The sequence below is a fragment of the Gossypium hirsutum genome, chromosome D06 (assembly GCF_007990345.1).
Source record: "Gossypium hirsutum isolate 1008001.06 chromosome D06, Gossypium_hirsutum_v2.1, whole genome shotgun sequence".
In the NCBI taxonomy this organism is placed as follows: domain Eukaryota; kingdom Viridiplantae; phylum Streptophyta; class Magnoliopsida; order Malvales; family Malvaceae; genus Gossypium; species Gossypium hirsutum.
The window spans coordinates 56,228,945-56,301,033 of record NC_053442.1 but is presented as its reverse complement, the minus strand read 5'-3'; the positions used below and the strand labels follow the sequence as shown (position 1 = coordinate 56,301,033).

Here is a 72,089-nt window from a genome sequence, read left to right as displayed (position 1 = left end):
AGATTAATTAGAGTTTTAGTATATTGAGTTTAGTCCAATCCAATACATTTTTTTTATTTCCTAAAATAAATATTATTAATAAATTAATTTAACTAGATAAATTAATTTTTCAATTAAATAATTTTCTCAGCTCAAACCTAATACCATTGAAGTCATGATAACTTTATTGTAAAAGAATTTATGAGAAAATATATTTAATTTCCATATTCAACGGATTCATAATGACTAATTAATTTAATTCCATTTTCAAACTTTTAATTAAATGGTAATTCAAAAAACTTAAATTAATTTTCAAGTCACATTTATATTTAGTGAAAAAATATATTCATTTCCGAAAACTTTCTAACTTTATCATTTCTATCATTTTCAATTCATTTTATTCCTTAGGTCATTTGTATAATTCAACCTTTTTTTTAAAAAATTGAAATATATAAAAAAAGCAAATAATAAAAATTTTAAATAAAATGTCAATTGAACAGTAGGTGGCTGATTCTTAGGCAAATTACAAAAAAAGCCCTATTTTTTAAAATTTATCGAAATGGGCCCGGTAAATAGTTATTTACCAGAATGGGCCCATACCGAGAAAACGCGTCCACGTCAGCGCGATGTCAAGGTACGTGACAGGAAAACGTGTCCTCAAGGGCGCGCTTTGTCGACGTGGACATAAAGCGCCCTGACGTGGATGCTTTTTCTTGCCACGTCAGCGCGTCCCAGGGGACGCGTTTTCCCCGCGCGTGAACAGTGCAACGGCTATTTTTTGACCGTTGGTGAACCCCCCAACGGTAAAAAAAAAACTATAAAACCCCCCACCCCTAAACCCTAACTTAAAAACACCCTAAACCTTAACCTTAACCCTAACCCTAATCTGATTTTTAAATTTTTTTAATTAAATTACTCAAGTAACCCTAAACCCTAATTTAATCGATTTTTTCTTAAAAAATAATAAACATGAAAACTAATCCAATTTTGAAAAATTTATAAATAATTTAATTGATAAACCTTAAACTCTAAACCCTAATTTATTTAATTTTTCCTTAAAACCCCTTAACTTAAAAACACTCTAAACCCTAACCCTAATCTAATTTTTAAAATTTTTTAATTAAATTACTCAAGTAACCCTAAACACTAATTTAATTGATTTTTCTAATCCAATTATGAAAAATTTATAAATAATTTAATTGACAAACCCTAAACTAGAGGTGTTCATGGGCCGGACAAAAAATATAGGAGGGTTCGGGTAAAAATATAGGCCCGAAATATGGGTTTGGGCAAAAAAGCGAGGCCCGTTTAGAAAACGGGCCGAGCCTCGGGCACCACTTTTTTGGCTCGAGTTCGGCATGGCCTGGCCCGAATATATAATAAATAAATAATTTTTATTCTTTAATTTTAAAATATTTTTAAAATACTTTTTTTTATTCTTTTTATATTTAAAGTATTTTTTTGGTGTTTATTAAATAATGGGGCGGAGCGGGGCGGGCTCGGGCTTAGAAATTTTTTCTCGCGCCAGGCCTAGACAAAATTCCAGGCTCATATTTGGGCCGGGCCGACCCCAGGCCTAGGAAGCGGGCCAAAAATTTTTTGGGCCCGGCCCTAACTAGGCCCTGCTTGGCCATGAACACCTAAACCCTAAACTCTAATCACTTATTTATTTAATTTTTAATCCTAAACCCTAAACCCTAAACACTAAATCCTAAAACCCAAAAACGGGCAAAACGCTTCCTCAGGGACGCGTTTTCCTGTCACGTACCCTGACATCGCGCTGACGTGGGTGCGCTTTCGGAGAAATGGGCCCATTCCGGTAAATAATTATTTATCGGGCCCATTTAGGTAAATTTAAAAAAAATAGATTTTTATGTGTAATTTGCCCCTGATTCTTCAATTGACAATAATTCCGAATTTGATTCTTGGATAATCTTTACCCATGTTACTTATTAAAAAAACCTTAAACAATGTATGATTTTATATTATTGTATGAGTATAAGATTGATATGTTATTTGTGTACCTTTTCTATTAAGTTTTTAAGCGATAAGCTAATGATGTCTTGGCATTGTTGGTTAAGGCGGATGCTTTGAGTATTTGAGCATTTAAATTTTAATCACGTTATGTGTAATTATAATGTGTGGGTCTTTAATTTTATGTATATAAATGATGTATGAGTTTTGTTTAAATTCTTTTCAGTTTTGCCTAATTATTTTTAATTATTCGCCTGCTACATTTTATAATTACTAACTCGAGCTTATTATTGTATTCCATTTGTAACTGTAAAAAACTTTAAAAAGAAAAGTTTTCAAGCGATAATAACCGTGGGATTCTTTCAACAATTACTTGACCATTAGATTTAGTATTATTCTCTGTATCCCTGCTCACGGGAAATCAGAGCATCTAAGCTTCTTAAAAGCCTCCACGTCAATGGGAATCTTGTGGGCCCCATATTACCATAAAAAACTTCATTTTATTTCAACCGTGGATTAAACCAAATCTAGGAAGTCCTTTTTTTTTTTAATAATTATTATCTTCCCTCATCTCAGCGAAAAAAAATAAAGAAAAAAAGGGAAAACGAAAAGTACCAGACTCTCGTATTTGTAACACACTAAAACAGCATCTGTTTATTGTTCGATGCTGGCAACAAAAACCCTAATTTAATCAGCATCGATTCACGATGGGCCGCAAGCCCTAATACCTTTACCGTTTCGGCTACTTTTTCTCTGATACATGTATGGAATCAGAGAAAATCCTACTTTCCCGAGAAAACCCTAGAAAATTTTCATCTTTTTCCTAAACCAATAGCAACAGTAGCAATAGCAGCATGGCCATATCCAATGAACTAGCCCAAAAGCAACTACCGTCGATATCGGAACGGTTCAAGGCTCTATTGAAGCAACGGGAAGATGAGCTCAGGGTTTCCGGTGGTGTTGCTGATGATGATGGGGCAACGCCGACTACGGAGGAGATTGTTCAGCTTTACGAGGTTGTATTATCGGAACTAACTTTCAATTCGAAGCCCATAATTACTGATCTCACGATCATTGCCGGTGAACAGCGAGAGCACGGCGAAGGCATTGCCGATGCTATTTGCGCACGAATTATTGAGGTTAGTTAAAATTAGGTTTTCCGTTGCACCTGCCAAGTAATTTGAACATTTAAAAATTTAATTTCAAATTTATTGCTTTCAGGTTCCAGTAGAGCAAAAACTTCCTTCGTTATATCTATTAGATAGCATTGTAAAAAATATTGGCCGAGAATATGTTAGGTATTTCTCTTCCCGTTTGCCAGAGGTGAGTCATTGCCAACCTTTTTGATGAAGTTCTTTTCTTTGCTATTAGCTTGATATAAATTATCTTATTTTATTTTTCATTCTTAGGTATTTTGTGAGGCATACAGGCAAGTTAATCCTAACTTGCATCCTGCAATGCGACATCTATTTGGCACATGGTCAACAGTTTTTCCGCCTTCCGTACTACATAAAATCGAGATGCAACTGCAGTTTTCTCAAACGGGGAACCAACAATCTTCTGGAGTAACTTCCTTGCAGTCTTCTGAATCACCTCGTCCAACACATGGCATACATGTTAATCCTAAGTACTTGCGGCAGTTTGAACAACAGTCAGGTGCAGATAGTGTAAGCTTTCTAATGGAAAACTCTGTCCTTCACATCCTCTATTTTATCGGAATATATGCTCTGTTCTGTAGTCTTATGCACATTCACTATTTAGGATATCACTGCAAATCATGTTCTTTTGAGAATTTATTTGAATCAGATGTTGCTAGCAGTTATAGATCCTTCTGGACAGAATTGCTTTTGGTACTGAAGGACAGTTACAAGCTGAATTGGATTTTGATCACCAGGGATAGGCTGGATTGAGGGGTAGAGTTGCCAGAATGTTAATGACAATTGATATATTAGGATTTCTTTCGGTTAAGTTATTTGTTGAAATTACTTGGAGCATCATTATGAGATCAGAGCTAAACATGGGCTTGCATCAAGTGAAATTACTTTAAGAAACTTGCAAATAGAAAACCAAACTCTACTGGTACAACCAGATTATTAACTTATTATTCTGATTTTTTGGGAATACAGTGGGGAAGGTTTATGTCGTTTACGCTGTACTTGAATGTTTTTGGTGACTAAAAAACTTTCCTTTTCCGTTCCCCTTCCTTTTCCATTCCAACTTTGTGTTGAGCCTTGTGCTTCTTTTTCTTGTTAAATTTTCTTTAGAATGTTTGACATGAACTGCATGCTTTCTTGCTAGTGATTAGGATTTTAGCTTCCCTGACTGATAAACATGTTGAGAAATCTTTTTAAAACATCTATTTGTCATGTATGCATGCATGTATGTATTCATGCCTGCTTTGTTCAGAATGGCATCTGAATTGTGAAATGTTTTCTATCATTGCAGAATACGCAGCATGTAAGAGGCATGTCTGCTGGTCAAAAATTGTATGGTCAAAAACATACAATTGCATATGATGAATTTGATTCTGATCACACTGAGGTTCCATCCTCACACGTTGGTGTGCAAAGATTGAGCTCAACTGGAAATGTTGGCTGTACTTCTCTTGCAATTGGGGCTAATAAATCACAACTTTCTTCAGCTTCCAGAGTTTCAAGACCCTTCTCACCATCAAGGATTGGATCTGATAGACTTTTATCATCAGAAGTTGATGATCTTCCATCAGATGATTCTCCTAGAAGGTTTGCGGAGGTAGCCTCTCCATCTCGTCCTCCTGTCTTTGATTTTGGACGCGGAAGAGGAACCATCAGAGATGAGGAAACAAGGGAGTGGCCAAGGAAGCACTTTTATGGCGATTACCGTAATTGTTCTGAAGGTTCTTTAAATTCATACAAGCTTAGTAATGGAAATGAGCGTCAAACACTCAGGGCTTTAATAGATGCATATGGTAATGATAGAGGACAAGGAATGTCTAACAGCAAGCCTGTACAAGTTGAGCGGCTGGATGTAAATGGCATGGGCAATAAGGTGACTCCAAGATCATGGCAGAATACTGAAGAGGAAGAGTTTGATTGGGAAGATATGAGCCCGACATTAGCAGACCGAAGGAGCAATGAATTTTCAGTGTCATCTGTTGCCACTTTTGGAAGCATTGGAGCAAGGCCTGCTGGATTAGAATCTAATAGGAGCAGTCGCTCTAATCAAACTCAGCTGGCCCTTGATGAATCTTCAACAATTCCTGAAGATGCAGTCCCTTCACTGAGTGTATGCTAGTTCAACTTTTATCTGTTCCCTTTGTTGTTCAAGCATCCTCTTTAGTATTAGTTCAACTCAAGTTATATTTGTACTAGGAGAAGTTTGCTTCTTCCCCCCCTTTTTTCTACTTATGTAGACTGGTGGATGTTTCTAGTTTCCATCACTGTTGATATTTGCTAGACCCAACCCCTAACTTAAGTTTTTGTAGTTGATTCAACAATAAAATCTTATAAATCATGAGGTTTTGTGTACTGCTGCAGCCTGTTCAAATTTCTATGCTTTTTATTTCTCTGTTGTCCAGTCCATTCTGGATTTCAGGACACTGTTTTCTTTATTAAGTTCTAGAGTTGTGGCATCTATCTTATGTATTTAAAACTTGTATAGTTGGTTGACTTTTCCATTTCACTATGTTTTCTGCAGTCTGGTCATGGATTAAATCAGATTCAACGTCCGCGTTATCCTCAGGATGCTTGGAGTAACTCATATCCTTTTTCCCAGTCATCACACCAGCTTCATGCCAAAGGAAGAGGAAGGGATTTCTGGATGCCCTTTGCAGCTAGTGGTATATCCTCGTTAGGTGGTGACAAAAATGTCCCTCTTATTGAGAAATTGCCTGAGGGTGGTTCACAATTTGTTAGGCCTCCAGCCCTTGTTCCAAGATCTGGTTCTTCTAGCCTTGACACTGTTACTGTTGTAACTCAACCGGCCATGTTACCTTTGACTGCTGGGGCATGGCCTCCAGTAAATGTTCATAAATCTCAGCCGCCAAATGCGCACACTAACTATTCACTGCAGCAGCATGGTAGGAGTCACTTTGATTCTTTGAATCCTATCAATGCTGCCATGAATCAGGGTCAAAACAAACATCCATATATGCCTGAACAATTTGATAATTTTGAAAGCAAGGAGCAAAGTTTGAAAACAGTGCCACAATTGCCTGGACAACGCCCTGCATTGCAACAGCGAAATTCGTTGCATGGATCTTTGCAGCCACACTTTCCCCCTCATGAGGCTCGAGATAGTTTTCTTTCATCCGCAACAGGACCTTTACCACCACGCTTATTGGCACCATCCATGAATCATGGCTACTCTCCCCAAATGCATGGTGCCAGCATCAGTATGGTCCCATCTAATCTAGTACCTGTTGCACAACCTCCTTTATCAATCCCAAATATGCCTACTGGCTCATTGCATTTGCAGGGGGGAGCCATGCCACCTCTCCCCCCTGGTCCTCGTCCGGCATCTCAAATGATGCCTGCCGCCCAAAATGCTGGTCCATTGCTCCCTAACCAACCGCAGGGCGGTCCATTCACTGGTTTGATTAGTTCCCTCATGGCTCAAGGTTTGATTTCATTGACAAAACCAACTCCAATACAGGTACTTATCTCGATGATGTTCTTCTGTAGTTATATTTATTTGTATTTCCTGTCCAATAAGATTGTATCACAATGAAGCAATCTATTTTGTAGGATTCTGTGGGACTTGAGTTTGATGCAGACCTCCTCAAGGTGCGACATGAGTCTGCTATAAGTGCTTTATATGCTGATCTTCCAAGGCAGTGCACAACATGTGGCCTTCGGTTCAAGTTCCAAGAGGAGCATAGTACTCATATGGATTGGCATGTGACAAGAAACCGGATGTCTAAGAACCGTAAGCAGAAACCTTCTCGGAAGTGGTTTGTAAGTGCTAGTATGTGGCTTAGTGGTGCGGAAGCTCTGGGAACTGATGCAGTTCCTGGGTTTTTACCCACTGAGGACATTGTAGAAAAGAAAGATGATGAAGAATTGGCAGTTCCTGCTGATGAAGATCAGAACTTATGTGCATTATGTGGTGAACCCTTCGATGATTTTTATAGTGATGAAACAGAGGAGTGGATGTATAGGGGGGCTGTCTACATGAATGCACCCAATGGGTCAGTTGAAGGCATTGATAGATCGCAGTTAGGTCCCATAGTGCATGCTAAATGCAGGTCAGAGTCTAGTGTGGTTCCCCCTGAAGATTTTGTACGGTATGATGGGGTATGTATTTTTAATTTTGCCTCCAGATTGCATTGCCATTCCAATATTATCTTTAATAGACCATTCATGTTATTTCATCATCTTATTCAATTCCATTCAGTCTGAAAAGCAATTTGTGTGTTAATGTTTGGAGAGCAAAATTGTTCTGGAATTGAATTCTGATAATATTTAGATGTGAACATGGACGGAAAACTTCTGTTTTATATGTTTTAGCATTAAATTGTGAGAGTTCAGTCGGTTGTATGAAGGGGAGACAAGTTCATCTCTGGCTTGTTCGTATTCAGGAATACAGAATTTTGAGTTATACATCAAGATTATAAGTGCATGTAGTGGTTCTTGTTTCCTGCAATTATAGACATGTTTTTAACATTCTTATTCCCTTGCTTTTGGGAATGCTGAGAGGATGTCGTGGCAGGCTGAGTTCTATAAATATATATCTTGTTGTTTTTGTCTTATATGTTCTTCTTCTCGTGACTTGCAGGGAAATCCTGAGGACAGTAGTCAAAGAAAAAGATTGCGGAGTTAAACTTTATTAGATCGGCTTCTAAGCTTATGTATAACTTGGTTTGAGTTTCATGTTAGTCGTATGCTCTTTCTAAGTTTTATCTTAGTGCTGGTGGTTGCAGTAGCTTGGCGAGATGCCAAAACCATGTACATGTATAGTTGAACTTGTACCATGCACATTATCTTGCAGCAAAAAAGGTTACAGATTCCATCGGAGCCTTAATTTTGTTGCATTCTACTTGTTTCTTTCCTGCAAAAACACATCCAGAGGAACCCTTTTAAACATTCTTTTATCGTGTCGCAGCTAGAATCGTTAAAATGTTATATGGGGAGTATTGGTTTGATTCGTCCACCGTGACTGTTTTGAGTTTTGACCATGTATGTAGTTCCCAAACTTGCTTTGGAGGAGTTCCCAATATTTAACTTTTGTTTTCGTTTTTGTTTTTGGTTCTTGTGGTATTATGCAGGGTCTCTTGTCACCTTCAATTTGCAGATGCCGTTAGAAAGGCTCTCTTTCTGATTGAAGCAGCAACAGATTCAAATTCCTTCTCCCCTAGGTTTCGAAATTTTCATGTAACGTTTTGGCTGGGAGTTTAGATTTGGTTGATTTTGTTTCCGGAAACTGAATTGTTGAATTTTTCATAATTCCTTATAATTGAAGTTTATGTTTATTAAAATAATTGTCTCCTGCTAATACTTGTTCGTACTAGCGTTTAGAGCTTTTGCTAAAATTATACGGGAAAACAGTTATTCGATTAAAGATTAGTGATCAAGTGATTACAATAGTAAACCAATTAAAAATTTGATAAAGTTAAGTGTACCTATTAATTAATGGTATAGTTACGATGAACACAAATATTATTCTCACAAAGACTAAAAGTATTAGTAATTATCGTCTTTCTAATTAAATCGATAAATCGAAGTGATTGATTAAAAATTAAAATTAACTAATTAAAGTAACTAGAGAATACAACAAAGAACAAATCGAAAAATAATCGAGTAACAACCAAGAAGCGAAACAATACTCAGGAAAGAATCCACTTAGACTACATCTGTCATTATTAATCTAAATTATGTAATTTCTTCACTTAATATCTTGATCCGTAAAAATCTCTAAATTATGCTAATATCACTCTTCAAGACTAAAGCAACTGACTATGTATCCCTAAAACCTCTATTGCAATTTCTTTTTAATTAAAACCCCTATTATCGCATTAACTCGATCTATGGATCCCCTATTAGATTTAACTCTAATTCGGTAGATTTATATTGTCTTATTTCAAGGATTGCATGCAACTCTACTCAATTATGTTAGATCTACTCTTAAACAGGGTATATTCCTCCTCTGATTTAAGCACATCAAACAAGGGTCAATAGTCTAGAAATATTAAAATATGAATTAAGTACACATAATTCAGAATAAGATCCAATTATTTATTGCGTAAAAATAGAAATCAAATAACAAAATCCATCTTAGGGTTCATCTCCCTGGGTATTTAGAAAATTAGTTCATAATCGAAAATAAAACATCTCAAAGACAGTATAACCATAAGAAATAAGAAAACCCATAATAAACTTCAAAAGAAATCAAAAGGAGATCTTCAATCTTGATGGAAATCTGCTTCAAAATCGGCTTCAATGGTGTTTTTCGAGTTGTTTTCTTCAATATTCTCTGACGACTTACTCCCATCTTCTTATCTTTGTCATATATAAGTCCTAAAATACCCGAAAAACCTAAAAAAATTGCGCTTGTACGTGTTTCTGGAGTGCAGTTTGTGATTTCCACATAGTCTGGAATATGGCCGTGTGGCAGCCCGTGTGTATCACACAACCGTCTGTCCAGCCCTTATGGAGTGGATCAACTCGTGTGGCTCCTGAAACTTGCTTCGATTTCCACATGTTTTTCGCTCCTTTTTCTCCCAAATGCTCTCTTAATTATAGAAACACGAATTTAAAGGATTAGGAGTATAAAATTAACCATTTTAAATCGAATAATCATCCAAAAACACATTAAGAATGATGCTAAAACATGTTACTTTTGACATTTATCAAATATCCCCTCACTTAAGCGTCTATTTGTCCTCAAGCATAATCCTCAATCCACATTCAAATTAACTTTTCTCAATTTGTCATTTTCATCAATAATGTTTCAAGATAATTCGCAAATAATCATGCAGTGGAAATTCAATCAAAAGGAAACTAAAGATTCAAGCAATCCAAGCCTAATTTTTTAAAGCACAAAAACGTAGGTCTCCCTTCTCTAAATAATTACCTTAAATTCAAAATCAACAAGATTTGACATCCTCACTAAGATTCACTCAAGCACTCAAAGTGTTTAAGGTTCAAATATTGTGCATTCAACAGTCAAACGAGAAATGCCAACCAATCAAGAGGTCTTTAGAAGGTTGTAATGGGGCTTAGGTTAAGGGTATAGAAAAGGCCAGAAGAGTTGGTTACAATCGAGATCGAGTTGACAAATTACCAAACTAGAAAAAAATTCAATTGTTGAATTAAAAGAAACTATATTAGTAAGAATACTCACAAATGAATTTTCAACAGAATATGAAACTAATTATTCAAGCGCAATCAAAATTTTTTTTTTTGATATATATATTTTCTTCTTTTGATTGATTTTTTAAAAAATAAAATAAAATTCAACAATTCAAATAATGAAACATGGTTAGGCAACTAATCAAATCAAATCTTGATAAAAAGAGACTTAATACAAATGATAATTTTATAATATAGATATGAGTTATGGGTTAACACTAACGGGTTAGAAAAAAATGTGTTAGGATCAACGTGGTTTACTAAGGGTTAATTCAATAGGTAAACTTTTTACAGGTTAAGTGGGTTAAATCCTAAGCGCCTCTATCATCTCAGTATATCAAATCAATAATATCGTCTCGACATGCATAATCGAAGCAAGTTCTAGATCAACAAATCAAATCGACATACTAACAACGAAAAATAAAATGAGCACGAAAAATATATGCTTTATAGGCTAAAAGCTCACAAAAAATTATGGTTTTGATACCAAACTTGCAAATTCAAAAATTCAAAATAATACTTCAATTCAGGGAGACAACCTAAAATAAAAATTTCTGAAAAATAACTTATCGTGCTTGACTCTCTCGTGAGTATAAATCAATCAATGCCTAAACACCCACAAATTATTTCAAAAAAAAATCAATAAAAACTCCAAATTAAAAGGAATTCACTTTAATAGAGGGTATGAGAAAATTACTTAAACACAACAAAAAATTTAGAGATTTTATCACAAATATACAAACAATCTCCCCACACTTAAGATGTACATTATTCTCAATGTACAATCAAATATAACCATATAAGAAGCATAATATCATAAGAGAGGAAGGAAACTGAAACCGTTTGGATGAATTCATCGGAATATTGAAAATCAGAATAGTGAGTGATTCTGAATGAAGTGCATGTTTTCAAGCAACCTAATAAAAAATAGACAAAAATGAATAAGAAGATAAAGAGATAACAAAATAGAAAAACAACCGACAAAATGCATAATAAAATAAAAATAAAAACAAAAGCAAAAACAAAAACAAAGAAGAAAAACAGAAAAACATAAATAAAAATAAAAACAAAAACAAAAAAATAGAAATAGAAATATAAATAAATAAAATATAAAACTAAATAAAATCAATATGATTGGGGTATGAATGAAATAAAAGAATAAATTAAGAAAAGAAAAAAAAATAGATTTAAAAAGGAAAAAAAAAGACATGGCCATTTACCAGGCCATGTGAGCCACATGGCCGTGTGGAATCACTCAGACCGTGTGTGATTCAAAAATAGAGAAAATAAGCCTAGTGACCACATGGCCTAGGACATGTTCATGTGCCAGGCCGTATGCGATGCTTCTTTGCTTCTCCCATGCCCGTGTGCGAGCTCGTGTGAGCTACACAGTCTACCACATGGCAGTGTGTTCAGACCGTGTGTCCCATACGGCTGTGTGCCCATGTCGTGTAACTCTCTGTGCTAGTGTGGGTCAAATTAAAATTGAAAATTTTAGCTCCAGTATGCACACAGCTTAAGACACGCCCGTGTGAATCACCCAGACCATGTGAACCAGTTTTTTTTTTAATTTCAAATTTTTTTCTTTCTTCTTTTCTTTTTTTTTTCAATTTTTAATTTTTTTTCAAAATTTTTAAGGTAATAAAAATAAATGTACTAATTTTTTTAGGTTTTTTTTCAATTTTTTTTTCAAAAGTTATTTTTTCAAATTAAAAAAATGATAATCAATGAATTTTTTTTCTTTTTTCAATTTTTTCAGAAAGTAAAATAAGTAAATTACACAAAAACACTCGGGTTGCCTATTGAGAAGCGCTTATTTAGAGTCTAAGCTCGGCTTTCCTTTTTAAGCTCACAAGTAAGGCGAATCTTGGAGCCGAGGCTCCTCTCTCTCGATATTAGTTTTACCACCAAAATAAGGTTTGAGACAAGTATTGTTTACCTTCTTGATGTGTTACCTCACTTGTACTGTATGGAAATAAAGTTTTTACCACACATGGGTTGGACCTTCTTGACTTAAACTCTGAAGGAAAAATTTGTGGATCCGATTTGTCTAACAGCACTTTGTCCTAACTTTGAATTGGTTCATTCTCTTTACATGCACATCATGGTGTTGCTTTGTTACTTCCTTTTTCTTTCTCGGTTTCTCATAAACTTTCATTCGCCATTCACTAGTTCGTCGAGCTATACCATTCGCTATTCACTTGTCCCTCGAATTTTATCACTTTGAATAAAATATGGCTCCAACATGTTTTCATGATGGATTTCCTACAAAGAACATTGAGTTACACGATTACTAACATTAACAGAACAATTAGTATCATCTCACTGACTAGGGACTCTCACAAAATCACGTGCTTGAAGAGTAATATTTTTATCACCTACACGAAGCACAAGTTCACCAGTACCTATATCAATAACAATTCTAGCAGTGGCTAAAAGGGTCGACCTAATGTAACACCCCTAACCAGTTTCCGTTGCAAGTCTAGGGTTATGGAGCATTACCGTAAAAATTAGAACAATTAACATCTAAACAATTTAATAATGCTATTCAACATTAATTATTTAAACCTCATACAAATCCAACAAACATACATATTTGGGCCTTAAATTAAATTTTCGAGGCCCTTAAAATAGTTTGAGATCAAAACGGGACTAATTTGAAATAATTCAGAAAATCTAAGGATTCTCTAGGGACTCTCACAAAATCATGTGCTTGAAGAGTAATCTTTTCATCACCTACACAAGCACAAGTTCACCAGTACCCATATCAATAATAGTTCTAGCAGTGGCTAAAAAAGGTCGACCTAATATAACACCCCTAACCCGTTTCCGTCGCCGGTCTAGGGTTACAGAGCATTACCGTAAAAATTAGAACAATTAACATTTAAATAGTTTAATAATGCTATTCAATATTAATTATTTAAACCTCATACAAATCCAACAAACATAAACATTTAGGCCTTAAATTAAATTTTCGAGGCCCTAAAAATATTTCGGGATCAAAACGAGACTAGTTTGAAATAATTCAAAAAATCTAAGGAAAAATTGAAAATTTAGAAAGTAGGGTTCACACGGCCGTGTGGCCAGGTCATGTGACATAGCCCAGATCGTGTAGTGTTCGAACAATGAGACACATGACCATGTCCTAGCTTGTGTCTTAAACCGTGTAACTCACTGACTTAGATCACACGACCTTGTCGTAGGCCGTGTAACTCTCTGACTTGATACACACGGCCGTGTCGTAGACCATGTGCCATATCATGTAGTTTACTGACTTGATACACACAGTTGTGTCGTAGACTGTGTGCCAGACCATGTGACTCACTAACTTGATACACACGGTCGTGTCGCAGACCGTGTGATAAGTATACCTGAAATAAATAGTGACACACGACCGTGTAACCAGGCCATGTGTGTCACACAGCCGTGTGATAGCCTATGTCCTAGGTCGTGTGCTCCATAATTTGTCCCTAAAACAAACCATTTTAAGTCCAAAACTTGCCCAACAATCTACTCTATTTGTACATACATTCAATAGATTTAAACATATTTCAATCATATATAAACATACCAATTCAATTAACCTAATAGTTCTAACAAAATGCCATTCAAAGGCACCTCCAAAACATGCCAAGTTAAAATCATTCTATCACAAAACTATGATGCCAAGTTTTAACCACATAACATAGCTATAAGACACAAACCCTCTAAAAAAGATACAAAAAAGAAAACAAATAAATAATCCTTACAAGATCAATGCTTTGCAAATTAAGCTCAATTACAAAGAAGAACACTTGAGCTGATAGGATAACAATGAAGCTCACAAGTGTATGATAGAAAAGTATGGAAAATTTTAGAATAAAGGTTGTTTGATTGATTTTTAAGCTTGAATATTCTCTCTTATTGTTGTAGGATCTTTGGAAGCTTGTATTTATACCCCTTAATTCATTTCCAACTGTTGTGGTTGTTGGAGATATGAATAGGGCTATTAGGGATGTGAAAACTAGTGCATTTAATCCACTTGCAACAACGAGTATCTTTAACACCCTATACCCGGTCCAGTCATCGAACCTGATTTATAGGATGTTTTTAGAGCCCTCTTATTCTTGCCTCTCTCTCGGTCTCTATTCTAGTTCTCCACGCGCTTTCTATTTTAGTGCTCCACGCGCTTAACCTCCTCGGTGCTCTTCACCTTATACACAAGAACTGTAAACTCTCACTCCCTCTGTTGAGCAATTAGAACCCTCAAACTGTCTCTTAAACCGTCTTCAAAACGGACACATTTCCCGTACTCAGATGCCACCATGCCTCGAGCATAGTGGTTCAATCTCAGAAACTCGGCCTCATACTCGGCCATAGATTTATCACCTTGTGTGAGATTCATAAACTCATGCCTACGGGCATCAACATAGCTCGCGCCCACATGCTTCCCCTGGAAAGTAGTCTTAAAATAATCCCAGCTCAAACGATCCGGTTGGGTACCCTCTTAAACCGACAACTATCACTGATATGCCTTATCGCGAAGCAAAGAAACTGCACATTTCAATTTCTGCTCAGGAGTACAATCGATGCCGTTCATAATCCTTTCGGTGGCCTCCAACCAATACTTGGCCATAGTAGGGGCGACTCCACTAAATGTGATATCCTTAAACAACTTAGCTCTATTGGACCAAAGTTGTTCAGCTACCGACCCACGACCCCTAGATCCAAAATGGGGTTCATTGACCCTCTCCAACACTCTCAACATGGCCTGAGACAGAGCGTCGTCCCCATATGAACGGCTTTGAGATCCAGTCTTAGTAGTAGGTGAAACCAATGTCTCACTCGTATCTAAATTTGACATTATGCCTAGAGAGGAAGACTTAGCTCGAGCCCCCTACAACCTCTACCGCGCCTATGAATACCACGACCACGAGTTCCACGAGTGCTCATCGTATATTTCAAATTTGTCTACATTATAAAATTTTATGCATCAGCTCCAGTCTTTATTAGTAGGTATCTTATGCTTAAATTATCAGAAGCTCAGAAATATTTCAGAGGTTTCAGTCTCTAACTAACTCAGTACAGTTTCAGAAAGTACTAACTATAGAAAATTCTATCTGAGTTCAGAAATACTTACAGGATCGGCGCTGTAGACTCGGTGTACCACATACTTACTCAAAATTACCCAAATTATTTCAAAACCAGTCCCTTTTAAACTATAATTTTGGAACCCAAAATTCACAGCCCGAGTTTTGCAACCTGACTCTGATACCACTAAATGTGACACCCCAAACATGGCCTAAACGTTATGGTCGAATCAGGGAGTGGTACAAATGAGGGTTTTAAAATCAGTGTTACTTCGATAAAACTTCGTATAGTTGTTCAATAAATCATTCAAGTTTTGAATCCCATATTCGTTTATATAGCTATCACTGGAAGTTTTAATTACTTAATTCATTTTCCAAAACATAATTTACAGCGGAAGTCTTAAAAACTGTTATACTTTGTAAATCCAGTTCTTTTTTCAGAAAACCTTTGTTTTCGTAAAACCGTGATTCTAGTCAAACGCAACAACAAAAGAGTCAAAACACATCCAAAACGCAAAAAAAATCAAACAGTCTAAAGAGTCCAATATTTACAAAACTCCCAGAAAATAATCTTTAATTTAAATAAAAAGCATATTTAAAACAGTTCACGAGCTCGTGGTCACCGTGAGACTTCGTCGCACCGATCTGCCTAAGTCTGTGGATTACCTGTACAGAACAACAAAGAGATGTGAGTTTTCGTAAACTTAGTGTGTAACCCAATAGAAATAGATATGTAGTATATACAAAAATCTCATATACAGTTAGATACAGGTTTAGACCTAAGTTCATGACAGATGCAGATAACAGAATCAGATAAGCAGAATCTTACCTCCATCCTCTACACACCATCTCCGACCACCCCATCACACCATGTGGGGCTAAAAACACCCACCCATCCCTACACACCATATAATGTCGATGCAACACATGACAGATAAATATGCAGTCAAGCTGCAAGAGTATAGGCAAATAGTTTTCGTACAGATTACTTCCTCCACATATACAAACCCACCCCAATCATAATATAGAATACAAATACAGAACTGTCATGCTTAACATGCCCATATAGAGATAAATAATATATATTTAAACAGAATAGCCAGACATACATATCGATCCTACTCAAAGCAGACTATCACATCACATAATTTAGGGTTTGTTTAGCCCTTACCAACCCTACGATAGGCCCACAGTCGATCGGAATGACCCGTGCGACCCTTAGGAAAATTTTAAAATTATGGTCCCATATGTCCATGTGGCTTGCCCGTGTGGGCCCACACGCCTAGATTGGCCTTGCTCGTGTGGCCCACACTGCCTGGCCCAAAACCCACATGCCCATGTGGCATGCCCATGTGGGCCTACACCTAAACTGGCCTAGCCCGTGTGGCCCACATGACCACACTCACACCGTCAGACGACCGTGCCTTGCGCATGGCCACGCCTTCGTCAAACACACAGTTATGTCTCACACACAGCCAACCACATGGTCAGGCACACGCCCGTGTGGCATTGATAGACAGCAGTTTCGGCTTTCGACGAAACTCAGTTTTTCTCATTAAGAGTACACACCTCGTACGATTTTGATGCGAAATCACTCCCGAGCAAACTAGCACCTTAAATCGATACAACAAATCTTCCAAAATTAGTCTAAACTCACAGTTAAACCGAACTAGCAAAATTGACAACTGTGAAATTCGAGTGTTCAACGCTTACCTGATTTTTCGAACGACTTTGACTACGATTCCCCAAGAGAAGAACCCCACATCTCCCGATCTTTACTGCCAAAAACACAAATTCAATACCCATAGAAAAAACATCTTTCGAAACGAATTTAAAGGAAATTTTGCCCCTAACCCGAGCAAAAATATTCTATCACCACTTACCAAAATACACAAGAACACCGAAGAACTGAAATACTGAGATTGAATAATAAAATTGTGATAGAAAGCAGAGAGCAAGGGAAAAGAATTTTTCAATTGACAAAAAAAAGCAGAGAAAGGGAAAAACTCAAGTTTGATTTCTTGAGGAGAGAGAAAAGAGAAAAATTAAAGAAAACAAAATAAAAATAAAAACCAAATTAGATAAATCCCAACTCCCCAATAACATCTCAATCTCAACTACCCACTTACTCAGAGTGGACTTCCAATCCCATCCAAACTCTCTCAACCAACCGAGGTAAAAAATATCCCCCACACTCACACCGGGATTCAAACACAAGACCTTCAATACAACAACCCCTTACCACTCGAACCAACAGACTCATTCTGATATAAGTTACTAAAGATAAAATATAACCCAACCTACCAAGGATAAGGCTAGGATTAAAAAAAACTACAAAATTTGCAAAAGTGAGACTTGAACCCAAGACCTCATACACACACCCAAAACATTTATCCACTGAAGACATATTTGTGTCAAATTCTACAAAAATAAACTTAAATTAATCAGGGTGTTACATGCAAGAAGCTGCTGATTATTTTGATTATCACCCATCTCCACAATAATATCCTTTTCCTCTTGATTGTCTAGTATATTATGTTGATTTTACCGTACTTCTCTAATCTTTCTACGATTTCTACGAGCAGCCTTTTCAACTTCACTATAAAAAATTTATAGTTTCGATGGGTTTCCTCTAGTCATAAACCAAAAGAACCTGTCAGAATCAAACAAACGAAAAATTAGAATGTAAAAATTATATAAAAATATTAAAAAAATAAAAAAATAGCTATATTAATAGAAATAAAGTTTTCCTAATATTTTATCCCCGACAATGATGCCAAAAACTTGATTGTAGTCGTAAACCAACTAAAAACTCGACAAAGGCAAGTGCACCTATCAATTAATAGTATAACTATGGTGAGCACAGATATCGTTCCCATGAAGACTAAAAGTACTAGTAACTACCGTCTTTCTATTATTTAATCGATAAATTAGAGTGATTGATTAAAACTAAAATTAATTAATTAAAGTAACTAAAGAACACGACAAAGAACAAATCAAAAAATAATTGAGTAAAAAACCAATAAGCGAAAAAATACCTAGGAAAGAATCCACCTAGATTTCATCTGTCATTATCAATCTAAATTACGCAATTTCTTCACTTAGTATCTTGATCCGTAGAAATTCCTAAATTATGCTAACATCTCTCTTCAAGACTCAGAGCAACTAACTCTAGATTGATTAATTAAAATTTCTTTCTAATTAAAACTCTTATTATCTCATTAACTCGATCTATTAATCCCCTATTAGATTTGACTCTGATTCGATAGATTTATGTTTTCCTATTTTTAGGATTGCATGCAACTCCACTCAATTATGTTAGATCTACTCTTAAACAGGGTTTATTCCTCCTCTAATTTAAACACATCAAACACGAATCAATAGTCTAGAAATTTTAAACTAAGAATTAAGCACACATAATTGAGAACAAGATCCAAGTATTTATTGCGTAAAAATAGAAATCAAATAACAGAATCCATCCTAGGGTTCATCTCCCTAGGTATTTAGAAAATTAATTCATAATCGCAAATAAAAATATCTCAAAGACAGTATAACCACAAGAAATAAGAAAACCCATAATAAACTTGAAAGAAATCAAAAGGAGATCTTCAATCTTGATGGAAATATGCTTCAGAGTCGGCTTCAATGGTGTTTTCTAAGTTGTTTTCTTCAATATTCCCTGAAGCTTACTCCTATCTTCTTATCTTTGTCATATATAGGTCTTAGAATACCCGAAAAATTTAAAAATTGTGTTTTTCTACGTTTTCAAAGTGCAGTTTGCAATTTCCACATGGTTTGGCACATTGTCATGTGGCAACCTATATAGCTCACACGGCCATGTGTCCTTTCCATGTGGCTCCTGAAATCTGCTTCAATTTTCCAGTTTTCGCTCTTTTTTGCTCTTTTTGCTCTCAAAGGCTCTCCTAAGTATAGAAATATGAATTTAAAGGATTATGAACATAAAATTCACCATTTTAAATTGAATAATCATCTAAAAACACATTAAGAATGAGGCTAAAACATGTTACTTTTGGCATTTATCATAAAGAAAAAATAAGTCAAAAGAAGCCTTAAACAAAAAAATGAAAAAAAAAAGTCAATTAGGGGTCCTTTTGTTTGCATGTAAAATATTTTCCGTAAAACATTTTCATTATTTTACAGTGTTTGTTTTGTGGAAAATGAATTACCAAAGAAAATCATTCTCCAAAAAAGGGTAAAATCAAGACTTTTTTAAGGAAAATATCTTACCAATTTTTTTTTGTAAGAAATTTTCCAAACTGATAAGACTTTATTAACAGTTTTCACTGTCAAAGAAACAAAAATGGAAAGCTTTCAAAGAAAAAAAGGGGAAGCTCTCTTCACTATCGAAGAAAATAGTTCATTATATTCTAATTTTATATTTTTTTACGATTTAGTCCCTAAAATCCAAATTTTTACTATTCTATAATTTAATTCCTCAAAAATAGATTTTCTTATTCTACAGTTCAACCCTAATCCTCATTTTGTAAAATTTTGCTAAATAGTCCCTTTTTTAAAATTTCCCGATTTTATAATTTAGTCCTTACAATTAAAATTGTCAAAATTTCTAAAAATTAGTAATTGATTTTTGAATAGTTAAACTTTCATATTCTATTTTTTAGAATTTTAAATTCTCAAATAACATAAATTAGTCCTAAAATTCAAGTTTTGAAATCTTTACAATTTAACCACTATAGTTTCAAACTTTACTATTTTATGCTCAACTTTCCAAATTTTCATATTTCATAATCATATAACTTAGTTACTACATCTATGTTTCAGATTTCACTACTCAAAACCTTAGAATTCAAAAATTTACAAAATTTACAATTTTGTCTTTACTTCAATTTTTATCAAATTAAATCATTTTTCAACTTACTCATGAAAATAATATTCAAAACAAATATTTACCACTTTCAACTTAATTAAACATAAACTTATATCTATAAATTTATATTCCCTACTGTACGAAATTAACAATTAAGCTTAATTATGTAAATTGAGATTAGTTACAACTAAAATATGATTAATTAAAATATAAATAAGCTTTATGAAATAAACTCAATTAAACAATGAAAAGATAATAAAACCTCAAATGTATGTTTGTTTCATTGAAAATAACTTTTATAAAATATTTTTAGGAAATATGCCAAACAATAGAAAATATTTGACACAGATTCATCTAAACACTAGAAAATATTAGCTTCTCAAAAAAGTAAGTCATTCTCCAGAAATCATTTTCTGAAAACCATTTTTAGTGAAACAAACAGAGCCTAAGACACATCACATTAGCAAAAATAAAAAATTAATTTTTTAAAAAATAATTAATAAAATATATATCTGGAATGAATTTAGATAAATGATTTTCTTGGTTTATTTGAATATGAACAATCATTTGTCTAAGATTCTGTAAACTATGATTTTTTTTTGAAATTATAAAAATTTACTAAGAAGTTTTATTCACAATTTAGCCCTTGAATTATACTTGTTTCCCCACTTTTGGTACTTATATTTTTGTCTCATTTTGGTACCTAAACTTTGCACTATTTTTGTACCTAACAGTTAATGACATTAACAAAAGGCGATCAATCAGAAAAATTAGTAAAACTTATTTAGAAAATTTTAAAATTTATATAAAAATTGATAAAGACATGTGTGAAACAAGATCATAAATTTATCTAAATTGCGAATTTGGCCTAGGGCTCTAAACGAATGAGAAAATTTCGAGTTTGTCACAACCTGAAATGCAAAATAGCCAAGTTAAATCTAAGTAAAATAAGGGCGGCAAATAAAACAAAATAATAGAGATATTAAGAACAAGGAAACCAAATTGAAAATTAGGGTTTCTTGAGAACCAAGTCGGCTCAGAGAAGCAAACTTGTTTTTGATAAAATTGAGTCAAAACAAAATTGTCAAATAAGAAAATATAATCGGTTAAAAAAATTTAAGAAATCAAGTACTGAACCTAAATGGAAACAAGGGAAAAGCGAAGAATGGGGTTCGACCAACCCAGAAAAATGAAAAACCAATCAACTGATGATGTTTTGATCTGTTCTTAAAGGAAAAAAAAGTTGTTGAATTGAAATCTAAACAAAAGAAGCAAAAAAAAATAGTAATAGATTAAAACTGAATGAAAAAGAAACCTAAATTGAAAAGAAGAGAGGGTCAACCGGAAGAGAGTCCAAGAATGATGAAATTAGATTTCCTTGAGTCAAAAGAAACCGTTCTTGATCTTTAAGAAAGGCCCCAACTAGATCTAAAATTAAAATCACAAACCATAATGTTAGAATGATTAATTAAGCCAAAAGCAAATTATTTTATGTAAGATGAACTCAACACAAGAAAAAAAAAGAAGAGAAATAACTCCTATTTTTGAATGTTTCTTGATGAGAAAAAATAGGAGAATGCCAAACTTGAACCGAACCAAACCTGAAATTTAATAAAAATAAAGATTAGATTCAAAATAACAAGAACATAATAGAAAAATAGAAAAAAAATCAAGATAGAGATAATGTGTGGAAGTCCAAAAGAGCATTGAAAATAAGATAATCCACAACCTTCTTCAAATGTAGAAAGAATCTTTGGCAAGGAAAAATTTATAGATGATTTTCACAATTTAAAAAGATTGTTAAATTTAAAAAAAAAAACTCAAGAGAAATTTTTTAAAAGAAAACTCAAAGAATTTTATTAACTCAAAAGTGAAGCATGACTCACTTGAATGAATAATGAATAGACTTTTATATAGTTAGCTAATTATATCAAAATAAAGCTCGTAAGTATAATGAAATTCTAGTTAATCTAAACTAGAAGTAGTTCTAATAGAACTAAGCTTTCTTATTGACTAAAAAAATATAAAACTCTTGAACAACTTAAAATATTTAAAAATATTCTAAAATTTAGAATAAATAAATCATAAAAATATAAAACCTAATAGATACAAATCTACAGTATTGGGCTGATATATAATAAAATTAAGCCTAAAAATCAAACCCAATATGATTTGAACACGAATTAAAACTCAAAACTTGTAATTTTCCATAATAATCTCGTTTATAAATTCTACTTGCACAAACTTTATTAAAATAGTCATAACTTAAGTTCTCAAACTTGAAATAAACTAATTCAAAGTGTGTTTCGAAACTAATAAATAAATCAACGCTATGGAGACATCAATTTAGAAATGTTACATAGCATCCAAAAAGTTATCCCAAATCTCACTACTTTTTTAAACAATTTCAATGAATGAAATTTGATAAGTTTAACACGATCCAGCCTTAGCTAGCATTAGCAATGCCCCCATTACTACAACTTTCTTTGGCTGCTCAAAATCCAATCCCCATTTTTATCTTCTTCCTCAAACTCTGCCGCAGCAGATACTTGTTTTTTGGGGTTTCATGTCATTCTAACCCAAATGGTCTTATAACATTCTAACCCATCTTTTCCTTTTCTTCTTAAAGTTTCTCTTCACAATCTGTACGAGATTGGTGCGTTATTCCTTGGGATTTTCAGTTTGCATTTTTTTTATTCTATTCAAAATTCCCATTTAATGGCCGCCGTGGCCGCTTGTAAACGGGGGGGTCAAATCGGACCCAATTCCTGGACGATAAGGGGAGTTAGCAGATTCAAAGGAGTGGTTTCCCCTCTTGATGCCTCAATGTTTCCTCCCTCAGCCATTCGATTTTCACTTTCTCCTTCTCCCTTCTCACAATGGAGACAGGTTTCTCAGCAGCTGGTAAAATCAAATGGAAAGAGATTGTTTCTCATCGACACATTAGCTTTGGTAATTTCAAAGATTTCTTTTTCGTTTTTTTAAAGATGTTGAAAAGATGATACTGTGAAATTTCAATGTGAAAGGGTGGATTATCCTTAGGTTAGGAGATTAGAGGCTGAAGGTCTGCCTTCGAAGCAAACCGAGGCCATAACAGTTGCCATAACTGAAGTTTTGAATGGCAACTTGGAAAATCTGTCTCTTTCCGTTGTTTCCAAGTCTTGAGATGCAGAAAGTATGGACTTTTTCTCTTATTCACTCTGCAAAACTTCACCTTTTTGTTACAATGCAAGGCGGTTTATATGGATTAAATCTAATCTGTTTACTTGCTTTTCCAAAATTTTATTCCTATTTTCTTGTATTAACTCGTAAAAGGTTGTCCTTTGGTAGAGTGAAATGACTCAAGAAGCCAATCTTTGGTGAAATGACTCAAGAAGCCACTCGTAAAAGTGTTTTTACATATATGCATTTACTTGAACTCAATGGTGAAATTTTATAGGCCCCAAGTGTTTTTTCTTGTTAACATTTTCATTCTTACTCCAAATATATATATATTTAATGGAAATTTTAAAGTTTGTTTGATAAACTAAAAATTTAAGCTCTGAAAAATTAAGTATTGTTATAAAATAAAAAGACAGAAAGTAAAAGAAAATAAGAAAGCAAAAGAGATAACGTATTTTATTGATCAATAGGGTATATACAATGCTTCTCCAAAGTCTCTATTTATAAGTATAAGAAGTATAAATGAAGTAGAGATTTACTCCTAATGACTATTAGAATTTAAAGTATATCAAAACTTATCTAGATCTTGATGGACATCCACTTAATAAGAGATTCATAACACTTCTCATTGGATGTCCATTGATAGATAATGTGCCTCGTTAAAACCTTATTAGGAAAAATTCTGTGGAATAAAAACCTAATTAAGGAAAAAGATTACACAATCTTTTATTACTAGTTGTCTCATTAAAAACCTTTACCAGGAAAACCCAATGGGATAAAACCTTGTTAAAGGAAAAGAGTACAACTTGTTTTTACTCTCCCTCATGAAAACATCACTTACTTTCTCATATTCTATGTATTCAATCTTGAATACTAGTTTTTCAAATAACTATTTGAATGTATTTGCTAAGCATTTATATCACTATTCTTTCGAAAGTCATGACTGAGGGAAAAATTTGGTGGAAATATATTTTGATCTCTTTAGGAGTTTCAACAATAATCATAACAAATTTTAATCATGGTCCCTCTATAAAAATACAAATAGGTATTTTGGATCATTTTATAATCCTATTTCAACTACTATTGATTAAGTTAAATTTACCAAATATGTTCAAATCATATCGATTCATATAAATGAACAAGTTCCCGATAATTTCAATATGCTTTTGGCATTCTAAATCCTTCAAGGATTTTAATATATACTTTGCTATATAGTGGTTCATAAAAGGTTGTACCAACAACTATTAGACGCAAGTTAAATCGTTTATGAACTGTCAGTTCAATAATATATCAAAAAGTTATTGCATCCACCATAAAAAAATATTATATCTTTTCACAATCAATGCTAGAGCTTAATGGAAAACTTCATATTTTTATTTTGTTTTTGCAAAACTACTTCATTTGTACCCTCACTACCTTTATACCTTTAGATATTTGGAGTACTGATCCAAAAACTCCATGAATTTAATTGTACATAAGTTGTCTCTTTCTATTTTGAACAATCTATTCCATATCTATATTTCTCAATAGATTTATTCAAGATTCTCCTTTTATTTCATTATTTCAACAATAATATTGCATGCAAAGCCATTGTCGACCACTTTTATTATCAGTTCCACATTTTCTTGAATTAACATAACGTATCAAAATTTATTTATTTTCACTATTTTAATCTTTAGTTCCAGGTACCTGAATCTCTTTTGGAGTTTTACTTATTAGTTATGTCTTGAGTCTCTTCTAGAGCACCTATCTTCACTATATGACCATCTAGATTTATTATTTTCTTGTATAAGAATTTTCATATTTGGAACTTGTAATGAGTTATCCTTGTTGAACTTTTGGTTCAAATTACTCTCCCCCCTAACTCATTACAAGTTATTATTTCTCTCCCCCGAATGTCGGAAAAACTATCGAATCAACATAGTAATCACAAATCATATCATAATTGAATCTCCAATACATTTAAAACATATAATAATACAAGGGGACTCTTAATTAATATATATTCTCAAATTTCTTTGAGTATCATTCATCTTTGTTGTGGTGGAGCAATTGGAACATATACGCACATACAAAAATTAAAAGATGAGAAATATTTAGCTCTTGACCAAAAATCAATTGTAATGGGGAGTATTTATAACTTATTGGCTTGATGCGTACAACTTGTAAATTAACATAATCTCATATTGAAATAGGAAGTTTAGTTTTCATAAGTAATGGCTTAGACATTAATCAGAGGCGTCCAATCAATAATTTCTCTAAATCATTATGCGCATAAATAACAAGCTTTTTATAAAAGTTTTTCAAACTCAATCAATAAAAGATTGAGATATAAACTCATCAGACATATGTGATTGTTTTGTAAATGCATCTACCAGGAATCATATAATATCAAAATCATCCACATGGTGGATGAATGAACCCATATTCATTTAAGAAATGCAAGACATTAAATCTCAACTTTAAATAGTGAGTTTCTAATAATCAATTTTCGTTGAGAACAAGCAACAAATTAGAATTCTTTAAATTAAAGATTCTTCTAGTTATTTAATGAATGTCTATATAAATTTTCAATTAATTTTCACATCATATATGATCCAAGATGGTCTAATTGGTCACTCCAAGTAGTAAATGCATTTGTATCAATAACCTTTTGGTTTACTTTAACATGCATTTCAATTGTACTAATGATGTCAATATAAATTGTGACAAATTTGTAATTTTACTATCATTCCTTTTACTTTGTATCTACATATAAGTACAATTGTGACACTTACTACTGGAAATGTCTAAATCAATGTGGAGTCTATAATGACACTAAGTTAACAAAATAAATATAATTTCTAAACAATTATATGCAATATTCGCTTCAGGGAATATGCCAAAATCTTCAAATGTAAGGCATTTGGTCTAGTGATATGATTCTCACTTAGGGTGCGAGAGGTCCTGAGTTCGATTCAAAATATAAATAACACAATCCTCTTTTGATTCATATGAAATATAATATTTTCCTCATTCACAATCTCAATATGAGATCCATTATGAATATCTTTTAAAACCAATGGATTAAATATCATAAGATATTAATATATTAGCTTTTTTGGAGCTTTCAACTAATTTTGTACTACAAAATATTAGAATAATATTGGTTTTTTGTATCACCCCAGACAAGGCCTAGACGTTATGGCCAAAACCGAGAGTGTTACGGCGATGGGTTTTAAGACACGTTTTTTACGCTAAATCATCTCGTATTATTTGTTACCAAAATGAGTCCACATTTTCAGAAAAAACTTGTTTTTATGTACTTATTTAAAACGGTTATAAGATATCCTTTAAAGTATTTGTAAAATTTGAGCAGAAGTTTGAAAATTATTTTATTCAAAAACCAAGTTTATGTTTTCAAAAACCATTTTTTCACGTAAAGTGTTTTTGTCAAACGTTGTAGGATAGAAAGCAAAAGAAATCCAAAAGTTAAAAAGAAAAACATACAGTCCAGAGAGTCCCAAAAATTACAAACTCTCAAGAAAATCCAAAATTTAAAATAAGACCGTTATTACTAATAAAAACAGCTTTCTGACGAGTGGTCACCGTTGAGCCTCCGTCGCACCGACCCGCCTATACCTGAGGATTACCTGAACAGAACAGACAAACATACGTAAGTTTTTGTAAACTAAGTGTGTAACCTAACAAAGATAGTCATGAAAATATACATAGAATTCTCATATACAGAACATATACAGATACAGACTTAAGTCCTTAATTGAAACAGATGCCAGAATCAGATAATCAGATCAGATATACAGAATCCTACCCCCATCCTCTACACACCATATCCGACCATCCTATCATACCGTATGGGGTTTAAAACACCTACCCATCCCTACACACCATATAATGTCTAAACGACACATAACAGAATAATATGCAATTGTGCTACCAGAATAAGGGTGAAATGTCACCCCGTATACAGATATAGAAATACAAATAAAGATATAGGGATACGGATATACAGACACAGAAATACAGATACAGATACTCATACATGCTTTTACCAGTCAATCAAACATACATACCAGATTACCTAACTCAACTCGGTATATCAAATTATCAGATCACAAGACTTAGGGTTTGGTTAGCCCTTACCGACCCTACGGAAGGCCCACAATCGATCGAAACGGCTCATGTGACCCTAGGAAAAATTTCATAATTTTGGGCCCATATGCTAGTGTAGCTTGCTCGTGTCGGCCCACACACTTAAATTGGCCCTGCCCGTATGGCCCACACGGCCTGACCCAAGACCTACACGCTCGTGTGACATGCCTGTATGGACCCACATGCGCAATTCAGCCTAGCCCGTATGGCCCACACAGCCACGCTCTTGCTGTCACACAGCCAGGCACTAGCCCGTGAGGCGTCGACAATCACTTTTTTTAGCTTTCGCCGAACCTTGTTTTCTCATGTTTTAGGACACACCTGGTACGATTTTGATGCGAAACCACTCTCGAGACCACCAAAACCTAAAAACAAAATACCAAACACCTTTTTAGCAAACAAATTACAAATCCATCAATACTAAACCGAGTAACACGCACACATTTACCGTTATCAAACCCCATCACACGCACAGATTAGACCGTTGGAGCGAAAACCACCGTTGCTCCTACACAATATGTTTATAGAGAGTCAAATTCCCTACAACACAATTACGTAACTACAACAAAAGTGAATCCAAACAGCTTATAGAAACTGTTACCAAAAGACAAAAGTAACCACTCTTACCCAAATCGCACGAAGAATACCAAAATCCAAAGCGCAACGTGAAGAACAGAAGAAGTGTGAACAAACTTGAAGGAAAATGAAAGAAAGAGAGAATAAAGAAGTAGAGGAGAGACAAAAAGATGGAAACGACAGAAAAATAGAGGAGAGGCAGAAACTTACGTCAAATTTCTGGGAAGATGGAGAAAAATTTTTAAAAACAAAAGAAAATAAAAATAACCAATTTGATTAGTATCCCAACTCCCCACTAACAACCACATCCCATAATATCCTCCCCACTAACCACATCCAACTACTTCAGACTTCCAACTCCACCGAACCTCTAAGAGACAACCGAAAAAGAAATTAACACCCACGCTCGCACAAGGATTCAAACACAAGACCTCCAGCAAGTTAAGTCCTTCAAACCAGCAGACTTATTCTAATATGAGTTTACACAGAATATTACATAAGCCTACCCAACAGGGATAAGGCTTAGATAAAAAATAACAGAATTTTCCAAAGAGTAGGACTTGAACCCAAGACCTCATACACATACCCAAAACACTTAACCACTGAAGCAGATAGATATTTATGTCAAGATTCACAGAAAAAAGATTAATTTATTCAGGGCATTACATTTTTACTTTCTTTTGTGCTTGCGTTCACTTCGGAGAGTGCAATAAATTTACTAGGATGAACTTATAAATGTCCCAATAGATTATTTATTTCATAATCACCATCCCAAGCATGCGTGGATTCAAATCAAAATCTATCTATTCATGTTGTCATGATTAGTCTCCAATTATAATAAACATGATATCATAAATAAATTATAGTAAAATATACATGATATTCTTTAACATCATTGTTATCACCCAGGCTGAGTGGTTAAAGACTCTAATGATTACCCATAGTGTGCAGACCTCAATTGAAATAGCAACAACTCTAGGAGGTAATAGACAATAGCAAATTTTAGGATATTTTGTGACTCATAGAGAAAAACAAATAAAAGAGAATCATGCTGATAATGTGTTATAAAATAAAAAGATAAAATAAAAAACAAAGAAAATAGGAGAGCAAAAGAGAGTTATTTTATTAATCAATGAGATATATACAATGCTTCTCCAAAATCTCTATTTATAGGTATAAGAAGTATAAATGAAGTAGAGATCTACTTCTAATGACTATTAGAATTTAAAGTATATCAAAATTTATCTAGATCTTGATGGACATCCACTTAATAAGATATTCATAACAAGTATTGAATTTTTATAGCTAATTTTTATAAGTAAATATTGATTATAAAACTAAATATTGATTTTTAAAAAATTATTGATTTTTATTTTTAATTTTATTAATATAGGATTTTATATTTTTTGGATATTTTTGGATGAAGGATAAATATGGTGATTTGAATATTTTTTTTAAATAATTTATTTCAATTTTTTAATAAAATAAAATTGACTTAATATTTTATACATTAAGTGATAAGTAAGTGCCTACCTATTTATTTTATCCAACACTTTTTTTGTTGAAAGTTTTATATTAAGAAAAAAATTAAAATGATTATCTAATACATTTAAAATACTAAAGGTTAAATTTTTTTTTATACATGCACGGATGGGGTGAAATTTATTAAATACCATTCACTGAAGCTGTCAATTTTCAAGTTTAAAAAATTAGTTGACTTGTGATGGCTTTTTGGATGGGATCCAGATATTTCTAAGTTGAGATGTCTTTATAGCGTTCAAATATCTATCTCTTATATTTAAAACACACTTTGAATTACTCGATTTCGAGTTAGTGAGCTCAAGTTATGATCATTTTAGTGAAGATTGTGCGAGCAAAATTTTTGGAAGAGGTTATTATGGAAATTACGAGTGTTAGGCTTTTAATTCGAGTTTAAATCATATTGGGTCTAATTTTTAGGCTTAATTTTGTTTATATATAAGCCCAATATTGTATTAATTAGGTCTTATTATTTCATTATTTATTTATTCCAAAATTTGGATATTTTTAAAAGTATTTTAAGTTATTTAGGATTTTTATGTCAATAAGAAAGTTTAATTTAAAACTATTTCTTGTTTAGGTTAACTAGAGTTTCAGTATAATTGAGAGTTTTATTTGGATTTACTTAGCTAACCTATATAAAGGGCTTTTCATTGTATACAATTCATCATTCATTCAGTAACTTCTCTCTTTGAGTTTTTCTCTTCAAGAATTTCTCTTGATTTTTCTTATAGAAGAATTTTAACAATCTTTTCAGATTTTGGGATCATTTTCAAGCTTTTTCTTGTCAAGTTTTCTTTCTTAGAAGAGAAATTAGAGCCGTTTGAAGGGGGTTGTTGATTCATCTGATTTTAAAGGCTCCTTAGGACTTCTACACGTCACTTTCCATCTTTTCCATCTTCATCTACTTGTTACCGTCACCTCTCTATCATTTGGTATCAGTTTCTTGGGCGTTGAGTGCTCTTTGTGTTTTTATAAATTGATATCCAACAAAGCAACTTAAAAACAATTTTTAACCCAGAATATTTTTAGAAAAAAAATATTTTTCAGTAGGTAAATGTTTTCCAAACAATCTAAAATTTTACATGTTGATTCTAAGCACTCTCTTGGAATATAATTTTTTTTCACAAAAAGTGATAAAAAAAGAAAACAGAAAAAAAGAAAAAAAGTTAAAAAAAATTGTGGGTTGAATTTTGTGCCAAAACTTTCTAGATTAGTTCTACGTTATTTGAGGAAACTCCAATTTAAATAAACATTCTAGTGGTTGAATTTTGTGCCAAAAATTTTCATATTAGATCTGCATTATTTGAGGAAACTCTAGTTTAAATTTTGTGATTTTTTGAAATTAGGAACACCTCGATGGTTGAATTTTGTGCCAAAAATTTTCATATTAGATCTGCATTATGTGAGGAAACTCTAGTTTAAATTTTGTGATTTTTTGAAATCAGGAACACCTCGAACGTAGTTTTTCAAGTTACTCCGCAATTGTCAGGTTTTCAACAAATTTCATTAACTTTTAGTCTTAGGTTTTCATTTGTTTTTTTAATGTTTCTTTACGCATTCTAACACTTTGTTGTTTCTTGTGTTAGTAAGTTTAAGCACATTGCACATTCCTTCCTCCATGCAACACAATTCTTTGGTGCTTAGCCGATTTTGGACTCTCAATGCCATTAGGTTTGCTTTGCTAGATTGATCTATTGTAATTCGATTTAGAATATTAAACTAGTTTTCGCACTTTAGGAGCTTGAAATTAAGCATTATCATTAGGATCTTATTATGTTTTAGTAAGTTTTTTTAAATTCAATAAAATGTGCAAACTGAATCTTTTATTGACCTTAGCGGCCCAATAGGGCCTAAAAGTGAGGTAATGAACTTTCTAAGTGTGCAGGAGACCATGAGAAGACATACTAAACAGATACTGGTCGCTATGTCGCAACACGAAATGTTCAATGTCGCAACATAAGGAGCAGAATAAAGAAATCATGAAACTGTCTTCGATGTCGCAACATAGCCTAAAGGTGTTGCGACATACCCCTGAAGATATCCCAAAGAGGAGTATACTGACTCTTGTGTCACGACATCAACTCTAGACGAAAAATAATACGAGCTAGGGGGTGTTTTGGTCCTCACAATCAAACTTAAAGCTCAAGAACATTAGCTAACCTAAGGTTAAAGATGACAACCACCTAAGATCTATAAATAGGATCCTTTGTCACATGTAAAAGGGACCAATTACTTAGCTTAGTTTTCTGCTTTTAATTTTAGCTTAGCATTTCTTCCTTTTTAGGTTTTAGATTTATTTTCAAGTTGTTCTTGTTTATCTTGAAAAATCTGATTTGTGGAGACAGTTGAACTCTATGGATTCGATTTATTCTTAATACAACTTAGGCATTTTCTTAAACTCTACACTTCAATTCATTTATCATGTTTTCACTTTACACCAATTCCATCTTGTTTATGAAAACCATGAGGAACTAATCCTTCTATTGAGGATTAGTGAGTGGAGGTATGATCCATTAACTGTTTTATAGGGTTACTTAACGGATCATCTGTCTGGGAAAGGAAGAATTTAAAATCCTAAGCCTGACAACTTTAGGAAGTAATCAAGATGGGAATTAACCCAAAACTGGTATGGCCTATCCGTGAACACCTTCACCTTAAACTAGTCTAGACTGTGAGGTCGGAAGATAAGTAGTTCTTGTAGACTTATTATTTGAGTGGAAGATCGAAAGATCCTGCTGGAATAATAGCTAGTTGATTGATGAGGAACCCGAAGTGATAGTTGATGGGAAATATCGAAGCTAGCTAATCACTCATAATCAGATTTGATTTATCCTATTCTTTGATTTCTTGAATTTTTTTTCTTTATGTCATTTTATTTTGTTATTATAAAAAATCTTTAAAACTCTCTTTTATTTTACTATATAGCACTATAACCAAATTAAATTACTAATTAGATCTTTCAGTGTTTAGGTTAAAATTGATCTGACACTTGCCTCCCTTGGGTACGATCCTCGGAGTACTCACCTACTCCGTTGTAACTATATTATAACTGGACCCATATACTTACGGGTATCACCTTATATATTCATATCTTTTGCTACAGTATTCACACTCTAAACTTTAGTACATCTGGAGGCGGTTATATATTGATTCTCACACATTTTGATTAGATAATATAAACACTTTAAAAGACTCACAAGACTAATTCTTATCTCATTGAGAGTTAAATCTTATTTCTGAGTGCATAATAGTGAGACTTGTTTAATTTTTCATTTCTTGAGTGTTGTGTTTTTTTCAAACTTTCACAATGATTCGTGATGCTATGATAAAAAAGTTACAAAGGGATCAAGAGGTTCGAGATTCTTGAGATCAGCAATGAGACACTATTCTAGACACAATTAGTAAAAAATTGTGATGCGAGTCTCAAGGCTCAATTTGGGGCCCATAGATGTGATGGACTTACACTACCTCAAGGCCCAATAACAATGTCAAAGGCCAAGCAAAACAAACCAAGATTCAATCAAAGACAGTATGTGAGGATGGATTTTTTCGAGGAAAGGGGGAATGATACATGCACATAATGGGTGAAATTTATTAAAGTCAATTTAACCAAGCTGCCAATTTCCAACATAAAAAGATTAGTCAACTTGCCAAGAATTTTTGGATGAGATCTAGACATTTATGGGCTTAGATGTCTGCATAGAGTTTGAAGAGATATCTCTTAACTTCGTAATGCACTTTAAATCAATCGATTTCGATATTAGGAGCTCAAGTTATGACCTTTTTAGTGAAGATTGCACAGGCAAAATTTTTGGACGAGATTGTTATGGAAATCATGAGTTTCAAGCTTTTTATTCGAGTTTAAATCAGATTGGGTTTGAGTTTTAGGCTTAATTTTTATTATATATGAGCCCAATATTATATTTATTATATTTTATTATTTTATTATGTATTTATTTTGAATTTTGGATAATTTTTAAGTACTTTAAGTTATTTAAGAGTTTTATGTTAAAAAGAAAATTTAGTTTTAAATTACTTATTGTTTAAATTAACTAGAGTTTTAATTTACTTGAGAGTTTTATTTAGCTATCCTATATAAAGGTATCCTCATTATACATAATAAAAAAATATTCATTATTCACTTTAAGTTAACAAAATTCTCTTTGAGTTTTCTTTTTAAGAATTTCTCTTGAGTTTTCTTTTAGAAGAGTTTTAAAAATCTTTTCAGATTGTGGGGGATCATCTTCAAGCTTTTTATTGCTAATTTTTATTTCTTGGAGAAGTAATTAGATTCGTTTAAAGGGGGTTGTGGATTCATCTTCTTTCCAAGGCTTCTAAGGACTTCTACACGCCATTTTTCGTCTTTTCCATCTATCTTCTTTATTCTATTTTGTTCTCGTTTAATTATTCAAATATTTGATTTATTTAATTATTTTTATCTTAATTATTTATTTTAATTACTTCTTTTTATTTTTTAGATTTGACTTTGATTTGTTTGCGTTTCAGGTTGTGTCAAAATCCAAGTTTCTTTCCGATCATCTAGAGTTCTATGTCAAATCCGTGACTTGTACAAATTTACAATCTTGTGCACACACATCCTTATCAATTTGGCTTGTCTAAGTACCCAAATTGAGTGTTTGACTCATAATTGGGGTGATGGTGATGGTGTTGAGGTTGAACAACCTCGTGCTCGTGGAAATAATGTTAGATGTGTCCCTTATGCTAATGATGAGACTTCGGTTAATAATGATCGTGTGTTGCCTTCTTTGACTAAACCAAAGTTCTTTATTCCATAATTTTTTGGAAAGAATAACCCAAAAGCTTATTGTGATGGGAAAGTTAGGCAAAATTAGTATGCCAATTCAAGAGGAGATGGCCAAACGAAAGGAGGAGTACGATTGATCTCTCACCTATCGTGAAATGTTATTGGTGTAGTTCAAAAGATCATAAAGGTTTTCGATGCCCAATACAATATCCAAATAGAGAAGAAAGTAGGTCTGACTTTGTGCCTTTTGTTGAATCTTCTTACTATAGTGGAAAAAAATGTAATTGCGAACTTTGTGAACTGAAAAAAGATGATATGGAGAATTGTTTCATTGAATCTATAGATTTAGATAAGATCGAAACGTCATGTTTTCCTACTGAGATGTATTATACTGAATTGAATACTCATAATACTTGTGAGGGGGATATGGAAAGTGAGGGAAAATCATGTTAAAAGACTGAGAGAAAAGAGACATTGGGTGATAAAAATCTACTTGACGGTCTACTTTTGGTGATTGGAAATACATATGAGGTAATGTAACACCCTTAACCCATCTCCTTTACCAGATTAGGGTTACAAATTGTTACCAAGCAAAACAAGACATTTCGGAACATTTTAGAACAATTATTCAAATAATTTAATATCATACAATAAATAGTTCAACTCATGAAACAAATACTCTTATGGGCCTTAAATCGGGCTTACGAGGTCCTAAAAAAAATTAGGAACAATCTAAGATTAAATCGAAACAAAACATAAAATTTCAGAAAAACATAAAAATTTACAATATAGGGGTCACACGGCCATGTGGCTAGGCCATGTGACATAGCCCAGGCTGTGTGAACATTTGAAGTCAGGATACACTGCTGTGTCGCCAGACCGTGGCAGACATTGATTTGTGCCGTACAGTCGTGTGGATCCTGCACCTAATTTTGAAATGGCTCACGGCCGTGTAATAGCCCGTGTCCCAGACTATGTGCATCTATAATTACCCATAAATCAAGCCAAAACAAGTGCAAACCTTGCCTGCCAATACATCCTAGTTCCACAAGTCTTTACATACCAAAACCACCTAATATCATACTCAAAATATACCATTTCAACACACCTATAAGACTTAACCAATGTGGCATTCAAAGACACCGCATTTAATAGCCATTCAAACCAACCATTCAACTATAAAAGGGTACATATCATGGTTTACCAATTCACATTCAATTTTCATCCAAAATAACCAAATATGAGCACATTCATCAAATTGCCTATTTAAGCATAAAAACCTAAACCTTAACATTAAAAATAACAAACCAAAGCACATCAATCATACACATTTAATTCAACCATTCCACAAAATATGCCATTTAACATAACATTTACATAATGACAACATAAGACCTATATACATGCCACATTTCAAATGAAATACAAAGCTACCAAAAAATGATTGGATAGTGTGAGCTTTCAGTCAATTCATCCGGTCAGTCCACAACTTCAACAACTACAAAAGAACATCATAAAACAAGCTTAAGAAGCTTAGTAAGTTCATAGTTTAAAACTTTCAAACTAAACTTATCTTAATTGACATCAAATATAAGAGATAACATAAAATTCCTGATAGTCAAATATACATTCACAATTCACATTAGTCCATGATCTCATATCAATATATAACATGATAACCCTTATTACAAATAACTTATCACTTCCAAAATAAACATATCATCAATATAAATGTGCTCATTTGTGAGAAAATAATCCATTTAACATATAACATTTTCATATTTATTAAATATGCATCAACATTTAAATCCATCAATTAACTAAGCACATTTACTTTTAGCTCGATGTACTAAGTAACTCAACTCAGATACTCGGGTAACTAAATTACACCGGAGGCATCATAGATGCATAATAGAGGCACTGAAGTGCAGACAAGGGCACAAATGTAAGATTAGAGGCACCGAACTACAAAATCCCGTACAAGCACGCATACTAACCCTATTGACATGCCAATCATATCCTACGCGATTACTAAGTTCGATCGGACAGTAACCAAAGTTCCATTTCTCTTATATCAACTCAGAGGCACTCCATCCTTCTCATACACATACGGTATTTCCGTTATATACATATTCATAATATGAAATCATGAAAACACTACCATCATTCATAAATTTCCATATGTACTCACTTGTATATGGTATTCATATATCTTTATCTATTGAAATTTTACATAATTACTATTAATAACTAGAAAATGATAAATAATCACAATTTAACATTCATTTTTATTTGAATTACTACGAACTTACCTACAATTACTTTTGATTACAAAATAGGGACTACTCCACAATTTTCCTTTTTCCACGATTATTGTCTTTTTGGCTGGGCTCTTGATCTATATAGTAATTAAATACAATATATTAGTTACACATAATTTTTACATCCATTCTATGCATATGACCCTTAACTTTTCATTAATTAGACATTTTCCCTAAACTTACATTTTTCACAATTTAGTCCATAAACTTAAAATCTCCAAATTTAGCAAAAATTGCCAAATACCCAAGCTAGCAGAATTTATTTCCATACTAGTACAGTCCATAACTATTCAAAATTCACAAGAATAACATGTAAATTTTAGCATTTTATCAAATTAATCCTTAACTAAAAAACCATCAAAATTACTTAATAAATTACTTCTAATTAACAACTAAGACTTCAAATCCTCCATTTAAATCATAAACAATAAGAATTCATCAATGGTGAAATATAAAATCTTTTATAGTTTCGAAAACGAAAGCTTGGGTTAACTTGACCTAGTTGCAACAATATCAAAAATATAGCAATTATTAAAATTAGGTCAAAAAAATCATACCATGCAATAACCCAAGCTTTAGCCGAACTCCAAGCTTCTAAATATGGTGTTCTTCTCAAATTTTCGGTTGTGACTCAATGAGAAAGATGACAATGTAATTTTTTTCTATTATTTTACTAACTTGTTTTTATTAAATTACCAAATTAACCTTTAATTCTTCACTCATTTTACATCTTATTCTATGTCATGACCATCCATGCAAACTAATAATGGCATAATTGCATTATAAAACCTCCCACCTTTGCTAATTAATCCCTCTAATCACATAATTAAATTTTAAATGAGTTTTTACACCTATTACAATTTCATCCTTTTTATTCAACAAACTACTTAAACCATAAAATTTCTTTACCAAAATTTAATACGACTCTAATGGAACTCCATAAACCTTAATTAAATGATAAAATAAGACTTCACATATTTAAATTATGGTCCAGAAATCACTGTTTTTGACACCACTGAAAAATGAGATGTTACAGGTAAAATTGGAGAGTGCTCAAGTGAGAAAAGAAAATGAAAAGCAAGAAAATACCTATGAAAAATAGATTTTTTATTATGTTTCCACTAACCTTAACTTGAATTTGTCTAGTGGATTTGTTTCATTCTTTCAAAAATTTGTTGATCCTTTGAGAGGAGCTCATTTAACCTATTCCACCTATGATAATATTTTTTCTTATTCAACCAAAGACAAGATTCGAGGAAGAAGCTTTTTTAGGAAATGGGGAATGATACATGCACAAATATGGTGAAATATATTAAATACCATTCACTAAAGTTGCCAATTTTCAATCGAATATCTATCTCTTATCTTCGAAATGCACTTTGAATTACTTGATTTTGAATTCGAAAGCTCAAGTTATGATCGTTTTAGTGAAGACTGCGCAAGAAAATTTTTTAGACGAGATTATTACTGAAATTATGAGTTTCGGGCTTTTAATCGAGTTTAAATCATATTGGTCCCAATTTTTAGGTTTAATTTTTATTATATATAAGCCCAATATTGTATTTATTAGGTCTTATTATTTCATTATTTATTCCAAATTTTGGATTTTTTTTAAGTATTTTAAGTTATTTAGGAGTTTTATGTCAACAAGAAAGTTTAGTTTAAAACTACTTCTTGTTTAAATTAACTAGAGTTTCATTATACTTGATAGTTTTATTTGGATGTACTTAGCTAACCTATGTTAAGGACTCTTCATTGTACAAAATTCATCATTCATTCAGTAACTTCTCTCTTTGAGTTTTTCTCTTCAAGAATTTCTCTTGAGTTTTCTTTTGAAAGAGTTTTAACAATATTTTCAGATTATGGAGATCACTTTCAAGCTTTTTCTTGCCAAGTTTCCTTTTTGGATGGAAATTAGAGCCATTTAAAGGGGGGTTTATGAATTCATCTGGTTTCGAAGGCTCCTTAGGACTTCTACATGTCACTTTCCATCTTTTCCATCTATCTTGTTTTGTTTATTTGTTATTCTATTTTGTTCGTGTTTAATTGTTTCTAATATTTTATTTGGATTTCTTTTTCTTTTTCTATCATAATTATTTGTTTTAATTGCTATTCTTTTAATTCTTAGATCTGATTTGGATTTGTTTGTATTTAAGATAGTGTCAAACTCTAAGTTCTCCTTCATTTGTCTAAAGCCCTAGGCCAAATCCACGACTTGGACAAACTTGTGATCCTATTCAACACACGTCCTTATCATTTTCATTTTCAATGAAATAAAATTTTTTAATAGTTTATCAAACACACCCTTAATTATTTTGTTAATATTTTCATTCTATACTCATACGGAAAAGGAACTTATTACAATATCTAATGTGAACTGGACACTAGTAATCTTATGCATATATATATTTTTGTTGAATAATCTTATGCATATTTTAATTACTCTTTTAAAACATTGAAATTTTAGTAACAATTTTTTTAAATATACAACTGCAAAAATAATTTATAATTTGAAAATTAAAAAATATTTTATTATAAGAAATTTATTATTAGTAATTTAAATATTACATATTTCGTATAAAATCATTCATAAATGAGTAACAAATACATTTATCAAAGTCATGTATTTTTAATGTTCAAAGTATTATTAAAGTACATATGCTGATTTGATTACATTAGTCAAATTATGTATCCTCAATCCTCAATCCTCAATCAATCATATCACATTAAAACAATTCATGTACAAAAGAGGAAGAGTAGGGTAAGCACATTGACACTAAGGTGGGTTGTGTCATATGGAAATAATATATAAAGGGCCTTTGGTCCTTCTCTCCACTTAACCAAGTTTGCGAGTTTCCCATCTCTTGAAACACAAAAGCAAGTAAAGAGGGGGAAGATCAAACGTAAGATATTTTAATGACTGTCTAAAAGAATATTATACAAAGTTTTATTTTATCAACATTTATATTTATTGTTAGAGTTGTGTGATCCAAATTTTAAGAGATTACTTACAAGTCAAGTTAAACAAATATATCTTCTTTGTAGGAGATTTAGTATTTATGAGTATAATATATTTAGCATTTATTAGCATAATGTATTTGATTGTGATTAGAATTAGATTTTTTTAACCTATAAATATATGTAGTTGAAACTCTTTTTTTAATTCATTCAAATTCGACATAGTGAATTTTCTTCTCCTCTTCTTATGGTTTTTTTTTCAAAAGGGTTTACACGTAAAAATCTGTGTATTCTTTATTTTATTTTTCTTTTCTTTGCGATATATTGTCATTATTTATGTTCTATTTTTACATTTATGGTTGACAAAATTAGTGATAGATGCTTGATCTTCTAACAAATAACGCCATTGATATTTTGTCTTAAAGCCTAGCTAAGAATCTTGGGTGCATTCGTACACCCAACCTTGCTACTGATATCAGTCACTCAATCGATCTAGTTGGTATTGGAATAAAATGGCAGCATCTTTATCTCCACGACCGCTGATATTCCCCACAACCTTGGTGCCATTGGGTAGAGTAGGACATAGTTTCTCCAGGAAAGCCAATGCGTGAGAGGCCTCCAACGCTGGAAAAATGCCTTCCAAGTGGCATAGCCGTATATATGCTGCAACAGCTGCTTCATCGGTTGCAGTATGAAACTCTGCCCAACCTGTTTCTTTTAAAAAGCTCACCTCCGGTCCAACCTCGGCATGTCATTAATTTATCATAAATTGGTGTTTTATTTATCATCTTCACTTTGGTTCTAAAACTTAGAATACTTATTATAACATAAATAAAAGATTACGTACCCTACACCAATAGAATGTGGACCCAAAATTTGTCCTCCTCATCTTGCAACAGATTTCTCATTGCTCCATGATACAAATCAACATCTCCTCTGGTTAGAGTGGCGACATGTTTGCCACTGTCTAGCCCAAACGCAGCAGCCTCCACCCCAATCAACCTCACATCTTCATCCTTTATGAATTCATGGAACAAACCTAAAGCATTGGATCCACTCCCTATGCAAGCCACCAGTATATCTGGTCTTCCACCCCATTTCTCCATCGCCTGTTTTCTGGTTTCCTTTCCAATGATAGATTGAAATTCACGTACCATGCTGGGACATGGATGAGGCCCTACTGTCGTTCCGGCTAGATAATATTTTGTTTCCAAGTTCCCCACCCACGCCCTTATGGCTTCCGAGCTCGCATCTTGAATGTTCCATCAACAGCTTCTACCTCAGCTCCAGGATGCTTCATCAATAAGACATTAGAAGTCTATTTTTCCATATCTGTGGCTCCCATGAAGATAGTGCAGTCCAAAGAAAGTTTTGCACATGCCGCTGCTGTTGCAACTCCATGCTGCCCAGCTCCGGTGGCAGCCACTATACTTTTCCGGCCCATCCGCTTTGCAATCATTGCCTGCGCTATGGCGTTGTTTATTTTGTGAGCACCGCCACGGTTGAGATCCCCTCTCTTTAGATAAATCTCTGGTCCTTCTCCTTCACTGTTATTGCAGTGATTTGTCAACCGCTGAGCAAAGTATAAAGGTGTCTCTCTCCCGACGTAGTCCCTTAATGCTGTTGTGAGCTCCTCCTGCAGCAAATACGTTCATGATCCATAATCTCAATGTTATTGTTATGTTTAAATCTTAGAAAACATCATTTTCAATAAAAAATTGAACTAACCTGAAACTCGGAATCATGCAAAACCAAGTTCAAGTCTGGCTAAAGAAGTAACGAGTGCTCAGGCACATACTTTCCCCCAAACTTGCCAAATTTCGCTCCAGTATTATTAACAATATCTTTCTTATCAACGGTTTTAAGTGGACAGAGTATTATTTATGGTGTAAGAGGTGGAATCAGGCAGTGTTTAAGGGAGCATTGGTAGGGAAACAACGGGAGCAGTGCCGATTTTAATGGAACTCAAAACTTTTCAGTGGTTAAAGGAAGGAGTACTGAGATTGAAAGCAACCATTTTATGTTTGTTTCTAAATAGGGATGACCTTTTGTTGTACATAAATTATGAAGTGGGGGGGTATTTATAGGGACCTTACTTAGCTAACACTCCATTTCTAAATTGAATGCCAGAACAATACCAATCATATCAAATATTCACTTAAAATGGCTACCTAAATAACCGGTTTTGTTACTTTTTTTTCTCGCATCTTATATAAGGGATAACGTAACGACACCACCAACCATATCCACAACCTCGGATGTTACATAAATTTGTGGACTAGAAAATGCAAATCGGCTTACATGCAATCTTTTTAAAGTAGCAGACTAAATTTGTCTGTCATTCCTTTGTGGGATAACCTTCGTCCGTGAAGGTTTAGGTACGCGTAAGATCCAACTATCTCTTTTTGTTCATAAGAGTATGGGAAAACATATGTGACACTTATGGCCCACTGGTTTCTTTAAATTGAATGTTGATGGCGCTCGCAACCCCTCTTCGGGTCTCGCTTCTTTGGCTGCCATTGTAAGAGATGAGCATGGCAAATGGTTATGGGTTTTTGGGAGAAATATTGGTAGGTGTAATATTGAACAAGCTGAGTTTTAGGTCATCTAAGATGGGTTACAATATGAATGGAGCATCAAATGGAAAGAAGTTATAGTAGAAACTCATTGTGATACAACTATCAAAGTTATCCTTGGTGAGCTTAAGAGACATAAGATAGAGACTTGGTCTCAAGGATTTAAGAACCCTGCAACCGTGATTGGATTGTGGTCATTAAACAAATTCGAAGAAATGCAAATTTTACTCCGCACATACTGACAAGCTTAATGAAGGATTTCCCATATGTCCCACGAGTATTTCAAGTCCCACCTGATAAAGTTGCTGATCAAATCCCTTTGAATATAGCCTTTATCTTCAATTTCAAATGTTAATTCTGTTAGTTTGTAATTGAGTCGGTTGTTTTATTACCAGAAAATAAAAATAAAAATCTATGGCCCACCATATCAACAAGGGAATATTGTTGAGAAAGATAATTAAAGATTTTGAATATGAATAATGCTATATTAAAATTTTATATTTAAAAAGATAATATTTCATATATATTATATATTAAGAAATAATTATATTAAAAAAAGTTAATAGCTTTCCTTATGAAAATTACATGTGGAAAATTTTTTATATTTTCTATAAAAATTCAATAGCATAGTGATTTTTTTTAAATGTCACAGGTTCTTGTGTTATTTACAAAATTGGAATTTAGTCTTTACACTTTTATTTTTAGGAATTTAGTCACTTTACTTTTCAGATTTTAAAATTCAGATCCAGTTGTTAACACTGTTAAATTTTTTGTGTGACATTTTGAAATGTAAAAAAAACTCATTTTGTAGCAATGTAACAAAAAAAAATGACATTGTGATGAACCTGAATTTAATAAAGTAAATTTAACAGTGTTAGAATAGAATGACTAAAAACAAAAGTACAAGGACTAAATTCCTAATTTATAAAGGGTACAAGGACTTATGACATATTTTAACAATTTATTTTTATACATATGTTTAGAATAGAAGATAGAAAAATAGTTTAAAATTAGGGCATTTTACCAAAAAAGTCTTTTTTTAAAAAAATTACCGAAATGGGCCCATTATTTAATTATTTACCGGAATGGTCCATTTTCCGGCAAATCCGTCCATGTCAGCGCGATGTCAGGGGACGCGCCAGGAAATCGCATCCACGTCAGCGCGATTTCCTGAGCCACGTAGCGCGTTTCGGGGGACGCGATTTTGCCGTTTTTCCCTCGGGCTAATATTTTCTTCCATTTTTCTTTGCGTACAAAAACCATTGAAGACAATATATAAAGGATATTAAAGCAACTTATGGATAATTTTATTAAACTCATCTATTCGAAAAAAATATAAGTATACAAACGAATATACTATTCTTAGGGCACCAAATCCAACAATTTTTGTCTTTTATATTTTATACAAAATCTATAAAAAAAATCAATTTAAATTAACACGTGGTGATGAGATTTGAAAACAAGACATCATGATTTCTAAAACCTCAACTTTACTAATTCAAGCAAAGTCTCATTCGTTTTTAAGGTTAATATATCTTTTGCCCCTAGAACTTGCCACTTGTACTAAATTGGTACCTTTTTTTTTTCTTTTCCCAAATTAGTACCTAAACCTCAATTCTATCAAACACTTTGGTACCTTATTAGTAACACTGCTAAAATATGCTTACGTTTCATTAACAACCAATAGCATGGTTGTCAAGATCCATTTTAACTTTGACAACAATTTAACTGGATTCATTCCAGATGTTTTAAAGTAATTCTATATATTTTTAATTTTTAATAAAATATTATATTTTTATATTATTATGAAATTAAAAATACATAAAATATATTTGTCCAAATATATAAAATATGTTTTATATAAAATATATAAATGTATAAAAAATGTATAAAACATAGATTTTATAAAATATCAAAATTTATGTATTTTTAATTTAATAATATTATAAAAATGTGATAATTTATTAAAAATAAAAAAAATATGTCTAGAATGAATTTGGGCAAATAGTTGTCCAGGTTCGAATGTATTTAAACCACTATTTATCCAGGTTCATTCCTTATATGTAAAAAAAATTATAATTTTATATAATTTAATATGTTTTGCATTTTTTCCATAGTGATGATACTTGAGTTTTGCATCATATAAATTTAATTGTCTTCCATTATAAATTTTTAAATAAGTTTGAATTTTCTATATACAACCCTATTAGTTTTGCAGAACTACAGTTATATTTTCTAGAACTTAAAAAGTCAATTATATATTCCCTCTTTAAAAAAATATAATTAAAGTCCAAGATACAGTCTCAAAATCGTTCCAATAATAATTTGCACCCGCTCTTACTATTAATAGAGAGGAGATTATCAAAGTCCCCAATAAATAGTCACGGCAAAGTTATGGAGCTGCCAGAGAGTCCGCAAAAGAGCTTAGGTTACTAACTTTCTAATCGAGATAACCATAAATACCAGTAAAATGTCATTTATAACTGATGGGCGTCGAAACCATCAAATTTAAATTCCTACGATAAAATACCAATAAATTAAAATATAGAGCAATAGGGTTGAATCTACAGGGACTGGTTGTTTAATTTCGCCTTTTCTCGTGACCAGAATTACTGTCGCGATAACTGACTTGCCCACAACCTGTGCGTTCCAATGCTGGAAAATAAAAAAATGGGGGTTTTAGTGGATAAAGATAATAATATGAAAAGAAAAAAAAATATGTATATAAAATAAAGTAAAAATGTGATTGCAAAATAAATTAAGCAAAATAAAATTAAATAGATAAATAAAATATTTTTTAAAGCTTAGCCTTAGTCTCGATATACTCCAAACTTGAACCGATCCTTGAAAAATTATTTTTTCCTTTCAACTGATAAATTGGTTATAGTAATCGAGGACGCCTCAAACCTCCAACTCTTCCTCTCGTAGTCGATTCCGGTACGACCTACAAATCGACCATTGTATTTCTAACCACGTGGCATGCACCCGTAATTTAAGACTTCGACAGCTTTGCGATCTGAAAAGCCCAACTCGAATCAACGGCCTCAATCTTGTGATTTTGAATACAGCACAGCTGACTCAACTTCCTAACTGTACGCCAAATGATTCCAACCCAACGTGCACTTTTTGAATTCAATTTGAATCAATTTTGAGGGATGAATTTGTACTATCCCATATACCGGAGAGATAGCGAATACCGAATTACAAAGTATTTAGTGCGGGCTCATATCTCACTATCCCATAAAATAATATTTTATTTAATTCTCAAACTAAACTAGAATTCAAAATTAAATTAGATAAATAAAAATAAATATGGGTTGTTTCCCATAAAGCGCTTTTGTTTAATGTCATTAGCTCGACGACCTGAAAAATTTAATCGTACGACTCCTCGAAAAATAATTCCTTCACCACGTGTACTTGAAAATTCTCGTAAAAAGGGTTTTAACCTTTGACCATTGACTTTAAAACATTTCTCGAACTCCTCGCTTTTAATTTCAACTACACCATGAGGAAATAAATTAGTAATAACAAAAGGACTAAGCCATTTGGTTTGACGCTTACCTGAAAAATTTCTCAGTGTAGGATCATAAAGTAACACTTTCTAGTCAACTGAAAATTGTTGGTGAGATATTTCCTGGTCATGAAACTTCTTGGTTTTATCTTTATAAATTTGGGTGTTTTCATATGCGTATCACCGAATCTCTTCGAGCTTTTGAATGTGCAATTTTTTATATTTACTCGTGGCGTCCAATTCCATATTCCATCTTTTCACCACCCAAAATATCTTATGTTCTAACTCCATTGTAAGGTGACACAATTTACCGAATATGAGTCAGTAAGGGAACATTCTTATGGGTCCCTTGTAAGCAGTATGGTAAGCCCACAATGCATCTTTAAATGTAGGCTCCAGTCTTTCCTATTTGGTTTCACGGTCTTTTCTAGAATCGACTTTATTTTACGGTTTGAAACTTCCACTAGACTATTTGTTTGTGGGTGATAAGCCATGGCCACACGTTATGTCACCCCATACTTTTTTAGTAAAGTATCAATTACCTTGTTGCAGAAATGAGTTCTTCGATCACTGATTAATGCTATCAGTGTGCCAAACTTAGAAAAGATAAAGTTTGTTAGAAAATCCACTATAGTTTTAGCATCGGCATGTTGGGTAGCTTTAGCTTCTACCCATTTAGATACATAATCTACAGCGAAAATAATGTAAACATTATTAAATGATGAAACAAACGGTCCCATGAAATCGATACCCCACACATAAAAAATTTCTCATACATGTATAGGTGTTAGGGGCATCTCATTCTTTCAGCTTAAATTCCCCACTTTTTGACATCTCTCGCAAGTTTTACAAAATAAATAAGTGTCACGAAATATGTGTGGCTAGAACAATCCACATTTAAGTACCTTCTGTGTAGTGCATTTAGGACCGAAATGCCTTCCACAACTATAAGAATGACAAAAAGTTAGTATAGATTGTACCGTAGTTTCTGCAACAGATCGCCGAATTACCTGATCAGAACAGTACTTCCAAAGGTATGGGTTGTCCCAAATATTATATCGTGAGTCTCTCTTGAGCTTGTCTTTCTCAGAACGTGATAAGTTGGACGAAACAATACCTATAGTGAGATAATTTACCATATCTGCAAACCATGGGTAAATTGCCTGAGCAGACAAAAGATTTTCATCTAGGAAGTCGTCTTTAAGAGGATCATCGTCTTTTGGAAAGGGAATTTGACTCAAATGATTAGCTACTAAGTTTTCACTTACTTTTTTGTCCTTAATCTCGAGATTGAATTCTTGTAAGAGAAGAATCCATCAAATCAACTTAGGTTTTGCCTCTTTTTTTCTGATGAATACTACAACGTTGCATGGTAAAAAAAACAATAACTTTAGTGCCTAATAAATATGGTTTAAAATTTTCCAAAGCGAAAACAATGGCTAATAATTCTTTTTCAATAGCTGAGTAGTTGCTTTGGGAAACATCTAATGTTTTGGAGGCGTAAGATATGACGTGGGGTTCTTTCCCAATTATTTTCCCAAGGACAACTCTTACATTTTGGTCACTTGCATCGCACATGAGCTCAAAAAGGTAATCCCAATTTGGTGGTTGTACTATAGGAGCTGAAACAAGCTTTTGTTTGAGAGTGTCAAACGCGTCTTTGCATGTTTGATCAAATTCGAGCACTTTATCTTTTTGTAAGAAGTTGCATAGCGGTCGCGAAATCTTAGAAAAGTCATTTATAAAGCGCCGATAAAAACCTGCATGACCAAGAAAAGAACGAATTTCCTTCACAGTTGTGGGGTATGGAAGTAAGTTGATAACATCAGTTTTTGTCTTATCGACCATGATCCCTTCAACGCAAAAAATATGTCCTAAAATCAATCATTTATTTACCATAAAATGAAAATTTTCATAATTAAGAAATAGATTAAATTCTAGGCATCTTTTCAAACTTTTAATAAGATTTGAAAGACATTCATCGAAAGAATTACCATATACTGTGAAATCATCCATAAATACCTCAATTATTTTCTCGATATAGTGGGGGAAAATATACTTACCATGCACTTCTGGAATATTGCTGGCGCATTGCAAAGTCCAAACGACATTCATCTATAGGTGAACATGCCAAAGGGACATGTAAAAGTTGTTTTCTCTTAGTCCTCTGGTGCCACTGGAATTTGGAAAAACTAACCATCAAGACAATAGTAATGAGTTTTCTCCGCTAAATGTTCCAACATTTGATCAATAAAAGAGAGTGTAAAGTGGTCTTTTTGAGTTAAAGAGTTCAACTTCCTGTTATCTATACAGACTCTCCACCCATTTTGGACTCTAGTAGGAACTAAAGCTCCTGTTGCATTTTTTATTATGGTCATACCAGTTTTCTTAGGTACGACATAAATTGGGTTAACCCAATTACTATAAAAAATTGGAAATATCATCTCAGCGTTTAGTAGCTTTTGAACTGCCTTTTTTACGACCTTCATCATTGGTGGATTATGGCATCTTTGAGCTTCTCTCTTTTGGCTTGCATTATCTTCTATCGGTATTCTATGCATACAAGTCGAGGGACTTAACCCTTTTATGTCGGTGATCGTCCATTTGATTGCCCCTTTGTAGTCTCTCAAGAATCGAATTAAATTCTCATATTCTAATCTCAAAAGTTTACTGGAAAATATTACTGGTAAAGTGTTCCTATTACCTAAATAGACATACTTCAAGTGTTCCGGTAATGGTTTAAGCTCTATCTCTGGGGCCTGTAAAATAGAAGCCAACAGTTTAGTTTTAGAAGGAGAAAATTTAAAGTATTTACCTTGGCTTCTAAGAAATTGCAGAGTCTCCAATAGAATAGCAATTTCCTGAACTGGTTCTTTGAACATCATTAACTCTTCCAATTTATCCATCATTTCGAGGTCTAAACTCCTGCAAAGAACCGTTTGTAACCCATCCTCTTCATGATACTCAAGATAAAATTTTGTTAGTGGTTCAATAATATCAACACTAGAAATATTTGACATTGTGTTAGGTTGGCCCATCGCCTCATAAACATTAAATTTTATCACCTTACCTTTGAATTCCTTAGTGAGGGTTCCACTTCGACCATCAATCTTTGTACGTGTGGTACTTAGGAATGGTCTCTCGAGTAGAATATTAGAGGCATTTTTTTGAGTGGTCGTCCTCTATATTGATGATGTAAAAGTCTACAGGAAATATTATTTCATTTACCTTTACGAGGAAATCTTCCAGCACCTCTTCTGCATATACACATGACTTGCTTGCCAATTGAATAATCATCCTTGTTTCTTTCAAATGACCCGTGTTTAGCAATTTAAAAATCGATAAAAAAATTACGTTAATAGATGTTCCCAAATCACACATGGCTTTCTTTATGTCAATATTTCTAATTTTTCAGGATATAGAAAACATACTTTGGTCTTTAGACTTAAGCGAGATTTTTCTTTGTAACACTGTAGAACTGTTTTCACCCACATTTACCCATTCATTTTCTTGGAGTTTCTTTTTAGCAGTGCACAGTTCTTTCAAAAATTTTGTATAGTGTCGAACCTGTTTAATTGCATCAAGTAAAGGAATATTAATTTCTACCTTCCAAAATGTCTCAAGGATTTCTTTTTCCTCTCATTCTTTTTTACCTTGGGTGAGTCTTCCAAGGAATGTGGGAGGTACAATGAACGGCCTCTATGGTGTCAACTCTATGAAAGTTGTTGGCTCAACTTTTTATTCTTCCTGTTCAGCGTCTTGGTCACGACTCTTGCCAAGCACTAATTCTAACTCTGTTCCATCCTTCATGGTCATAGCACTCATATTTTGACGTGGGTTTGGCTCGGTTTAAGATGGAAATTTTTCTTGGTTCTCCAAATGACTAACCAAACAACTAACAGTAAGTGCTAGCTTACTTATTTGCTGATCAGTTTCTTAGAAGCGTGCCTCAGAATTTTGTTGGAACTTTTCAGTACTAACGACCAACCTCTCTACTATGGCTTCAAGAGATGACTTTGGAGGTTGATATTGTTAAGGCGAGGATGGTCTTGGTTGATATGGTTAATTGTATAGAGGGTTTGATCCATAGCTTAGATTCAAGTAGTCGTTCTACCCTGCATTCTATGTGTTCGAATATAGATCATAACCCTTTTGCGGTGGCCCTAGAAAGTTCCCAAGGACATCTACTTGTGCAGTTGTGTCCTCTTGTAAAATCGGGCACTAGTCAGTAGGATGATCAGGCTTAGCGCAAATCCTGCATAACTGAGTTGGGTTTTTCTTTCTTGTAATCATAATTTTAACCACATTAATAAGTTCATCAATCTTATCTACTATGAAAGGAGTACTTAGCTCATGAACCTTTATCGTAGGTTCCATAAGTGATCGATACTGTTGAGAATTTGAAACCATAGTCGAAATTAATTCCCTAACTCTTTGGGGAGTTATGTTCACAAGAGCACCTCCACTAGCGATATCAATCATCTTCATTTCCTTTGGAAGTAACCCCTCATAAAAATATTGTAAGAACGATTGTTTAGACAGGCCATTTTATGGGAAACTTGCGCACAAATTCTTGTATCGCTCTCAATATTCATAGAGTGACTCTACTTCCTTTTGTTGTATTCCGACTATACTCCTCCTTAATTCGACTACTTGAGCTACTGGAGAAAACCTATAAAAAAACAACCGAGACATATCAGTTCATGTATTAGTAATCCTGGAGGTAAATAATATAGTCATTCCCTAGCTAAGTTGGCTAATGAAAAAGGAAAAGCTCAGAGTTTAGTTTGATCCTCGGTTACTCCCTCTAGTTTCATGCTTAAACAAACCATGTGGAATTCCTTCAAATGAGTGTGGGGATTCTCATTTTTCAAATCGTGAAAAGTAGGTAATAAATGAATTAATCTCGACTTTAACTTGAACGGTGTTTCTTCAGCCGGATAAGTTATGCATAGTGGTTGTTGTTAATCTGGAGCTGCTGCGAGTTGGTGTATAGTTTGATATACCATTCTGTCTCGTTCGTCGAATGAGAAAATATCATCAGTATAAGATCCTACCTTGAAGTCGGGATGTGGTCGCTTATCACGTCGAATAGCTTCTCTTCGCAACGTTTGAGCCAAATTCTCTATTTGTAGTTCAAATTCTAAAGTCCCTAGTTCTGACCTGGTCATGAAGAAAACAAACAAAAATTAGAAATTTTTTCAGTCTCCGGCAACGACGCCAAAATTTGATGGGTGTCGAAACCACCAAATATAAATTTCTACGATAAAATACCAGTAAATTGAAATATATAGCAGTAGGGTTGAATCCAAAAGAATTGGTTGTCTAATTTCGCCTTTTCTCGTGACCAGAATTACTGTCGCGGTAATAGTCGTGCCCACGACCAGTGTGTTCCAATGCTGGAAAAAAAATAGGGGTTTTAGTGAATAAAGATAATAATATGAAAAGAAAAAAAATATGTATATAAAATAAAGTAAAAACATGATTGCAAAATAAATTAAGCGAAATAAGTGATTGCAAAATAAATTAAGAGAAATAAAATTAAATGGATAAATAAAATATTTTTTAAAGCTCAGCCTTAGCCTCGGTATACTCTGAACTTGAATCGTTCCTTGAAAAATGGTTTTTTCCTTTCAACCATTAAATTGTTTATAGCAATCGAGGACGCCTCAAACCGCCAACTCTTCCTCTCGTAGTTGATTCTGGTATGACCTGCTAATTGACCATTGTTGAATTTCTAACCACATGGCATGCACCCTTAATTTAAGACTTTGACAACTTTGCGATTTGAAAAGCCCAACTCGAATCAACGGCCTCAACCGTGTGGGTTGTTTAAATCTGATCTCTATCTCTTTTGACGGAATCGAACAGGCTTTTCCCACATGAACGTGCCAATTTGTTCGTGGGATTTTGAATACAACACAGCTGACTCAACTTCCTAACTGTACGCCAAATGATTCCAACCCGACATGCACTTTTTGAATTGAAGTCGAATCAATTTTAAGGGACGAATTTTTATTATCCCATATACCAGAGAAATAACGAATACCAAATTGTAAAGTATTTAGTGTGGGTTCATATCTCACGATTACTTCATCGAAGCGATAACCGAACTAAGGCTAAAAAGGGGATTTAGTTAATCATGAAATGTATCATGCTTGATGGTGTATAGAAGTGATTTAAATGAGAATTGTGGAAAGTGGAAAAGGAAGAGGGCTTGGAAGGCAAATAGCCAAAAAGTTGAAAGAAAAAGAAAAAGAATTGAAATGGCATAATAGAGAAAAATAAAGAATTTATTAAATGCGAAAGGCCAAAGTGTGTGTTTAATTAGTTGTAGCCACTAAGTATTTATACACACTTCTAGTGCTAAAATTTAGCTAGATTTTTCCTAAATATTATCACTAAAAATTTTAATAATCAAATTTAAACTAGAGATTAAATTCAAACTAATTACAAAATTTTAACAATTTAAAAAATCCTTCAATCTTTATCCAACCAACTTTAAATCTTCAATCTTTTAATCAAGCCCTCCTCTTTGGTTTTTTTTTGTTCCAATTTAGCCCCTCTTAGTATGAGTTAGAATTCAACATACCAACTTCATTCCTGATAAAAAAATCCAAATTTAATAGCATTTTATTCGATAATTAGCCAAAAATAAATATATTAAAAATACGAATTTATCTTACTATCAACAACCATTAGACTCCTAAAATGTCATATATTTTATATTTGAATCTTATTTCACTTTTTGTTCATATGGCACTCAAAGATTATGAAAACTAAATCTATTTTGTGAAATGTTATATACTTGTTTTCTAAAAATCAAATAAATTATTTATAATTGTCTAAGTTTAATTGTTAAAATATGCAAGTTAATAAATGTTGCACCGATAAAGCATGTTACCTCAAACAGTTGCTATGAAATAAATTGTCACAGTGAAGGAGTGACAAGGAAGTGGGCACTCCTTCATCACTGTAATGGAAAACTAATAAACAAGTAGAACACACTGGAATTGTTTATGCAATTTGGCTTCTCTGTATATGCAGAGCCTAGCTCAATGAGAAATATCCACTTTCTTTAGCAATTATAACAAGTGATCTTAACCTATCACAGTCGTCGCAATTTTCCTCACTTTTGTACCTTGAAGACTCAATACTCTAAACACTAAATTTACCTTGTGAATTCAGCAAGTAAAACCACAACATAAAATGTTTTACTCTGAAATGCACTTATACGATATAGTTCCTCACAAGAACGAATTAAGTGATTATTTCTCTTAGTATATTAACCTATACAAGTTCCTCAATTAAATAGAGTATTTTTTTGATATGCTAACATAGAAGATCTATAACAATCCCATTAAACCAACAATAAGATAAGCTAAATTCAATATACTAGTAGCAAGTAATGTAAATATGGACTCTAGAAAGCTAATTAATCAAAGTTTCAATCCAATCCAATATCTACAGTCTAAAAGATTGACTTGGGTGATCCGATTCGATCCAATCTCCAAAATATTGATCTTCATTAATGGGTTAGATCTAATCCAAATACCATTCAATAAATTGTTAACACTTCAAATATGGAAATTATTTTAACACAATTTTAGTGGTTAGGTAGTGGGCACTCTCTTGGCACTCAATTTGCCAGTTCTATATTTTCAACAAAGCATATTGAACTCTCAAATAGATAACTTAAATTTAAATATAAAAAATGACATTGTTAGAAGGGACAATCACGAATATAAAAAACACTAATTATTATAAATCATAAAATAGAGATGAAAATCTAATCCCGCATAATTGATTAAAAAGAAGTGATCACATGTTATAAATATGGGCAAATAGTGATTCCACAAATCAGGATAACTTGATAAGGTTTCTCTAAAACTTTACAAAAACGAGTTTCATAATGCAATTTGGTAACATAATAACATGAACCAACCCAACAGTAGTGGCTGCTCTGTCTACTCATTGATACTGATATTTGCAATAGGAACTTATGCACATGTTTAGAGTTTCAACCAGAAACATTTTGAGACCATTTTAACCTTCTCTTTTCTAATTTCACTCTAGGCTTCAGATGTTTTCATTTTCCCTTTATAATATCCTAAAAAGATATGAACTACTTGACTAATTTCCTTTAAAATATATCTACTTGAAATTTTATATATTCTTAAATTTTATCTTTGTCATATATACTACTCTTATAATTCACTCTCTATCTGCACGAAAGAAATAAAAATAATGTAAAAAAATTCTTTAAGCATAAATAAGGTACAAATGTAAATAATATACTAGTCGTTCTGAAAAGTGACTTTTCATTATATATTTTTTTATACAATTATTTTAAAAAAAAATCTTCAGTACGTGTATACCCTACTAATATATCATATTTGTTTTATTTTTCAATTGTGTTGGTTTTTGATTAATTCTTGATACCAAAGGCTTAAATACTACTAGATTATAATGTGAGTGAAAAACTAAATTATATAATATTAATGATATGTATTAAAATTTTATATAAAAAAACAAATGAACCCTTGATTAAAAGAGTAAAGTTAAAGGATTAGGTTGATAAAAAAAAGTTAAAAGATTAGGATTCATTCATCACGTAACAATTTTATCAATTTATAAAAAAAATATAATATAATCATATAACTTGATTTATAAAATGAATGGTTCTTAATAATTTTTTAAATTATGAGTGTAATTTTATATTTTTATGCAAAACCTATAAAAATAAATTTAAACCAGACTTGTTTTCAAAAACTTAATTTTATTATTTCAAAGTTTTCTATATATATAATTTTTTCGCCTACAACTATAATTTAATAGTAATATTGTACTCTTGACTGAATTTAGTGTTACAGGTCAAGAGGTACAAAATATTACAAAAACACTCTTAAAAATTAAAAGAAAAAAACAAAAATATAATTTCATTGTATTAAAAAAATATTGTCATAAAATCACTTAATTTTTTCTTTTTTTATCCAAAATTCAATAAAAATAACTAATTACTCGTTCGAAATTTACTTATATCTTTTTATAATTTAAATTTTAAAAATAATTAAAATAACAACTCATTCTAGAATCTATACCCTAATATAATTTAACATAGGGATTATGTTGAATGTCACTTTAAATTTAACATAGAGTAAATTCAAAGTACGTGCAATAAATTATAAACATGTGTATAAGTCACGCGACTAGAACTTTAGTTTCTCAATCCGTGTAATCTTAGGCGATTTCTTGGTTTCAAATCCGCCTAAGTCAGCCCAACTCTCGCAAAGTAAGAATTCTCGATAGAAATTCTTTTAAGGCACCGAAAAAAAAAGCAGAAGTAACTCAAAACAAAAGAGCAATGAAAGAACAGAAATTGCCACAAGAAAGCAAAGTAAGCCAAGTGTTTGAGTAAATATTTTCAATGTATTCTATTACTCTAAAAGAATACAAAGAATGTGATTCCATAGGAGGATTGCAAATGAGGGGAAAGCCTCTATTTATATTTGAGCTCCCCAAAATCAACTGTACAAATTGAGTTACATCAACGGTCGAGATTAAAGCCTATCTACAATTGAGATTCTTAAGTATTTGACTCAATCCTTTAAAATTAAAAAATTAAATCTTAAGAGATTATAAATCTTTTAAGATTACTTTCCATATTTATCAAGATAGTCCTAATTTTTCATAAGTGTTTCATTGGGCCATCTAGGTTTTAAGTAGACGGGCTTCTCCACATGTTTCACAAATCAGACCAGTTCAAGTAGGTCGAATGAGCCCTATTTAATCGATTAACCTCCATGGGATGCTCTTTGTGCAATCGTTACGGGCTTTGATCCTTAGGTCATGACATATACGTATTACATAAACATGTTGGATATGAAAAACAAATCCTATAAAAAATTTAGAAGGGTCATTTTTTTAAAAAAATTTAAAAACATTAAATTCAAGTTATTCATGAAATATTTACACACGTATTTACAATTTAATTCACATATTCTAAATATATTCTATATCAATTAAAATATTTTTAAAATTTAGAAACCAATTTAATATGGGAGTCAAACATACATACACGTATATATGTGATGATATTATTTTGTGAGTGTTTAAATTATTATAATATTTTTATACATTAACAATTTCATTATTATTTAGATTTGGCATTCGTTTATGTCTCATATTCATTTTAATTTTCCTATAGTTTCATATTTTTTATAAATAATTTTATATCAATTTTAATAGATATTATAATTTTATTGTGAATATCTTATTTTTGGTGTCATAAATATTTTTTTTTTATTTTTTGTGATATGTATTAATACATCTCATATTTTAAATCTTTTATTATAATGATTTGTTTTAAATTTTAAATTTATTTAATTAAAAATTAATTATTACTGATTAATACAAATACAATACTATCGTTATAAAAAATAGTATTATTTAATTTTCCGAACGAAGGAAAGGAATCTTAGATAACTACTTCCTTACTTTTTGTCACGTGTTTTTCAGTGATTACGTTTTTCTTATTATTAGTTAAAAATAATATGTTATATTTTTTCCGCCCACCTTGACCTAGTAGGTGTGGACTAGTAGATATATTAAACAATTAAAATTTTGTAGGCATAATCTTAAATTTGACTAAAGTACTCAAAAATGTCAAAAAAAATTAAAAAAATTTATGTGAATAGCCCGTTTTCAAGTGAAATGCAAAAAAAAAAAAAAACTTTTAACTTGATGTGTTTTCAGTAGATTGACAGAAAAACGCTTCCAACTGGAATCGTTTTCTATCAGATCAATACTAAAAATGGCAATACCAATATTTTTTTTTTGTTTTTTGGTGTCATCTATTAATGTAGAAATAAAACTTATAAAATAGGTTTTTATATAGACCCAAAGTTTCATTTCCCTTGTTTTCTTAAGGGATGTGGGATATGGGTGTCGCGATGTGTAAATATATAAAATTAATAGCAAAATATGTGCAGGTGTATACAATCGTAACAAGTAATAAAGTGATAAGTAAATGAGTATCGTCTCCTCAAGGACTGAAAATTGAGACAATTTGTGAAAAATAAATTTAACAATTTGATAAGAAAAGTAATTAATCAAGGGTTTTATGCAATTAATATAATCTAAATGATTCTATTTTATAAGTGTGCAATTCTTTTTCAAAAGAATAATAAATACTTCAACAAATGAGTTTTTAAGTAAAACCAGAGTCATTAATCCACTTTAGGCTATGTTTAATTTAATCTAGATAAAAATTATTACGAAATAATTCGTGACATAATTGGTGAGTCACTAACCATAATTTTAACTTACCTTCAGGGGCATCATTACTACAAAATGAAAGAGGTAACAGTATAAGTCTAACATGGAACAATTTAATTACTACCAGGCTTCTCCCGAAGTCACTACGTTTAGTTTTGTAGGTCATCGTATATCCCTATGTCAAATGCAACTCTCATGGGTGTCGAAACCACCAAATAAAAATTCCCACGATAAAATAACTCTAAACAGTAGTAAAAAGAAGTAGGGTCGAGTTTACAGGGATTAGTTATTGTGATCAAATTTCGTCCTTTTCTTATGAACAAAATTTCTATTGTGGCAATAGTTGTGCCCACGACTCGAAACGGACTTGCTGAAAAATAAATAAAATAAATTAGGGGAGTTGAAAATATTTGGAAATTAAATAAGTGAGATAGCAGAAATAAACAATATCGAAAATAAAATAAAATTAGAAAATAAATTTGAATTCTGTAAACAGAATTATAAAGCCTTAACCCTAGACTCGGTGAATTTTGGTTTCTGAACCGATCATCGAAAATGAGTTTTCTCCTCTAGACAATAAGCTAGTTATAATGGCTAAGAACGTCCTAACCACCAATTCTTCCTTTCGTAGTCGATTCTGGTACGACTTGCAAACCAACCCTTATCGATTGTTTAACCGCGATACACGTGTTTGCAATTCAAGACCCCGATAGCCTTGCATTCTGAAAACCCAACTTGGATCAACAGCCTCAACCGCATGAGACATTTAAATTCGATCACCATCTCCCTTTACGAAAATCCCACTTGTATGACCCTGCTAGGATATGCTAATTTGTTCGCGGGAATCCGAATACAACACGGCCGAATCGTCTTCCCAACTGTACACCAAAATGACTCTAACCCAACGTGCGCTTTAGAGTTGAAATCAAGTTAACTTTAAGGGATGAATTTGTCAATCCCAATATTCCAAAGAGACGGTGAATACCATTATAAAAGATTTTTAGTGTGGATACATTTCTCACGATTCTTGATCGGAAAGAATACCGGCCTAAAGCTAAATAGAGATTTAGTGAAGCATGAAATTAATCATGCTTTTGTTGGATTATGGAAATAGCTTAAATGGATATGATGGGAGATGACATAAGGGAAGGACTTGGGAAATAATTAACCCTAAATATTGAAAAGGAAAAGAAAGTTGGTAGAATGCCTGCTACCATTTCACGCAAATAAAAAAAGAAGAAAGAAATGAATTGATTTTTTTTATTCAATTTCTAGGTATTCAAAGTGTCTTTTCGAGTCCACCATACACCCTATTTATATACAAACAATATACTAAAATTAGGCTAATTCTCCCTACCCACTAATTACATGAAATAAAATATCAAATTTTCTTTTCTAAATTTGACTTTTACAAGGTCAAAAATCTGATTAGCCCTTAAATGTCTCCAAATTTTTTATTTGGCCCCTCTTCTATTGTTCATGCTCCAATTGAATCCTTTTTTGGTTGTTTTTGCATTAAAGCATTCGAATTTTGTTCCTAACAAGATTTAAACATAAAATTCACCAATTAGCAAGAATTAATTCAAGAACAAGTTGATTTGAGCACGTAAAATATGTAAAATAAACATGCTATCAAACTCTAAAGACTATGTGAAATAACAACATTAAGTATATACTGAAACAATTTAATCATGCATTCATGAGTTTATGTAAGGCAATAGGTACCTCCCGACATAATCGTTAAATTTAATCAATTAATCATACACAAGTAAAGTATTTTGTCAATTAGCAACCATCTTCCTAGATAAATTAACTAACTCAATTATTTATTAAACTCGCGTAGAATTAATAAGCAAAAATGATTTTACATGACTAAGTGAACACAACGAAATGCACAAAATAATTTTTTCGAACTTCATTGAACATAAACAGAAATTTCATAATAATTCCAGTATAACAAGATTAAAACATGGTAATTGATAAGAAAACACAGGAACACAAAGTAATCATATTTTCAATCAACAATAACACAACAAGAATTTTAAAGAGTAAATAGAAACAGAGTTGTTTCAAAGCGGATGTCGTGATGGTGTGCACAACTTCTCCTTCTTCTCCTCATTGGGATGCCACAACCTATCTTGAAGGAAGTTTATTGCTTAAATTACCTACACTCAAGAAGCTTACTTCTCTTAAAGAAGAAAAGGAAACAAAATCTCTAAAAGAGAGAATGAGAGAACATGAGAGAGGGAGAGAATGAGAGTGAATTGGATGCCCAAATGAATGAGTGAAGGGGCCTATTTTTACTAAAGGGGGATAGCTTTAAGCCGCTAAAAATAGCATTTAAAATCCCCCCCTTTTACTCCTTCATATGGTCAGCCACTTGAAAGGTAGAAGAAAGGTTTGTTTGTCTTGTTATTTTTAGTGCTAAAAATATCAAACTTAAATAGTGGAGGGGTTTGAACGAGATTTTTGGGAAGTTAAGGGGTTGTTTGCAATTAATAAAATCAGCATTAAATAACTGATTTGGGCTACTAAATAAATGGGCTAATTTGGGTACAAATTTGGACCTCTATTGGGATGTGAAGCTCCTCCCCTCGAGTGAATATTTTGGTCCTTTCTTCTTGCGTTTAGTGTTCCAATTTTCTTTGATAATTTTTGCATTGCATCTCCATGTTTTTTAGAGTTCAAATTCATCACTTTAGACGTTCCTTGATGTTCATCTAGTAGCGTACGTGCTGGAATTCAACTCGCCACACCATCACGGCCTCAACAAACAAGCTCCAATACTGTTTTTTTTTTCACCGATGGCTTTTTAACTATGAATTCGAGTTGAATTTATTTGGACTTGTTGGGAAACTTTTCCTTGTTTTAGATGTGAAATAGGCTCATCTTTCATGCATGGATTAATTAAAATTCAGCTCCTCTTGGTCGGTCATATTTATCACCTTTTGGGCTCAATTGATTCTGAAGTCATCTTTAACCTGCATAATTTCAATCATTGAGTTCACTAAATATTTAATAAATATCTATTTTGTAAAATTTAACATAATAATATAATTTAACTTCCAAGAGTCTAAATAAAAAAAATAAATTAATATTTTTAATAAAAATTGGAAATTAATAATAAATCACCCATAATTAAGTAGTTATAACGACTTAAGATAAAATATAGAGTTATTAATGGGATATGAGTATATATAGACTTATAATTCATCTGTAGCTTGCTCCTAGACAATGAAGGATTACTTACTCTTTTAACTAACAACATAATATTAGGCTACACTATATTCTATATTTTCTTTCATTTTCTTGTCATGAAAATTTTATATATTTGTACCGTATTTGTGTTATTTTTCATTTTATAATCATGTATTAATTTATATTTAAAAATACCATTTACACTTGCAATTTTTTTTATCTTTTTTTACAAATAACGACATAAGATTAAAGGCTACGCAAATCTGTTTTCTCTATAGAAATATAGAGTATTCTATAATTAATATTAAATTGAAAATAAAAAGATACGAATGTAGAGTGTTGTATTTTTGTTTTTATATTGAAATTTTATTTATTTTTAATTATTATTGTTGAGTTCATTTTACTTAATTCATAATCAACTTTGGAGTTTCAGTATTTGTGTAAATACTAACGAAAAAGTATCATATGATCTCGTAATTTTCAACTATAGTCATGTTTGTTTGGTTTCTTTTATTATTATTATTATTATTATTATTATTATTATTATTATTATTTGAATTATATTCTTATACTATTGTTGTATAAAATAAAAGTTGGAATAAGCAACCTTCAAAATATATATTTTTTGGTTAGATATTTAAATTTATTTTTTTTGTCAAAAAACGATCTAAACTATAATTTTAAAAATATTATGACCTATGCTATTATATTTGTTAGAAAAATTATTTCAACTAATCAAGAGTTGATACATGACATTTTTAATAATATTAAAAAATTAAATTAAATTGAATTATTATTTAATAATATTGCTCTCACACACACATCTTCACTTCTCTCCCCTTTACTCAAAACACCAAACATGAGAAAAAGATGTTGGTATAAAAGTAATCCCACATTGTCTAGGAACAAGCTACAAATGAATTATGAGTCTATATATACTCATATCTCATATCCCACATTGCTCAAGAAAAGAGAAATAAGACTTTGGGTCTATATAAAGACTTGTTTTGTAAGTTGTATTTTCACATTAATTGGTGGCACCAGAAAATAAAAAAAATATTGGTGTTGTCATTTTTAGTGTTGATGTGGCAGTTAGAAGCGTTTTTCTATCAATATGCTAAAAATGCGTTCAGCTGGAAGCGTTGTAACCTCTCCGACCCAGCCTAAACAGTAGGCCCGAGTTAGAGAGATCACATTCACCATCGGGGTGGCTCGGTCTTTTTACAAATAAATTTTTAACACTAAACCTATTTTATGCAAGTGAATATCTCATTTTGTCAATTTATAACTGACATAAATTTTAGCAGCGGAAAATAAATTATTAATCCTTATATAATAATTAACCTGTTTAAATCACTTAATAAATAAATATCATCCTAATTAACACTAATAAATTTCAAATATTAATATAACCTTAAATCATTAACGACAGTAAATAAAATTAATAACTAACATTCATCTTAAGAGATGTAATTAAAAATAATTATCCCATACCATGTTCTTAGTAAAACAAAACGATAATAATAAATAATAAATCGTGGGCGAGAACAAGCCAAGACCCTTTGCATGTCAAGTCTGCATCTTAGTCCATGAGATTCTATGAAAAAGATGGAAAATAAGAGGAGTGAGCTATGGAAGCTCAGTGTGAGTCCCTTTACAATAAACCAATTCAATATTCGAATTTGTACAGTAATAGCAAACAATTTCACATGTTAATCAATTCAGTACAATGACAAACACAATTTCACATGTCAATCAATTCAGTACAATGACAAATAGTTTCGCATATCAATCTATTTAACTTAATAACAAGCAATCTCGCATATCAATCAATTCAATATGGTAAAACGGGTTTGCTACTTCAAACAAGCAACCATTAACGATCAATCACAATTAGTCAGACGAATTCAATTATTAAATCAATATACTTTACACAATTGACATATAATAGTTCAGTCAATTCGTTATGCACTTTTCATGAGTTTCGCATATCGTACAATGATCAATTCGTTTATCAGTCAATAGTCCTACCCCCAATCACTACACACCACAATAGGGGTTCCCTAGAACTCTCTCTTCTAGTCACACCGGGTTGTGGATTTAATGCCATCAAGAACTTGCAGTTTTCACTGCCACTGGCCGTGGAAGCACAACATGCTCGCAGATAAAAGTTGTTAGAGGGTTCTGCTCGTACAATAAAATGGACGCATTTGGAATCTGCTTTTGCTGTGGATACACAGCGCACATATATAATGCAGATAAAATCTTCTAATAGCCATGGAAACACAACATACTCGCAGAAAAAAGCTGTCAGAGGGTTGTGCTCACACAGTAAAATGGACGCAGTTGGAATCTATTTTTTTTGTGGATACACAGCGCACACATATAATGCAGATAAAATCTGACAATTGCAGTGGAATCACAACATACTCACAGATAAAAGTTGTCAGAGGGTTGTGCTTGCACGGTAAAATGGACGCAGTTGGAATATGCTTTTGCTGTGGGTACACAACGCACAATTAAATGCAGTTCTACTGTCATATACTTCCTCCTTACCATATCGTTCCCCAATGCATATGCCATGCAATCATTCATAATGCAATTATTCAATATCACTGTCAACATTCTATTTTCATTGCAAGAATAGGCAATTCATAAATCAATATTAAAACATATAATACATTTATTCAACATGTATAACATTAATGAATATTTATAACCATTCATGAATTGAAACAAACAATCATGAGCAATTATATCATATTAGCAACCATAAAATCATTCACAGTTGGTACTTGAACTTGTCAAGTGTTTTACAAATTACTCCAATATACTAATAATGTTATTTTTATGAGGTCGCAAAATAATTAATGTATGATCGAGATGTGATAGATGACATGATATTTTTTGTACTTTATAAGTTCAATTACTTTTACTTTTACTTATTTTTTTATTAATTCAAAATAATGAATTCCTTTTAATTTGGGGTTTTAAAATTCTTTTTTTCTTCTTTAATATTAATTCATTAAGCATAGCTTAATATCTAATTTTTTAACATAAATTTCCTTTAATATTGACGATATTTTTGTTGCATAACAAATATATTTGTAATACCATTAGTGTTTTACGTAATTGTATAATATTTAATAAGTTTAGATGCCAAATTAAACCTAAAAAAAATGCTTAGGTACCAAATTAGGAAAAAAGTCAAGTTCAAGTACCAAATATGACCCAAAAAAGTTTAGATACCAAATTTAAAAAAAGTGTTAAATTCAAGTACCAAATTGAGCCAAAAAAATTTAGATACCAAATTAGAAAAAATAAAGTGCCAAGCCCAAGCACTAAATGTTATATTAAGCCTATTGAAAACTATCTAATGTTATGGGTGCAAGTGAATTTAAATACGAAATATCTTTTTTAAATGAATATTTAAGTACATAATAACCTTTTAAAAGAAGGGTAAACTACACCCATGGTCACTTTTGTTTACCTTAGGTTACATTTTAGTCACTTATGTTTGAAATGGTACGCTTTTGTCACTTATGTTATCGTGTTGTAACATTTTAGTCACTGAGCTATTAATTGTCGCTAACAGTGTAACGGTAAGTTGACGTGGCACGTTAAATCATCATTTCAAACAAAAATTTTTAGAGTAAATTATACAATCGATCCCCATATTTTTTCATTTTGAGCAATTTAATTTTTTTATGTTATTTAATTTTTTTTCTTTATTTTCCATTATCTTATGTTTCTCCCTCTATTTTCTTACCTTCTCCATTTCTTTTAACATATCAAGAAGCCGAATTGGTAGTGAAGAAATAAGTAGGAAGTTGAAAACAATCATTGCCTATAACCAAAACCCATAAACCCATACCATGCTTTTTTCTTCACTGCCAATTCAACTTCCTGATATGTTGAAAGAAATGGAGAAGGTAGGAAAATAGAGGGAGAAGCAAAAGAGAATGGAAAATAATGAAAAAGAAAAAGAAAGTTAAAAGAACATAAAATAAATTGCTCAAAATAAAAAATATATGAGGACCAATTGTATAATTTAACCTAATTTTTTGTTTGAAATGATGATTTAATGCGCCACATTAGCTTACCGTTATACCGTTAACGACAATTAATGGCTCAATGACTAAAATGTTACAACACGATAACATAAGTGACTGAAACGTAACATTTCAAACATAAGTGACTAAAACGTAACCTGAAGTAAACAAAAGTGACCATAGGTGTAATTTACCCTTAAAAGAATATTTGCGCATTGGAGTAAATTTAAGTAAGTAAAAAATCTTCTTTTAGATGGATGTACTTGAATGACTAAAAAATTTAAGCATAATTTAAGGAATTTTTTAATAAAATATCGTGATAATTTTTAAACATGTGTTGCTTAATTTTATGAATGCTTTTAATTTGGTTGACAACAGTAATGAGGATTCGTTTAAGTCATACTTAATTATGTAAGTAGTCTATTTTTCTCTCATGATTTTATAAAAATTGCACGTTTCCTAAGATTTTTCTCTCATGACTACACTAGAGCAGGATCAGTTAACTACGGATGGACATGGGTAGGGCCACCAAGAAAGTGTGGCGGCGGGAAGATAACCCACTTGATGTTGGCGAGATGGCGGTGGATCCCCCGAGTGTTGAAAAAGTCTATCAAAGAAAAACTCATGCACTCCTTCGGTATTCCTAGCCAATCGGAATATCATTGGACTGTATATGGGCTGTATCTAATAGTTCAACCCTGGTTTTCTTCCTTCTCAACGGCACAAGAGTTCTTCCACATGGATCAGGCTCCCAGGATTGTCCCAGTGCTATACAAAAGGAGCAATCTATGAGCAATCGGGAATATCATTGAAAATGTCATGAAAATATATTATAATAATTTTTTTCTTTTGACAATAAAAGGGCCCGAGGGCCACTACCTCAATTAATTACATAAAAAATTACAAGGTTGTGGATATCATTAGGTTGAGAAAATATACTATAATATTGATAATGGTATGAGGGGAAACTTTGCAAGGATAGCCATTAGCGTTGACCTTCGACACCCGTTGGTGTCAAAAATCATGATCGAGAATCATATTCAAAGGGTTGAACATGAAGCTATGTCCAATATTTTCTTTAGTTGTGGTCGGTACGGCCATCTCAAAGAGCTTTGTCCAGCGAATAGGAATCGGGCAGAAGACGGTGCACCTATGCAGTCTAGCTCACCGGAGATGATGAAAAATAAACAAACGGCGACCGAAAATTTTGGTCGCATCGATCAAGGAAAAATCCAAGGATTTTAATGGAGGATTAAAACACTAATACTAAATTTTCAGCTCCAATTATTGAGAGTCAATTGATTTTTATGCATTAGAATGGAAAAACATTGGCAAAAAGAACGAGGTCAAAGAGAGACCTCAACTATGGTTCACTATCACGATGGCTCATTGTCGACATTACCGTTGGATGTGGCTAAGTCAGGGGGAGAACAACCACCTATTAGAAGTATGTTGAAGACATTTTTTTTTCTTCCAATAAAGAGGCCTTGGATCCAATCAAAGAAGCTATAGAGGCGATAATGGAGGGTTTGTGTTTTGAGCAAAATACATGAGATTCACTATTGGATGGGGGGTTTCTAACATGGAAGACTTTTCAGAAGAGGACTTGCAATGTTATCATATTTTTAATGTGACGAGCATGTTCGATTTCTATTATTCTTATAATTTGTAACACCTCCTAACCTGAGCCGACAATGTAACATCTCAAAATTTCTGACTAGAGATGTGACATTATTCCAATACTAGACAAGTGAATTTACATGAAAATTTGGAAATTGAGCCAAAGAAAGAAATTCTTATGAAAATAAATTTGATTTTGAATTTGAGAAATTAATGAAATGAATTTTAGAAGTGAAAAAATGATGAAAGGACCAAATCACAAAATTTAAAAAGTTTGAGGAATAAAGAGTAACTTTGTCTAAAATGAGAAAAATGACTTATTATTGGTGACTTGACATGGAAACATATTGGAATATATGATAGTGTGGTAAAAAAACACTTTTTGGACTCAATTGGAAGAAATTCAAAAGTATAGGGACTAACTCGCAATTTTATCAATTTTATAGAGAAATGAATAAAATTATAATTTTTGATTCCCAATAATGTTTATTAAGTATTAAATGAAAAATATGAAATTTAGGTTGATTAATAACTATTTATTGTGAAGAAATTGTACATAGAGGCATAAAAGGGACAAAATAGTAATTTTGCCACAAAAGAGCAATCTAGTCATTTGTCAAGAATTTGATGATAAAAGAAAAATTATTTGGATAATGTATTTGATATATGAAATGTATTTGGATCAATGGATTATGATATAAGAGATTTGAGCTCCAATAAATGAACTTAAACTTGAAATTTTTGTAAGTAGGCTTAAGGTTTCATGGATTCTTGAGAGAGAAAATGAATATTTAACAAAATATTAATACCATTTTGCCTATTTTATGAGAAAGAAAATGAAGCTGAAATATGAGCTCTAATATACCAAAAATATTAATATCAAACCCTTTCTTAACTTTTTCATAATCATCATCCTCACCAAATTTCAACTTGAGGCTTCTTGGATTCTCAAGAGAGAAAATGAAGCTAGAGAAAGAAAGCTTCATAAAGGTAAGAATGGTGTTTTTCTAATTCTCATAACATGATATTTGAGTTTGATGGTTATCAGAAGGTTTAAAAAGAGTTTGTATTAATATTTTGGTATATTTTGGGTCTATGAAAAATGTTAAATGATGAGTATGGAGCTTCCAAGCCTAGATGAGCATGGATTCAAGCTTGGGGAGATTCGATTATGTGTTTTAGAACATCCAAAGGTAAGTACATTATATTTTTTATCTTTCCCATTGAAAATGTGATTATGGAATATGATCATTAGTGAAATAAATGATTAAATAAATTATGTGATAAACGGGAAAACAAAATGGTAACTCTAATGAATTTGACTTAAATTATATAAAAAATGACATGAGTATGATATTTTGAGAAAATAAGTGTTATGGCATAAGTTTGATGGTTGGAATGAACACGTACGTGTTAATATGCTTAGTAAAGAAAAATGATGAAAACATAAGATTAAGACATGGTTAAGAGTAGTTTTTGGGAAATATGGTAACTAAGAAATATGAAAATGAGAATTCACTTACTATGAATAATGAAACTAAATTGTTTAATAAGCACTTATTTGTAAAATAACCTTTTGATGATTCGATAATACTTATCCGAAAAGTATGCTACAGTAACATGGTCACCTAATGATCAAATGAGTTATTGAATTAAGAATAAGAATAAGTTAAGTCACATGTGAAATGAACAATTTGTTAAGCATTTCATAGTCATAGGAGGCCTTGTGTGGCAATACGAGTCCCTTATCTGACAACTTAAAGTTATGAATGGATATATGCAGTATTTGGGTGCCATTAAGCACTAATAATGTGATATGTGTTATATGAAACTCATATGTGAATCTTATAATTGATTAATGATATGAAATGCCCTTGTAAGCCTGGTAGATTAACTAGGATACAATTGGCATGTCATAGGGATTAGATGTGCACTTGTATGCTTATGTGTTTGCATGGAGACATGTTATGACGCCTTATAGAGTAGTACACTTGTGCTCTTGATTGTGTTGGAAGGAATGCACTTATAGTGCAATTTATACTTATACCTTGGTTGTTTAGCTGGGGCACCTAGGGTGCAATATCTTGGTTGTGTTGGATGGTAATCTTGTGTATCTGAGTTTGTCCTACTAAAGCTACAAGGGGCTAAGATGTCAAATCTATCAACAAAGAAAATTAAGATAAATAATAAGTGATGTACTAAATTCATTTAGATTTAATTATAAACTTATAAGTCCACAATAAAAGTGCACTAATCTGCTAACGAATTTATGTCAGGTAATAAGCTTGTTAAGGTTATTTAATTTAGTAAAAGTTGTGATAATTTGGAAAATGGATGTATATAAGATAAAACGTGTTAATAAATATTGTTATATATGTTAGTATTTAGTTTGTGAACTAAGAAATTTAAGTTAAAAGGCCTTAGGTTTAATAAGAAAGAAGACTTAATTTTGGATTGGTGAGTTTAATAAAGTGTACATATAGTATGAAAACATTAAAGGAAATACTTCTATAGTGGAATTGTAAACAAGACAACTTATGTGAAAGCTCAATTATGAGAAAATAAGTTCTAATAAGTGAAAACACCTTAAAAAGTGATGTGGACTTACATAATTGGAACATACTTGAACATTAAGTCCTAATGCGATAAAGATACGAAATCTTTCAACACTAATTCGGATAATGTAAGATAAAAAATCCTTGAGTACTTACTGAGCTTTTTAAGTTCGTGCGTTAATGGTTTAAAACACATAGGTTTTGGATTCGAAAAGAAGTATAAGGTCCGAGCTTGGGAGTTTAGAATCATCAATCATATTGAGATTATACACCATTTTTTTCAATGTTTTTGTTATTAGAAATTGGCATGTATAGGCGACCTTAGTTTGGATATTGGGTTTGTAAAAATTTGATTTATGTCTTATGTTATTTATGTATTTTTAATCATGTTTTATTTCATGATTTACTTTGAATGTGATTATGACTTGTATAACATGTTTAAATGAGGTTTGAAATTGGTTTATAATGCTTTGGGACATATAAAATTTTTGTGGGAATGTTTAGACATGATTTTTAATTGTTTTTAACCCAATTTTCAATCTGAGGAGCTCAAGGTTTGATACCTTGCATTAGGTATTGATACCCAATTTGGAAGAATGCAAGATTCCATAGTATAGAGACTAAATTTCAGTACCTAAGGCCTTAAGCATTAATAACTAGGTCCCTGGACAGTGCCCTTACATTATTTTGGCCATTTTGAGCCTTCCAAGGCTAGTGCTTGACCCTAGGCCCCTCTAATCACCCAAAAAATGTTTCTAAATGATTTTAAAGCCTTCAAAACATTTTTTTATTATTTCTAAGATTTTATTTAAAGTTTTAAAGTTTTACTTTTTTTATTAAAAACCTAAGTTCCTAACTCGAGTGACCACGTTTTAAAATGATAAGCTACGAACACTCAATTTATAAATTAGTAAAATCCATATATGCTTTTAGAGTTCCAGAATGATTTATAATTGTGATTAAAATTTTCTAAACATGTTCAAATGGTTTTAAATAATATCAATATGTTGTCAAATGAGTATTTTATTAAAAAAAATTTTTTTAGGTCAAAGTTTGAGAGTGCTCTAATAGCACCTCTTATTCGTACAATACATTGTGATAGGTGAGGGGTGTTACATTTAGTAGTACTAGAGCTAGAGTTTAGTCAATTCTAGGACTTAATGGAGCATGTGAATTGAGTTTAGAATTGACTAAACTAAGTTTGGATATTGGGGAGGATCCCATCGGTTCAACATATCTTTCCATATTTTTTCATCAATTGGTCTAATAAAAGCTCTCATTCGAGCTTTGCAATAGACATAATTAGATCCATCCAAGAGTAACGTACAGTTAATTTCTTTCCTTCATAGATGTCATTGATGATTATTAGCTCGATTAATAGACATAAGATGTCACCAATTATGTTAGGTGGGGACTCTAATACCAATTGAAAGTACTTTTGCTTGTAAGTTGTGGCAACAAGTTGTAGTACACAATGTAGCCACAAGCTTTGGTAATTGTAGCCTAACCCTCGGATAATTGTGAATTCAGCCTAACACATTTAGTATAAATTCTCCTTAAATACCATCTCTTGCTAAAGGTTATTAACTAATCATTCAAAGGTGAATAAACAAAATACACTTAATAAAAGTTTATTTCTATGAACATATAAATTCTCTCTTAGTACCTTACTTTCAACAAATTAGATCCTCTATATATACTGCCAATCTCCCTTAATTAATTTTAGAATCTCTTCCATGTAAAGTAAGATAATGAATTTCCAAACCTTGTTCAAATCTTTTGAATACATCTCCAATGTCAATCTTTTTACTTCAAGTTACTTAATGAGATAGGGATAAAAATTCTCTAAGAGTCATATTTGAAAGTATCAAAAACTAAAAACTAATGCACCACTATTATAAAATAAAGAGAGATAGAGAGAATAAAGAACAAAGAAAGTATGGGAAGCAATAGAGAATGTATTTTATTGATCAATAGGATGATTACAATGCTTATTCAAAGTCTCTATTTATAGTCATAAGAAGTATAAATGAAGTAGAGATCTAATTCTAATAACCATTAGAATTTAAATTACATCAAAACTTATCTTGATCTTAATGGACATCCACTTAATAAGATATTCATAACACTTCCCCTTGGATGTCCATTGGTAGATAACGTGCATCGTTAAAACCTTATTAGGAAAAGTCCAGTGGGATTAAAAAAACATAATGAAGGAAAAAGAGTATACAATCTTCTATTACAAGCTGCCTCATTAAAAACCTTTACTAGGAAAACTCAATGCGACAAAACCTTGGTTAAAGGAAAAACGTACATCTTGTTTTTACTCCCTCTAATGGCAACATTACATTACGTCTTTGAGTCAACGCATTTCAATCTTGTGTAGTAGTCTGTCAAATGTTGAAGTTGGCAATGCCTTAATAAAAAGATCTGTTAAATTATCACTAGAATGAATTTGTTGAATATTTATATCACCTCTTTTCTCAAGATCATGGGTGAAGAATATTTTTGGTGAAATATGTTTCGTTTTGTCACCTTGGATGCAACCACCCTTCAATTGAGCTATACATGTTGCACTATCTTCGTATAAGATAGTTGACATCTTTTCCTGTAAAGGCAAATTACATATCTTCTGGATATGTTGGGTCAATAACCTTAGCCAAACACACTCTCGACTTGCCTCATGCATTGCAATTATTTTTGCATGATTTGAAGAAGCAGTAGCTAATGTTTGCTTTGTTGAAAGCTATGATATGGCAGTACCCCCACATGTAAATAAATATCCTGTTGAGATTAACTTTTATGTCGATTCAATAAGTATTCAACATCAGCATAGCCAACTAATAGGGATTTTAAACCATTTGAATGAAATAACCCCATATCAATGGTCCATCTGAGATATCTAAATATATGTTTAATTTCATTTCCAATGTCTACGTGTTGGAGAAGAACTAAATCTTGCTAACATGTTTACAATGAAAGCTATATCAGGTCTTGTGTTGTTTGCAAGATACATCAATGCCCCTATGAAACTTAAATATGTTACTTCAAGACCAAGAAACTCTTCATCCTTCTTGCGATGACTTTCATCTCAAATTAAATCAATTTGATCTTTCATCTCATCCTATCAAAAACAATACCTCTTCTCACAGTATTCCACCAATGATAAGCCTCACTATAAAGTAAGGACACAACATAACCCAACTTTTCCTCTTCAGAATAGGACATCTGCTCAAGGATCCTTTCCACTTCTTCCAACCAGTACTCAGATACAGTCAGATTAGTCCCTTTAACCCTAGAAAACTCTTTACCACCCAATGCCCAAAAATGTTCAAGCAGTAACCCACGAATAACAGGTGCAGGAGTAGGGTTAGCACTAGGAATCCGCTGAAACGCTCCAATTATCATATTTATTAGAGGACCTACACCATCATCAGGTATATTCACTCTTCGCGGCAGTACAAGAGGTGCAAAGGATGTACCATCCTCTTGAGCACTAGCTCTCACATTAACACGTTTATGAGGCATATTGAATCTAATCTAATACTTACGTACAAAGAAACAAACAACCAAAAAAATGGTGTGAGTGGCGAGGAGATGATCTAAGTCTCTTCTTGTAAGCAAAATTT

At 32.3% G+C, this 72,089-nt stretch overlaps 2 protein-coding genes and 1 pseudogene across 4 annotated transcripts; 2 read left to right on the top strand and 1 right to left on the bottom strand.

Annotated features, from left to right (window-relative positions):
- The first annotated feature begins 2,482 nt into the window (after positions 1-2,482).
- LOC107901935 (polyadenylation and cleavage factor homolog 4) lies at positions 2,483-8,407 on the top strand. 3 transcript variants are annotated; one of them, XM_016828120.2, is made up of 7 exons: positions 2,483-3,092; positions 3,175-3,276; positions 3,363-3,620; positions 4,399-5,217; positions 5,629-6,585; positions 6,678-7,226; positions 7,708-8,407. In XM_016828120.2, the coding sequence occupies exons 1-7, from the start codon at positions 2,808-2,810 to the stop codon at positions 7,750-7,752; spliced, it is 3,015 nt and encodes a 1,004-aa protein (XP_016683609.2). In that variant the 5' UTR covers positions 2,483-2,807; the 3' UTR covers positions 7,753-8,407. The 3 variants fall into 3 exon arrangements, with proteins under 3 accessions (XP_016683609.2, XP_016683608.2, XP_016683610.2); XM_016828119.2 differs by having other exon boundaries at positions 6,678-8,407; XM_016828121.2 differs by lacking the exon at positions 2,483-3,092 and having other exon boundaries at positions 3,363-3,609; positions 6,678-8,407.
- Positions 8,408-22,592: 14,185 nt separating this feature from the next.
- Positions 22,593-23,526, top strand: LOC107900415 (uncharacterized). The gene is made up of 2 exons (XM_016826024.2): positions 22,593-23,147; positions 23,238-23,526. The coding sequence occupies exons 1-2, from the start codon at positions 22,914-22,916 to the stop codon at positions 23,358-23,360; spliced, it is 357 nt and encodes a 118-aa protein (XP_016681513.1). The 5' UTR covers positions 22,593-22,913; the 3' UTR covers positions 23,361-23,526.
- A 16,492-nt stretch (positions 23,527-40,018) lies between these two features.
- Positions 40,019-48,796, bottom strand: LOC107900176 (tryptophan synthase beta chain 1-like; annotated as a pseudogene).
- Between the last annotated feature and the right edge of the window lie 23,293 nt (positions 48,797-72,089).

Coding starts and splice junctions, on each gene's coding strand:
- LOC107901935 (XM_016828119.2), top strand. CDS start 2,808: ATGGCCATATCCAATGAACTAGCCCAAAAGCAACTACCGTCGATATCG. Junction 3,093..3,174: donor TTTGCGCACGAATTATTGAG/GTTAGTTAAAAT, acceptor TATTGCTTTCAG/GTTCCAGTAGAGCAAAAACT. Junction 3,621..4,398: donor AACAGTCAGGTGCAGATAGT/GTAAGCTTTCTA, acceptor CTATCATTGCAG/AATACGCAGCATGTAAGAGG.
- LOC107900415 (XM_016826024.2), top strand. CDS start 22,914: ATGGCCGCCGTGGCCGCTTGTAAACGGGGGGGTCAAATCGGACCCAAT. Junction 23,148..23,237: donor TCATCGACACATTAGCTTTG/GTAATTTCAAAG, acceptor GATTATCCTTAG/GTTAGGAGATTAGAGGCTGA.